General features: G+C 48.5%; 4 protein-coding genes across 10 annotated transcripts; all 4 read left to right on the forward strand.

Moving 5' to 3' along the window:
* Nucleotides 1-10,223: 10,223 nt before the first annotated feature.
* Nucleotides 10,224-10,872, forward strand: LOC123161088 (histone H3.2). Its single transcript, XM_044578938.1, has one exon. It carries the CDS (start codon nucleotides 10,322-10,324, stop codon nucleotides 10,730-10,732), a length of 411 nt encoding a protein of 136 aa, XP_044434873.1. The 5' UTR covers nucleotides 10,224-10,321; the 3' UTR covers nucleotides 10,733-10,872.
* A 15,062-nt stretch (nucleotides 10,873-25,934) lies between these two features.
* Nucleotides 25,935-30,649, forward strand: LOC123163209 (uncharacterized). 7 transcript variants are annotated; one of them, XR_006481785.1, is made up of 6 exons: nucleotides 25,958-26,557; nucleotides 26,851-26,947; nucleotides 27,089-28,366; nucleotides 29,448-29,736; nucleotides 29,818-29,875; nucleotides 30,302-30,649. XR_006481785.1 is itself a non-coding variant. In XM_044580953.1 (5 exons), the coding sequence occupies exons 2-5, from the start codon at nucleotides 26,931-26,933 to the stop codon at nucleotides 30,344-30,346; spliced, it is 306 nt and encodes a 101-aa protein (XP_044436888.1). In that variant the 5' UTR covers nucleotides 25,935-26,557; nucleotides 26,851-26,930; the 3' UTR covers nucleotides 30,347-30,649. The 7 variants fall into 7 exon arrangements, 1 of the variants encoding a protein (XP_044436888.1); XR_006481788.1 differs by having other exon boundaries at nucleotides 25,959-26,557; nucleotides 29,448-29,582; XR_006481786.1 differs by lacking the exon at nucleotides 29,448-29,736 and having other exon boundaries at nucleotides 25,975-26,557; nucleotides 30,302-30,434; nucleotides 30,519-30,649.
* A 9,127-nt stretch (nucleotides 30,650-39,776) lies between these two features.
* On the forward strand, nucleotides 39,777-41,564 carry LOC100682422 (DIMBOA UDP-glucosyltransferase BX8). Its single transcript, XM_044575451.1, has 2 exons — nucleotides 39,777-40,414; nucleotides 40,532-41,564. Exons 1-2 carry the CDS (start codon nucleotides 39,934-39,936, stop codon nucleotides 41,419-41,421), a joined length of 1,371 nt encoding a protein of 456 aa, XP_044431386.1. The 5' UTR covers nucleotides 39,777-39,933; the 3' UTR covers nucleotides 41,422-41,564.
* Nucleotides 41,565-41,808: 244 nt separating this feature from the next.
* On the forward strand, nucleotides 41,809-43,773 carry LOC123157193 (uncharacterized). Its single transcript, XM_044575452.1, has 4 exons — nucleotides 41,809-42,770; nucleotides 42,863-42,976; nucleotides 43,069-43,131; nucleotides 43,545-43,773. The coding sequence occupies exons 1-4, from the start codon at nucleotides 42,638-42,640 to the stop codon at nucleotides 43,592-43,594; spliced, it is 360 nt and encodes a 119-aa protein (XP_044431387.1). The 5' UTR covers nucleotides 41,809-42,637; the 3' UTR covers nucleotides 43,595-43,773.
* The last annotated feature ends 27,542 nt before the right edge of the window (nucleotides 43,774-71,315 follow it).

Below are 71,315 nucleotides of genomic sequence, written 5' to 3' on the forward strand. Positions count from 1 at the left end.
TCAAGTACCTCAGTAGAGAAATCCGAAAACTGACTATCATGGTAAGCGAGAGCGGGTCAGCGATCCGGCAACTTAGTGTTACACTACGAATAGCTCGCGATTTATGCCGTGTCATATGAGGGGCTGGGTTTTCGACCAGCCGCATTGCAAAGGCGTCGTACTCCGGCTCGGCAGTCATGTAACAAGGGGCTAGTACTTAGCGCCAATGGACTCTTATGGCTAAGTGAAAGTACTAAAGCCGCATAGTCTGATTGCCTAGTTCACTTTGCAAGATGCCTCCTACATTGGGCAAAGACATTGGATTAAGTTCGGTCATGCGATAACGAACACCCCTGTAATATTTACATGGGGGTTGAAGCCGACGACTCGTAAACTTTTAGACATGTAAATAGCAAAATAGGAGGATAAACTAAAATCATAGATATCATACACAACAATTTCGTTACATGACTCTTACAAACCGGACTCAACTACTCAAAGATGACATCCTTCGAACACTGCCCCTCCACAAGGCGGGCTCCCTCAAGGACCTCATCAAAGTAATTCTTTGGCTGCCGGTGCTCTTTCCCTTCAAGCGGCCCTGCAGTAGTAATGTTGGCAGCCTTCATCTTTGCCCACTTCACCTTGACACGGGTAAAGGCCATCCGAGCACCCTCAATACAGGACAACCGCTTGTGGGCATCGATCCGAGGAAGCGCCTCCACTAGCCGCTGCACGAGTCCGAAGTGACTATTCGGGATGAGATCGACTGGCCACAAGAAGACTATAACATCCTTCATGGCCAGTCCGGCCACCCTGTGCAGCTTGGACAGCTGCTTCAGCTGGTCGCTCAGGGCCACGGGGAGTTCTGGCGCAAGATACTGCGACCAGAATAACTTCTCCGTCGAACTCCCCTCTTCGTCTTGAAATAATGTGGCGACATCCAAAATGCTCCTCGGCTAGCAAAGGTGCCTGGAGAACTCCAAACTCTGGTCAGTAAAATATACCTCTTACTAGTATATCTACTCTGCATGATAAAGGCCTTACCAGCCGCAAATTGTTTCGCCTCTTGTATCTCCTGGCGAGCGCCCTGGGCATCAACTCGGGCCTCCTTTAGACTCTCGAGAGCTTTGGTGAGTTCGAAGGCCTGCTCTGAACTCTTCTGCTCCAAGGACTCACACCTTGCGATGGCATCCTTGAGATCTTGCTCTATTTCCTCCACCCGCGCCTCATGTTTTCGGCAGGCGGTTTGCTCTTCCTCCAGAGCCTTGGCCGCTTTGTCCACGGCCACCTTGTTTGCCTTTGCCTCCTTGGCTATGGCAAGGGCGCCCTTGGCTGTGCCAACTGCAAATATATTCCAGTGCAAACCGTTTCAAACCAACTACACAAAAAACATAATTTCTAGATATACTGATACACCGCGCACCTTGGATTTCTTCAAACCGTTTCTTGGTACAGTCGAATTCCTCATCAGACAGCCGGAGCTTCCGATTGAGCTCGGCAATTTCAGCGGCCTGGGCAGTAGCCGCCAGCTTCGAAGCATGCCAGACATAAAAAACAGTGCGTGACATACTTGTTAATGATCCTCTGTTCGGATTGTCTTAATCCGGGCAGAGTCTCAGGGGCTATTGTCTACACATGGGCTACGCCTCACACGTACATACATAGAATACAGATGAAAAGTATTAGGATGCCTACCTCGAAGCCTGTCAGCAGGCTGTGGAAGGCTTCAGTCAGCCCGCTCTTTGCGGATTGAACCTTTTCCGTAGCCGCACCCATAAGAGTGCAGTGTTCTTCTACAATGGAGGCACATTCCAGTGCCTCCCGCATACTGTCAGCGGCCTTCGGATTGGCAGAGGCCACCGATGGAGCTCTTGCTCCCCCGCCCTCCTTCGAAGGGGGATGTTGATCCGAACCCGGTGTCGTACGGGTCTCTGGGACGGTGTTCAGCGAGGGTCCGGACTGCTGAAATCCTTCACCCTTGATGGTTGTGGGGATCGCCATGCCCCGCTCTACAACGCCCGAGGTGTTGTCCTCGGGCGACTTCCGGACTGTCTCGTCCACCCCTCCCCGACCAGGAGATGGCCTTTGGGACGACACCTCGGTGTCCTCCATGGCGAGGGGAGAGAGGGCACGAGATGGGTCGTAACTCTCCGCCTCCCCGGTGGCTAAAGAGTTCCCCGTTGAAGAAGAGGGGATCGGGATCTTGCATGGAGGGCTGAAAAGTATAAAGGAGGATGAGCATGACGAAGTAAGATTAAAATAATTGAACGAGTGAGTTTCTAGAACTTACGTCTCGGCCAGGGGCTTCTCCCTTTGGGCCCGCTCCGGACTGTGTTTGCACTCTATGTCCAAACTGTTTGAGAGGACCACTCGCCCTTTCTTTGGTGTCACCCCCTCTGGGTCCTCGAGGGCTGTCCTTTTCCCCCTCCTCGTCCCGAGGGGGGAGTCGCTCTCCACCTCCTCATCATCCTCCTCCTCCTCTTCCTCATCTTTGTCTTCTTCGCGAGAGGAGACGGGATCGACCTCTCCAGACACTATAGCCGGAGGGCCCTTGTGGCGGTGCCCGTTCTTGGGCCCCTTGCACTTCTTCTTGGCCTTCTTCTCCGTTGGCTGATAAGGTGCCGGAACCAGCATCTTCTCCAGCTGAGGAGTAACTAGGTTTTCTGGTAACGGAACCAGACACTTGATCAGCTCCAACTTCTTGGTCCAACCCTGCAACAAAAGACGGGTTGATGAGTCTGGTATAGACCGAATATGTGTGTAAACACGTGACTAGATATGTCTTCGGAGAAACCGAACACCTATTGGAGAGGCCGGATACGCGATGTTGATGCCGATGTCTTCGGTCTCCATGGGCCAGTTGCTCTTCTGCGCCTTAAAATACAGCTTCCACATCCCTTCATGCGTAGTGCCGAAGAAGTGTTGTAGCATCCGCGGATCCTTCGGCTTGAATTCCCACATAGGGAAAGCCCGGGGCTGGCAGGGGAGAATGAAGCAGAAAAGCATGATCTCTATCATGTTGGTTAGACTAACATTCTTTCCCAACACGTTGGTGATGCGTGTTTGCAGCGCCAGCACCTCCGTCTGGGACCCCCAGCCGATGCCCTTCTCGTTCCAGGAAGTGAGCCTCATGGGGGGTCCAGATCTGAACTCCAGAATGGCCGCCCAGTTGGGGCGGCGTGGCTTGGTGATGTAGAAACACTCCTGTTGCCAGATCTTCACGGTCTCCATGAAGGCCCCCTTGGGCCAAGTGGTGTTCGGCAGCTTGCTAATCATATCCCTGCCGCAGTCCGCGTGCTACCCATCGACCACCTTCGGCTTCACATTGAAGACCTTGAGCCATAAGGCGAAGTGTGGTCGGACGTGGAGGAGGGCCTCGCACACGACTATGAATGCCGATATGTGGAGAAATGAGTTTGGGACTAGATCGTGGAAATATAGCCCATAGTAGTACATGAGTCTGCGGACGATCGGGTGGAGCGGGAAACCTAACCCTCTAAGGAAATGGGGAAGGAAGACAACCCGTTCGCTGGGCTCCGGACTAAGAAGGACTTGACCTTCAAAGGGAAGCCGGTGCTTGATGTCGGCAGAGAGGTACCCCGCACTCCGGAGATCTGCTATGTTCTCCTCCATCGCGGAGGAGGCCTCCCACTTTCCCTTGGAACCAGCTCCGGCCATGGTCGGAGTAGGTGGTGGTGGTGGTGGTGAGAAAGACAGAGACTTTGCGAGCGCGGAAGAGCTTGGGAGATTGGAAGGCTGAGGAGAGACTAGTAGAAAAAGGACCTAATGCTCAGCCCTTTAGTCCCGGTTTGTAAATTAACCGGCACTAATGTGACCATTAGTGCCGGTTCGAATGGCTATGCATTAGTCCCGGTTCGTGTTGAACCTTTAGTACCGGTTCGTGGCACGAACTGGTACTAAATGGGTGGTGACAGACTGGCGTCAGGCCGGGGCCCCACGAGCCCCTTTAGTCCCGGTTTGTGACACGAACCGGGACTAAAGGTCTAACCTATGGTGCCGGTTTGTGTCACAAACCCGGACAAAATGGGTCTAACCTTTAGTCCCGGTTGGAGACTCAAACCGAGACTAAAGGTCAATTTTCAAACTCTACCCCCCCCACGTGTATTGCCATTTTAGTTTTGTAAAAAACAAAAGAAAATGATAAAAACTTCAAAAATTAAAATCCTTTGAGATGTAGTTATGTTACTACATTTACTAGTTAGGAAAATTAAAAAACTTAAATTTGGACATGTTTTGCAAAAAAGTGTTATGAAAAAGTAAAACGGACATATCTTTTGCATACAATGTCGGGAAAAAAACGTATAATATATCAAAAAATCAGCACGAAAATCTGCATCTGATTTTAACCTCCTACGACCTGTTTGCAAATTTTTAGAATCCTCAAATTCTAAAAGGAAAAAAAGATGTGCTCAATTTCAGTTTTTTAATTTTCGTTAAATCTGGTCAAATTGTGGTCAAACTATGGTCAAACTAATTATTCAAGAAATATTAGTGTTAATAAATAATTATTTTAGTTTTTTTACTTTTGGTCAAACTGTGGTCAAACTATGGTCAAATCTGGTCAAACTGTGGTCAAACTACTTATTCAAGAAATATTTCGGTTACTAAATAATAATATTTTTTTAGAAAAATAGTTTCAAACTAAAACGGTGAAACATGTGACTTCATGCTCAAGCTAAATCCTTGAGGGTTAATAGGATTGACAGCTTACTATTGTCAGGTAAACAACACGTGCAGACTTGGAAACTAGGGGGAATAGAACTGGGAAGTTAAGCATGCTCAGGCTGGAGTAGTGAGAGGATGGGTGACTGGCCGGGAAGTTAGACGATTTGGAATGATGAGGGGTGATTAGAGCAATGATGAGCGGTGATTAGAGACAAAATCGTCAAATAATTCAGAAATTTGAAAATCGAAAAAAATATAATTTTTTTCTTCAAAAAAATAAAATAATTTTTTAAAAAATATCCTTTAGTACCGGTTGGTGTTACCAACCTGTACTAAAGGTCCCCCAGACCACCGCGCGGTCTCGTGCCATGTGGTGGGCCTTTGGCCCTGGTTCGTGCAGAACCGGTACTAAAGGGGGGGGGGGCTTTAGTCCCCACCCTTTAGTGTCGGTTACAGAACCGGGACTAAAGGCCCTTACGAACCGGTGCTATAGCCCGGTTCTGCACTAGTGAGATATGAAGGCGTGGGGAGGAAAGTGGGGGTCCCTTGGCCTCTTATGGGCAGTAAAAATACCAACCGCCCGCCACTCGCGCCTTGAATCTCGCCTATTCCCGATGGATGCGTGCGTCGCAAACGGTTGGATTACCCAAATGTCATTGATATACAATCCCGTATTAAGTGGGCACGATCTCTGTTTTGAAAGGTCGTGCCAACGAGGCGTGACCTTGAAGCACGAAATGCGGGGCATGAAAATGGTTCAAAGTGATGAGGGGTCGAGTCTGACGCTTCGTGGAAAGAGTTGTCCGTAAAAGACGATGTTCTCCTTTTTCTTATATATATCTTGCCTTCGCAGCTAAGGGTTGTGTTTATTGTGCAAAGCCGGATATAATTCTTTTTACAGAGGAAAGTCGGTGTGTATTCTTTAAGGAACCTGCCTTGCAATGCCGAAGACTATCTGGACGCCGAATATATCATCATTGAAGACTGGTTCAGGGGCTACCATGGGAGTCCTGGATTCGGGGGTCCTTGGGCGTCCGGTCTATGGATACGAGCCGGACTGGTGGGCCGTCAAGATACAAGACAGAAGATTATCTCTCGTGTCCGATGGGGACCCCCGTATGTGTGGATGGCAAGTATAGGTGTCCAGATATCTTATTCCTTTCTGTAAAACCAACTTTGTACAACCCTAAGCCCTTCCAATGTCTATATAAAGTTATAAACCGGAGGGTAGATCGGAGGCAGGATGATAACATTGCTAGGCTAGCTATCTAGGGTTAGTCGAATCGATCTCGTGGTAGATCAACTCTTGTAACCCCTATACCCTCGAATATAATCAAGCAGGAGTAGGGTTTTACCTCCATTAAGAGGGCCCGAACCTGGGTAAACATTGTGTCCCTTCTCCGCTGTTACCATTGATCCTCAGACGCACAGCTTGGGCCCCCCAACCCGAGATCTGCCGGTTTTGACACTGACAATGGGCTTCTAGCAAGAACCGTTCTTACCATGGCACAAAACCACAACGGTGATTTATCAAGTTTGTTGTTTTAACCTTCAACAAGGACCGCCCGTAGTCAAATTCGATTCAACTAAAGTTGGAGAAACAGACACCTGCCAACCACCTTTATGCAAAACTAGTTGCATGTCTGTCGGTGAAACTGGTCTCATGAACGTGGTCATGTAAGGTTGGTCCGGGCCACTTCATCCAGCAACACCGCCGAATCAAAATAATACATTGGTGGTAAGCAGTATGATGATCACCGCCCACAACTATTTGTGTTCTACTCGTGCATATCATCTACGCATAGACCTGGCTCGGATGCCACTGTTGGGAAACGTAGCATGCAATTTCAAAAAAAATCCCTACGCTCACGCAAGATCTATCTAGGAGATGCATAGCAATGAGAGGGGGATAGTGTGTCCACGTACCCTTGTAGAATGAAAGCGGAAGTGTTTGACAACGCGGTTGATGTAGTCGAACTTCTTTTCGTTCCGACCGGTCAAGTACCGAACGTACGACACCTCCGAGTTCTGCACACGTTCAGCTCGATGACGTCTCCTCCTTATTGATCCAGCAAGCAGGAGAGGAGAAATAGATGGGATGACAACCAACACGATGTCGTGGTGGTGATGGTGGTGGCGGAGCACCGACAGCGCTTCGCTAAGCATCGCTGGGACGAGGCGGTGGAACTACGGAGTAACATGAGAGAGAGAGGGGCGCCAAGGGCTTTGTGTGTACTCTTGGGGTGCCCCCTCCCTTCTATATATAGGTGGAGGGGCGTGGCAACAACCCCTCCAAAGTCCAAGGCGCAGCCAAGGGGGAGGACTTGGAATCCAAATCCAATCCTATTCCTATTAGGACTCCTTCCTTTTTATCCTTTCCCTAGCCACATGGGCTTTTGAGGACTTGGTGCACCTAGCCCAATAAGGCTAGGGCACCTCCCTGCAGCCCATGCTAGTCTTTGGGTCGTGGTGAACCCACTTGTGGACTTCCGGACCCCTCTGGAATCCTCCGAAACCTTCTAGAAGCTTCCCGGTACAATACCGAAAAAACTGCACCTTTTTCCGGAACCCAAAATATGACTTCCTATATATAAATCTTTACCTCTCGACCATTCCGAGACTCCTCATGACGTTCGGAATCTCATTTGGGACTCTGAACAACATTTGGTTACCACTCATCAAATATCCCGATACTACTCTAGCGTCAACAAACGTTAAGTGTGCGGACCCTACGGGTTCGAGAACTATGTAGACATGACCGAGACACCTCTCCGGTCAATAACCAATAGCGGAACCTGGATGCTCATATTGGCTCCCACATATTCTACAAAGATCTTTATCGGTCAAACCGTTATGACAACATACACAATTCCCTTTGACATCTGTATGTTACTTGCCCGAGATTCGATCGTTGGTATCTTCATACCTAGTTCAATCTCATTAACGGCAAGTCTCTTTACTCGTTCCGTAATACATCATTGCGCAACTAACTCATTAGTCACTATGTTTGCAAGGCTTCTTATGATGTGTATTACCGAGAGGGTCCAGAGATACCTCTCCGATACTCGGAGTGAAAAATCCTAATCTCGATCTATGCCAACCCAACAAACACCTTCAGAGATACCTGTAGAGCATCTTTATAATCACCCAGTTGCGTTGTGACATTTGATAGCACACAAGGCATTCCTCCGGTATCCGGGAGTTGCATAATCTCGTAGTCGAAGGAATATGCATTTGACATGAAGAAAGCAGTAGCAATAAAACTGAACGATCATAATGCTAAGCTAACGATCATAACTGAACGATCATTGTCCATCACATCATTCTCCTAATGATGTTGTCTCATTTATCAAATGACAACACATGTCCATGGTTAGGAAACTTAATCATCTTTGATCAACGAGCTAGTCTAGTAGAGGCTTACTAGGACACGGTATTTTGTCTATGTATCCACACATGTATCAAGTTTTCGGTTAATACAATTCTAGCATGAATAATAAACATTTATCATGAAATAAGGAAATATAAAATAACAACTTTATTATTGCCTCTAGGGCATATTTCCTTTCAGTGAGAGGATTGCTTCAAGCACCGCTTGGTCTCCACTGCCACCAGGTTCCCTTTTATTCATGTTTGATGCCGCGATCTTCTCCGAGCTAGGGAAGGTTGGTGCAGGGGTGATCGCTCTAAATTCTGATGGCCAATGTGTTGTTTCCTGCCGAGAAGCGACCAATGGAAGGCCTGCACCTGAGTTGGCTGAGGCCTTGGCTCTTCGGTGAGCTGTTTATCTTGCACGGGAGGAGGGATGCGACTCGGTGATCTTCGGCTCCGACTTTCTATCCCTGATGCAGAGGGTTAATTCTTCTGTCTGTGTTAGTTCGCTGGTGGGCTCAGTGGTGTCGGACATCAAATATGGCGCGTCGAGCATCTCTTCTGTGTTGTTCAAGCATACTCGTCGGCAATCTAATGTTTTAGCTCATTATCTAGCTAATTCTTGTATGGAATCTAATGGTCTTTGTGTTTTTCATTCTACTCCGGTTTGCATTCGGAATACTCCGGTGGTGCGTGCCCGGCGGCTCCGACACTTGGAGCCCGCCGGGCGACGCGGGTAGGGCAGCGGCCGGGCGTGGCTGCTGCTCCGGCCGTGGGCGGCGACATGGGTAGGTCTCGGTGCCCTACCGGTGTCATGGCGGCTTCACGGTGGCTCGAGGGATCTGTCTGCGGCAACGGCCGGCTCCTCCGGCATCGGTTTGTCTGCGTTCGGGCCGTCTCGTCCTTCACCCCATCTCCTCGTCGCCCGGGCGCTACTCCCATCAAAGGGCTGGTCCTTTCCCAGCTGCGATCCACCGCTCGTCTCGCGCCCATTGCCGCCGACAGAGCTCGTCTCGCGCACGATGCAGCAGGAACGAGCTCGTCTCGTGCACGATGCAGCAGGACTGGGCTCGTCTCGCGCACGATGCAGCAGGACCAAGCTTGTCTCATGCACGATGCAGCAGGACCGAGCTCGTCTCGCGCACGATGCTGCAGGACCGAGCTCATCTCACGCTTGGAGTAGCAGGATGGGGCGGTGGATGCCGGTTTTGGCCGACCTATTGGGTCTCGACGCTGGGGGTTGCCCAGGGGCGCGAAAGGTGGGACCTTTCCGCTCGTCTCTTTCATTGGGGTGCGCCGGGTCACGGCGAGGTGGTGTCGAGGTCTTGGATGCTGGGGCGGCGGCCCTGGTGGTGGTGGTGGCGCGGTGCTTTTGGACAAAGCCCGCGCCTTGGTGCTGCCCGCTCATCATGGCCGTGTGGGCGGCGTGGTTGCTGGGTTGTGGCGTACGGTGGCGGTGAATGTTGGCCGAGGTGAAAACCTGCTCTATCTTCGGACGGACCGGCGGCGGCGAAGATCGCTCCCTTCTTGAAGGCGTCGTCGCGGCTCCCATTGCCCGTCATGCGGCTCCGGGGGAAACTTTGATCCTTGGATCGGGCGGTGGCGGCGCTCCGGCGTCGTTTCCTTCCTGAAGGCGCCGCCTTGGAGCGCATGTTTCGTCATATGTAGCTTCATATCTTCGGGACGGTAGTGCTAGGAGTAGTGTTGCCGCGCTCAGCGCCTTTGTATCCCGTCCTGGGTGTGTGCGTGTGTTGCGATGGCGTAGCGTGTGGTTGTACTGGATGCTTGTGGGTTGTTGCTTTATATATAAAGCGGGGCGAAAGCCTTTTTCGGTATAAAGTGTTCACGTTTTCTAAAAAAACCACCAAAAAAATACGGGCAAATATGCATTTTGATCTACTAGCAGCAGTACACTCGAAATGCCAGAAAAGAAAAGGGAAACTCACGTTCACCGGTGTGCCAAAACGGAACTCATCCACCTGTCCACGGCATCGCTCATGGAGCACACGGATCGCGATCCGCGTGACGCCACAAACCCAAATCGCCACCCTCCATTTGGCCTCGATCCAACGGCGCAGATTCCACCCTCCTCCGCCCAGCCCGCCTGGCCGAAATCCGAACCCCCAAATAATCGCGCGCGACGGCGCGAAGCACCAAAACCCAATCCTCGACCCCCTTTAAAATCCGCCTCCATTCTCCCCCAACCCACCAGAGCCAAGTGAAATCCCAATCTCCAAACTCCTCAGCGCAGCAGCAGCCAGATCCTTCCCCATCCATCCCAATGGCCCGCACGAAGCAGACGGCGCGCAAGTCCACCGGCGGCAAGGCGCCGAGGAAGCAGCTCGCCACCAAGGCGGCTCGCAAGTCGGCCCCGGCCACAGGCGGCGTGAAGAAGCCCCACCGTTTCCGCCCCGGCACCGTGGCGCTCCGGGAGATCCGCAAGTACCAGAAGAGCACGGAGCTGCTCATCCGCAAGCTCCCCTTCCAGCGCCTCGTCCGGGAGATCGCCCAGGACTTCAAGACCGACCTCCGCTTCCAGTCCTCCGCCGTCTCCGCGCTCCAGGAGGCCGCCGAGGCGTACCTCGTCGGCCTCTTCGAGGACACCAACCTCTGCGCCATCCACGCCAAGCGCGTCACCATCATGCCCAAGGACATCCAGCTCGCCCGCCGCATCCGTGGGGAGAGGGCCTAGGTTTGGGGTCGCTGCTGGCTAGTAGCTGTTCTTGTCCTATGATCTGAATGTGTTCAGGGCGCTTCTGTTTGTTGGTGTTGATATGATGTATCGTGATGCTTGAATGAAATTGCAATTAAAAAGTTCAGTTATCATGCTTATTCTGTCCCCCCAGTGTCACTGTTTGATTATAAATTGCTCCGTGATTCTTGCAATGTTCTTGTGACATGAAGCAAGCTGATTATGCAAGTGATAGGTTTGGAAAGTATGCAAGTGATTATGCAATGTCCCCATGGGCTTCGCGATTTTGCCGGGGCCCTCTGTTATTTATCTTTGCTCCCTGTGTGATTCAGTTTCTTGCACTTTTCTTTGCACGTTTCTGCAGGCGTTAGGTGAATTTGTTTGGCCTTTCGGCTCTGCTTGATGTGTTTCTGAACTTGGCTGGGCAGGTTGATGTGGATTAGCTGAAGCTGAATCCTGCATCACATCAACAAGTCGCCACTTCACCTTCTCAGCTAGTTGGAAATTTGCATTGGATCTGATCTACTTTATCTTCATTTCTCAGATTTTGTTAAGTAATTTCTGTGATTGGATGTTAAGTTTGCTGAATGTTATCCTTCTGGGGTTGATTCTTGTGCTGAGTTTTTCCTGGTTGTGATTGTTCTTGTCTTCATGATGATTCTTCTGGATCAGAAACTTGCAGTTGACAATTACAGTTTTTTTTGTCGGATCCTTTCAGTACTATCCATTTAATCTAACAAGTTTACACCATGCAGTTGTACATTATAAGAGCAACAAGTAGTGTAATTAAACTTGTGCTGTGATCAGCCTATGAGAGTATATAACATGACACACTTTAAGGCTATTATTTTCTTATCATCCTACACCGCTGTTAACTGACAGAATGCGCAATTTGGTGCCAGCAGCACTCTCTCCGAATAAACTCGTGCTGCGATCAGCCTATGTGGCTATGTCTCACAAAGTTTTGTTGAAAGATTAAGGCAGATATGAGTACAAGCCACTAATCACTGCAGTTGCTATGATACTGTTTGCAGCTTCTGTGGCATGAATTCCATCCCAACTCACGTAGTACTTGGCTTCTCCGCAGGCCGTTGCACTTGCAATGTCGCCGTTTACAAACTTGCTGGTACACATTTGGGTTAAAATTGTGAGCTCTGTTACTGTATCCAGAGCGGCGGAAGCTACACGAGGAAGGAGGAAGGCCAACCAATTCAGTAGTACTTGACACTTGTATTTTCAGATATGGATATGAACCGAAACGGCTGATGTACTCATTGGATGGCAGAAATGATTCTAGAGAGAGATCATCATGAGCTTCTGGATGCCTTAACATCTCAAGCATAACGGAATCTCTGTCAACGTACATGATCGATGCATCCTGCAGCGTCCAACTAGTAGACAACAGCGCTACGAAGTTGCTAACCCCAAAGCAAGTAGTTGAGGAGGCGCCATACATCATGGAGTTCACCGAAATTCGTTAATTATTTTGATCATTTCAATTTATGATAACCATCATTTCTACAAGCCCGAGTTACCTGTAATGTCCCCTATATGTGTCTGGCACCTCAAGGAAGAGTTTCCCTGACAGTCTATCGTGTACAGAAACACTTTTCTTCTTGAAACATCAGGTCAGCTTCAGGTGAATTTTACAGTCTCGTGTACAGCAAACAAATCCATCCTGGTCTGAACTGTAAAATTCACGAAATTCAGACCATGTTCGTAGTGTCATTTTGCCAGGAGATTTTTTTCACCACAGGTGCCGAACTGATACTGCCATGCTGGTGACGACAGTGACATGTAGATCGTCAGCGCAGTTGAGGCCAGCGTGGCAAAGCTCATGGGTATTGCGTGAAACATTACGGAACCAAGTGTGGGTACAGTCACCACTCACAAAGGAACCAATGTTCTTCATTTGACACAATCATTTAACATTTTCAGTCATCATCCTTGTTACAAATTGCTCCGGGCTGGAGCTTCTGAAATTTCTACTAGCTGCACATCAGAGTGCCATCGAATTGATCTGATTATGACGGATAGATATCACTGATCTTCCGTGCTGTATCTGCCTCCTTGTCTTACATTTCTTGTCCCGTAATGGTCCGATTATGCTGGTTGCTCTTGGGCGACAAAAGTCGAGTCCTACTGGGCTGAACAAAGTTGGGCAGATGCTTCGACCGTTCAATAATACGAGTTTTTTTTTTTCGTACGTGCTCTAAATAAAATAAAAACTATCTTTGCAAAGTAGGAACCCGATCCAACTTTTCGTCGGGAATCTTTGGTGGCATTTTTCTTATCTGTGGGTCCCAGAAACTAGCACTGATTGTCCTGATGATGCCAATCCGAGGACGACGCCCTTTCTTTATCTGGTGGTTCGTGCTTCAGGAATCATTCTCTATGGTGGGGCAATAACCAAAAACGACTTGACAAGGAGAAACGCAAAGCTTTTGATAGCCGGTGATGCTAGTGTGCTGGCAATTATGGAAGCAAAGGAATAATCGGGTATTTCGCTTGATGGCCATACCTATGTCGGTTACAGAGCTTGTAAACAAGATTTTAGATGAGCTTCGCACTTGGGCGATAGCGGGAGGGAATGGAGTTGAAAACATTTTATGAGGAGTTAACGTAGTGTGTGGAGTTGGAGTTAAGTGTGGCCTCGGCCGGCTTGTGGCTGTTGGCTGCGCACAAAACCTTTTTTACATCGTCTGCTCTCTTCTATAAGGGCATGTACAGTGGTTGATAAGATAGTCTTATCTTAAGTCTTACATTTAATTTTTATAATGGATCATTTCTTAGTCTTATCTTTAATAACTAGCTATTCCTAAAAATGTGATGAGACATATTGTATTAAAAGATCATCTTTTGCCTTCTCTTAAATAAGAGAAAGCAAGTCTTTTCTTACGAGTTCTTTCCCTCGACCTCATCATTTATCCTACGTGTCACTCGTAAGATAGCACTATTGTACATGTCCTAAAACTAAGGTACGCAATTTTCGTACTTAAAAAAAATTCTCTAACAGGATTGTGCTGGTACATGGCCACTATTCTGTAGCTACAGAAGCTCACCGAAATCTGACACATTGGTCCAGCGCCGGTGTTCATGGCGTTTACATTTTTTTCCATGTCTGGCGGACCAACGCCATAGCCCATGGCGTTTATGCAGCTAGAACAACACTGTTTTAGTATGGGCGTCTCCAAAGAGAAAACGCAAAGGAATGCCCTCCCTTCCGCTAAGAGCATCTACCACTGGGCTTTGCAAATTAGGCCTATCAAACGCCTGGGGACATGACCGGACGTATCCGCGGACAGCGACCAGTCACGCCTTAAATTAGCCACTCTGCATCTGATTCTCTCATATTTTAACTCATAGATTCATGCAAATTATGCAAAAAAAATCCTACATACTACTTTAGCTATTATTCATCGTCAGAGATATCCATGACGATGGTGTCGGGCGCCTGCTGGACGGGCGGGTAGAAGGGCTCCGACTAATCCTCCTCCAGCTCGATCTCATCCATGTAGGCGAGCATATCCGCCTCCTCCACGGCTTGCTGCGCCTCCATCTCCTGCCGGCGACACCGTCTGGCCTCCGCAGCCGACTCCGATCAGAGGAAATTGAGGATGGCTTGCTGCTCCGCCCGCAGATCCTGTCGCCAGCGTCCCCCACATCCTCCTCCTCCTCGTCGTCCTCCTCCTCCTTCGGATCCACCACATCCGGAGGTAGCCCCGCGGTGATCCGGGCTTCGCGCCTAGCCTGGATCTGCTCAAGGGGCTCGAGCCGGCACTCTGGCGTCAGAAATGGCTGGCTCCTCACCCGACAGCGTGGGGGCATGGCTACTAGGCAGACAGGTGGAGTGGAAAGTGGCGGCGGCGGCGGACAGGTGAAGAAAAATGTGGATATACGCGGCCCGCCGGAGCGGCACCGCGCGGCGCCACCAGTCCGACGAAGGAGACGAGCTTCGGACCGCCGGGTTTCCGGACGTTTACGCGTGGGAACTGTCGTCAATCCGACGTGGCGGGCGGCCCGGGCGCCCCTTATCCGCTCCATATTTGGGCTGGATATAAAGGATGGCGGTCAGCCCTGATGTTTGAGGTGTTCGTCTGGATAAAAAATCGTTGTCGGGCGGTCCGCTCGGACGTTTGATGCCGGTTTGGCGCGTCAGGTTGTACATGCTCTAACAGGCGGTCGGCGTCCGGTCAGCCATAGGTCGGTTAAATGGACTTTCATCAATTTGGAACAATCAAAATCAAGCCGAATTTCAACCTGGTGTAATTTGTTTCCCTTTTGGAGTAAGCAATTTGTTTTCTTTCGGAGATCCAGTGTGCTGTTGCGTTGGGACACCTGCCCCTAGTTTCTTCTAGGTGGCTCCCCTAGTCCCTTCTAGGTGCCTCCTGCGTGAGTGTGTCCTTTGGCTGAATGCTGCAATTTTTTTATATCTATAAATATCTAGTCTTCACTAATCTATTTCTCCGAATGCATACATGTCACCTCACCATGCATGCAAATTTTTCATCTCAACATGGAAACAGCATGAAAACTGGCCCATCTCATCAGTAATCAAAGACAACAAATCATATACTTCCTCCGTTCGAAATAAGTGTCTCAACTTTACTAGCCTTGGTATAAAATTGTACTACTAAGATTGAGACACTTATTTTGGGACGGAGAAATTATGTTTTTGGGACGGAGAAATTATGTTTATTTATAAATCTCATCCGAATATTCATGACCAAAATATATAAATATCATAAAAATATATTGCAACCTATCCATGCTTCAGTATTATGGATAGGAATTTTTTTTAAAAAAGACATGCAGATGCGGGGCGATGTGTAGCAGCAACGAAAGAAAACAAATGAGGATATCAACAAGTTGTGCATGTGGCCCTCATCGACGGGGACCAAGGCCGGGATGCCGACCCACCACGGCCTGTTCGTTTGGCTGTTTCGGTGAAATACACTTTGGTTCCTGGTTGTATATACACTCTATATGAATTTTTTTAATATTTTAATAAAAAATCAAAATAGGCAAGAACTATTTTGAAAAAACACTTGACTTACTTTTGCACTAGTAAATAAATCTCAACGGAAAAACACGAAAGTTGACCTCACAGCAAAAAAGACAAAATTTATTTGCTATTATAGGTCACTATTCACACTATTTTAGCCAAAAATTTGTCTTTTTTGAAAAGAAGTCAAAGGGATATTTTTTTTGTGGATTTATTTTCCCACGAGTACAATAGAAGTTCAAATTTATTTCAAAAATATTTTCAGGAATTTTTAACTTTTTGTTGAATTACTATTTTTTTTCTCATATAGGGTGCATATGTCTCATAGACCAAAAGTTCCCCTCCTATTGTTTTTGGGCCATTTCAATCTGTGCTAATAGGAAATTCTTATATAAGAAGAAAAAATGTATGTATACTACAGGACACACTTTAAGGCTATTATTATGATTTTCTGCATCATTCTACACAGCTGTTAACTGAAAGAATGCGCGATTTGGTGCCACAATGTTCGACGCATGGTCGACGCATCCTGCAGCGCCCACCTATCCTCGGCCAAGCTGTTGTTCAGCAGTATATAGTAGCACTTGACGACGGCGTTACTATAACTAGTCACTTATCAAGATCACTCCTGCTATGTGGAAGCTCCAGCGGAAAATTCAGGTAGCACACGATCGGCGCCATGCTGAACAACATGAAGTTGTAAGGCCCAATGCTGTACAAGTCCTGCAAATTAGTTGAGCAGGTGCCATACATAATCATGGAGCTCACCAAATTCCCCGGTTACCTGTTGTTGAGTATAATGTTTATTAGGAAAGACGAGATAGACTAGGATTTGTTCTGGTTTGTCTTGTACTCCAAATAGATGATTGTACTCCTATATATATGCCCACGAGGCTCAAGCAATACAACAACTATTCCACCAATCCCTCTCTCCCTTCTAACATGGTATCTATCGCAAGTCGATCCTAAACCCTAGCCGCCGCCGCTTCCGCACCTGCGCGCCGCCCCCGGGGCGGTCGGCCTCCATGACCGCCGCCGGGGGCCGCGCTGCCCGTACCTAGGGTTTGTCCGCCGGCCGTGTTGGCCGGCTGTCCTAGAGAGTCTTTTTTTCCGATCCTTTGATCCGAGTTTTCTCTCTCTCGCCAGTCGCTTTGATCGGCGTTTACTTTTTGGTTTTCCGGTCCATGTGATCCGGTTTGCGTCGCCCACCGCCGCCGTCGACCCCGTGCGCCTCTACTTCAACACCGACGCGATTGGCCAGCTTCTTCACCGACCCGGCGGCCTCGCGCGTCGTCCGTGCGTCCGTCCATCGGTCGCCCCGAAGCGGCGGCCTCGCGCGTCGTCCGCGCATCGGCCCGCCGGTCGCCCCGACCCGGCGGCCTCGCGTCATGTGGCGGCCCTTCACCACCGCCGTTTGCGCGACGGCCCGCCCGTCGATCTACGCTGGCCGTCACCGCCTTGCTTCGACCGGGACTCCTGCATCAACCCGACCCGGCGGCCTCGCGCCATGCGGCGGCCAATCATAGCCGCCCTACCGCCCGCCGCCGTCGGCTTCATCTCGGACTCCGCCGCCACCACGCCTCCGCCGAGCGGCGTCCCCGACCTCACGCGCGATCGGCTTGATCACCCGCTCGCCGTCGCGATCCGCCTCATCTACGCCGCGCGATCGACCTGGCCCGTCAGTTATGCGAGCCTCCGCAAGGTCCCGTGAAGATCGTCCCCGAGTTCAGCGCGCCTCTCCACCGATCGAGCATCGGGCTGCCGCTGCGTCGCCAAGTCGGGCCGCAGCGCCGCCGCCCCGTGGTTCTCCTCGCGGCTGCATCGACTCGTGCGTCGCCGCTGCGTCGCCCCTTCGGGCCGTAGTGTTGCGATATGCGGTCCCCGTCACCGCCCCGAGGCCGTCCCCGAGGTTGCACCGACCCGCGAACCGCCGTTGCGTCGCCCCTTCGGGCCGCAGCGTCGCGGCACGCGGTCCCCGCCGCGCCCCGAGGTCTTCCCGCCGTCGCCCCGACGCGCCTGCCGCCGCTGCGTCGCCCCTTCGGGTCGTAGCGCCACGGCCCATGGTCCACTCTGTCGTCTCTGCGCGTCGACCTTCCATGGTATGCGCCGCACCGTCTCCCTTGGCGCGGGAACGCCATCGTCCGCGCCGGTCTTCGTCAAGCTGTCAGGGTTCTCGCCTACTTCGAGCACCGCCGCCGCGCTCCTAACCTAGCCGCCGCCGCCGCCGTCAGGCCGCCGCCGCCGCTCTTCTTTGGCTGCCGCCGCCGCTACCCACGTAACCGCCGCAGCCGCCCGTCCACCTCCTTCATCTTCGTCCAGCACCAGCCCGTCGCCAGCATCACCGTCATCTACCCTGACCACTTCGTCTACTCCGACCACCGTTGGTGACATTGGCCCCGCGCAGATCGACGCTGCAATCGTCGTCGATTCCTTCTCTGCTGGCCTCTCCGACTTCTTCGACATGGCGTACAGCTCATGCAGGTCCCAGTCTCTGCATGCCCAGTGCTGGCAACACCGGTGCGTGCCTTCGTCCACGACGTGTCCCCGGGCCTGGCAAGTCTGGAGCGACGCTTCGTCAACTTCGTCTTTGTCCGTCTATGCATGCCCGGTGCTGGCAACACCGCACGTGCCTTCGTCTATGATGTGTTCCCGGGGTTGGCAACCCCGGCGCGACGCGTCGTCAACATCATCTCCGTCCTGTGGCGCACCACTACTTCGACACCACTGCGCCCACGGCTAACTCGGCGCCTCCTTGCGCCCGCGGTTCCACGGCGACTTCCTCGACACTGGCTACCCCGACTGGACATCGACCACGGCATTCTTCGCACGCTACCTCGACCACGGCTCTACCACCCACGCTCTCGGCTACCTCAACAAACGGCACAAAGGGCTATCGCCTTGCTTGAGCAACTCGTCGGTTGCCACTCCAGTCACGACTCCGTGATGCGTCGACCGTTACGACTGTGGGGAGGTGTCCGTCGGCTTGCCTTCGGATTCTTCTCCAGTCTCACCGTCTTCATCGCTACCGTTGTGACTGCGGGGGGATGTTGAGTATAATGTTTATTAGGAAAGACGAGATAGACTAGGATTTGTTCTGGCTTGTCTTGTACTCCAAGTAGATGATTGTACTCCTATATATATGCCCACGAGGCTCAAGCAATACAACAACCATTCCACCAATCCCTCTCTCCCTTCTAACACCCTTATTGTCACCGAGATCTGACTGATAACTAAAGAAAGTGTCTGGTTGACTGTCTAAGTGTCTATCGTGTCCAGAGAGGCGCTGAAAACATCAGGCGAGGGAAGTTGGCCTGAAACTCAAGCAAACGATCCATATTTTTTCTGAACAGTAAAATTCACAAATTTCAGACCATGTTTCTGGTATCATTATGTCAGGAGATTTTTTTTATCACAGGCCTGTAAGAGCAACTCCAACTGGGCGACCCAAACAGACATTGTTTTTGTCCGCTTTTTGTCCGTTTGGATCGGCCGCCCGCTCGGCGTTCACCCCGTTTGAGATTTGGTCGGCAGTCTGCCCAACGCGTGTCTGCACGCACTTTTTTTAAAAAGGCTCGATGCCATGTCATCGCCCGAAGCTCATGCCGGCACCATGCCAGCGCCGACATACAAAACACCACACAGTTCATGCCGGCGCACTTGCCAACGGCCGACACACATGCTAGCACACAAAAAGGGGTGAGACTTGAGTCCGACCACGCTATTGCGGCCCGTGGTCATGCCAGCACACCTCCCGACATAAAAAAAGGATGGCGCTCTCCGCCGTAGATCACTCGTCGTCGAATTTGAGCATGTCGGCCTGCATCTTCTCGAACCACGACCTCTTCCTTGGCGACACGGTGTTGAGATCCACCTTCATGATCTCCATCCCGGTCATCATGCTCGAGAGAGCCACCTCTTTCGCCTTGTTCTTGGCGTTGGCGGCCTCGATCTCTAGCATCTTGGCTTGCTTCTCCGCCTCCATCTCAAGCATCTTGGCTTACTTCTCCGCATCCATCTCAAGCCTCCTCCTTTGGATGTCCATGAAGGCGTTCATTTGTTTTTCTTTGTATCACCGGCGCTCCTCCTCCCTTGAGTCCTTACTCATCATGCCCTCCACGCTTGCGATCAAGGCATTCAACGCCGCATCCCGCTTGTCCCCCTTCTTGGAGTTGGTCTTCCCCAGCGGTCGTGCCTTCTCGCGGTCCCCAACCTCCTCCACGGCTTGCTTCCCCCCATGCGACTTGAGAGCGGCATATTGCGCCTTGAACTTCTCCTTGTCTTTGACGACCCTCCAACAATGGGAGAGGTTGAAGCACTTGCCATTGTGTTGAACCTTGAATGCCTCCAAAGCTTAAAATGCCTAAAAATGTATTTCATGCAAGAATATTGGCAAATGGATAGGGAAATGGACACGCAAGCATAAACGGAATGACACAAAAAACAGGGCCGCTTGCTAGCATACCATGTCTTGCATGCTGATGCCGCTCACGGGGCGGGCCTTGACGCTCTCAAGAGTGGCATAAAACTTGTTGCACCCTTGTTGGATCACCCTCCATCGCTTTGAAATGGACACCCACCCGCGTGTGCTTTGGATTTGGTACGGCAGAAACTTCTTGCGCTCATGAAACTCATGGTGGACACGAATCCAAAAGGTTGATGCCTTTTGTTCGGCGCCGGTCTTGGGGTCTTGCCCATGCCCCTTCAACATTCACAAAGGAGCTTATCCTCCACCACTGTGTAAGCCTTGGTTCGCTTGCTCTTGCGCTTCGGCTTTGCCCCGCCGGCTTGGTTGGCGAGCTCGTCTTCGAACAAAGGCTCCCCTTCGATGTCGCACTCATCATCTTCCTCTTGCATGTAGTCCTCCGAAAACTCATGGTCGAGGGGGAAGCCGCCCAGGTCCAGGCCGACCTAATCATGCATGAAGGCCACCTGATCTTGACCAAAGATGGACGGCGTGAACGACCCTCGACCGTCTTGGCATTGTGTCTCGTCGGGATCGTAGCCAACCCCGAAGGCACCGCCAGCGGTCGGTGCACCACCCTCGAAGATGATGTTCTGCATGTAGTCATTGTCGCAGGAGGCCGGCATTCTGTCGAACAGGTTGTGTGCGTCCGGCAGCATGTCGGTTGGCATGTGTTGCACGCGTTTCCTCGTGCCTCCGGATGACGAGGCACCGGCCATCGGTGTGGCATTGAGGTCGATGGACGCGGGCGCGGGCATGGAAGGCGCGACCACGCTCACCTCGGCCGAGCACTCCCCGGAGAGGCGGGAGGCCTGTGGGTAGACGTGGTGTAGTGACCCGACCTCAAACGGTCAAGCCTCTGTATATCTGTGCCATCCCTGGATCAGTATGCTAGCACACACAGTACATCAATGTATATATCAAAGTGCAATCACATATATAAATAACGTAAGACTGATATATACCTCATAAGTCACAGCGGAAAGAATCAATCGGGTGTGGAGTCCCATCAACGCCATCGGCAAGTTGTTGTAGACCGTAACCCTGTAACGGAACTCTTATTCGTCGAAGAAATCCTGCAACATGATACGTTGCAGCCGTGTAGGTCAGTACATTGAGTGTACCGGCAAGATCACAATATGAGAAAACAGATGATAAAACTATACTATATGCAATATGGCTTTGTGGCACTGTGTCTGGGTTTTGTTTTGCATAAAAAGCTAGTTTTATTTTTCCTACATCAAAGGAATAACTGGAGTGTGTACTATGGAGTTTTCTATCATGACATGGTTCCGCCAACCGATGTCTCATACCCAAAACATCATAAGTTGCCCACAATTAAGTTACTAGTCCAGTGTTGAGAGTTCCGAGATAGATCCAAGTCCAGAGGCTCAAGTTGTCTGTAACCGGGGACACGGCTAATCGATTAGGTTTAAACCCTCTGCAGAGGTTTGTACACTTTACCCCAAGATTTGATCCCTCTTTTTACATTCTCGCACTTCAGGGCGTTTGAGAATAAGACGACCGAAACATGGTCTTCCGAAGAGTTCCCCTGACCACTGTCTGGTGCTCATCCAATCCTACCGTAGTTCTACATCTGCTAGCACCGTCCCAGCCAGAGTCACAACTAAGGCCAACCAAGCCAGAGCCCATACTGACTTGCGGTAGCACATGTAAGCTTCTGGGCATGAAGTATTCTTCCGTCTCTTTGAGTCTGGGTGAAGCTTTCCACAAGATGTCATGGCGCTTCTCCATGCATCCCGACCATCCACTGGTTGCTCCAGGGTGCCCGTCAACCGTCCTCCACCAAGTAGTGTGTATTGAATTCTTGTCTTGAGGTCTTGAAGATGCAGTCCTTGCAGATGCCATCATGAAGTTGCTGTCATTGATGTAGAGTCCTCCATTCTCACACCACTCCCGAGCACTCATACCAAGCCCTGTCTACATTAGCATAGCACTAAAACTATATAACGTCCCGGGCTTGGTAACAGGGAGATGGGTTCCTACCTCATACATTCTACTCAACTACAAGAAGTCAATATCACTACTAGAGGGATTATTGAAAGGGTGCTACTACATGCAAATAAAACATAGGTATGAAAAACATGGTCAAAGTGAACTTGCCTGGTATTACTTGATGAAGATATAACGCTCTCAGAATAATGACTTGATAGAACTATTCGTCACTCCGTTGAAAATCTATATAGTCAAACATTGAACTCTAACTATGACCTATACAAGTATTCATATAAAACTAAACAATTTATTTTTATAATAATAAAATTATCTACTGTTGTACACCAGAAACAAAAATAAATTCGTCAAGAGTGACAAAAATAAATAATTTAAAAACAACTAAAACTATAAAGAAAAGACTAAAACAAAACTAGAACTAAAACAATACTATTTTTCCTAAAACCCTAATTTAAAATAAACTAAAAATAAATCACTATATGCTACCGGATAGACAAAACAATAAAAAACCGTAGCAAAAAGAATCAATCAAAAATACTTTGTAAAACTCAAAATATGAGCAAATTAGTGATTTGAATTTTTATCAAATTCAAATTTAAACTACTCAAATTTGAAAACTAAGTACACAAACAGAAACTCCAACAAATTTGTGACACAATGCAAAAAGAATCACTCAATTTGGATCTAAAACATAAAAGTTATTAACAATCTAAAACAGAAACTATTTCTGAAAATAAAACAGATCTAAAAAAACCCCAAAAGCCTACGGATCGGGCATAGGTCACGTGGCTGTTCCTGCTTCGCTGGAGGTGTGCACCATGGATACTGAACGGTGAACATTCACAATCTAAGGGAACCAGAGCCGACGCAGACAATAAAGAAAAACCGGAGATGCCAGTTCGATCTAAACCGGACTTAACCGTAAGTAAACCGATCTATAAAAAAAACCTACCTATTCGATCTAATCTAATCAGGGCCGTATAAAATAGATCACACGGACGAGGAGGGAGAGAGAGCTCACCGCGGCGGCGGGGTGACTCCAGCGAGGTCCCGGCGGCTCGGGTCAATGCCTCCAGCTGCTCCGGTGGTCCTTTGCCAATGGCGGCGGCTCTAGGAGATGCGGACGACAACATCGGCCACGTGGGTGGAGTCGACGAGGGTCGGGGACGACGGACTCGAGCGGGGCGAGCTCGAAGGGGGCGACGGTGTTTGATGGTGAGGGGGGCAGTTGATTCCGGCGGTTGTAGGCGGTGCGGGAAAAAGAGGGGAATGGGTCGAGGGGGAGAGTATATATAGGGGGGGTCAACTTGGAGGAGGGGGCAAAGCGGGGGAAGAGGATCCCACGATCTACGGGATACGGCGGCGCGATCCAGCTGCGGCGGTTGCGTGTGGAGGAGGAAGATGGGTGCGGGTCCCACCCGTTAGTGACAGAGAGAGAGAGGAAGGTGCGCGCGACCGGCGCGTAGGGAAATTGGGCGGGGCAGGCCGGCTGGCGGTGGTTGGCTGTGGGGAGAAGTGGGCCGCGGGGAGCTACTGGGCTGCGGCCGAAAACAAACATTTTTTAATATATATAAAAATAAAACAGCAGATAGAAGAAACAAAACTACAGAGGAATAAATAAAAAACTATATATATATATATATATAATATCAATTTCTTTGAAAAATAAATCCTAAAACATGAACATATTTTCAACTCCAAATAAAATCAACAAAAATTTAGATAAAGCAAACAGTGCTACTATTGCAATAAAACCCAATATTTTTTTAAATACCAGAATGATTTCAAATATTTTTTCTCTATTTTCTACTGTAGGGAATCATTTTACCCTATTTTCCATGTATTTTATTTTTGGAGAAAAATAATTTGAATAAAATCCAAATAACTCCAAATTGAAAGGGGGTTTCAAAATACTTCCAAATGACTCTTTGATTCTTTTTAACTTCCAACTCACATTTTATATAATTGAAGAAGTCATTTTATCCCCTCTCCTGAAAATCATTGAGTTGCATAAAGTTTGTGAATTTGAAATACTTTTTGGTGGAATTCAAATCTTTTTTTTAAATCCCTTTTCATTTCAAATGGAAGAAGTCATGTCATCTTCACTCTAGGGTTTTGTGATGAAATGAATTTGAATTCATGGACATCAAAAGGTAAAGTGAAAGTCTGGGAAAGTCATTTCATTCCCTCTCATTCAACTTTCAAAAGATTTCAAATTGCATTCAGTTTCACTCAATCATTCACACACCAATCAAACAAGCAATCAAAATTATTTATTTAATATATCATTCGAAAATTTATAATTTTGAGATGTTACACGTGGAAGCCGGGTATCGGCTGCGTCGCCGACGCGTGGGGCGAGTCGGACAGCACCATCCGAGGGAACGCGGATGAGTCGGTGCTGGCCGCGGCCATGGCAGCGCTGGCGAGGCCGTGCTGGCTAGGGTTTAACCCTAGCATATATTGCGCCTCCCACGTTGCCGCCGCGACGAGGGCGTTGGTGACCTTCTGCTGCGCGGCGGCGGCGACGGCGGCCGCTGCGATGGCTTCGTCCCTCGCGCCCGCCGTGTGCCTCCGGTCCTTCCTCTTCGCCGACTCCTTTGCCGGCTGCTCGGGCGTCAGCCTCTTCTTCGGCTTGGGCGCGCCGGCGGTCTTGCGGGGGGCGCGAGGCTTGCCTCTGCCGGATGGGGCGGTCGTCATGCCGGACGAGGCGAGGCCGACGACGGCGGCGAGGTCATCGTTCATGGCGGGTGGCAGGAGCGCGCGCAGGCGGGATGTTTTTTTGGGGAAAATGGAGGAAAATGGTGGAGGCTGCCATCGACCAGGGAACCGGGGGAGAGGAGAAGGCAAGCGCGCGCGTCCGTCTCATGTCCGCTCCAACGCAAATCCGATTTAAAAATGGACCGGAAATGGATCGGCAGACAGACGAAAAGCGAACGCGCATCCGTTTGAATCGATGCGTTGGACCGACTTTTCTGTCCGCGCCAACCCAAACAAACGCCCACGGGTAAAATATGTCGCGCAGTTGGAGTTGCTCTAAAAAGGTTCATTGTGATGTCGCTTCCATGGACCATGGATCGTGGTTTCGTTTTCAGGCTGCTGCTTTGCAGCACGGCGAGTTCCGGCGTGCAGGGTCCCGAGGGCCCGAGTGCAATTTGCTTTTGTTTTTTGGGTCCTGTATGTTGTTGTACTGGACACGTACCCCTGCCCTGGTTCTTCTGGGTGGTTCCTAAGACGCAGGAATTCCTGATATTTTCTTCTTCTAAAAACCATGGGCTCTGTCGCTGGCTCTGGACCACGTCACTGATCGAGATCTTATCTGTCCACTCCTGTATGGCGTCGTCAGTCGGGATGATCCACGCTTCAGTATTACCACTAGATTTTCTTTCGGGGTCACTAGAATATACTTCCTTCGTCTGAAAATATTTATTATCAAAATAAATAAAAATGATGTATCTAGGCGTATATTAGTTCACAATTCTTTTTATCCAGTATTTTTGGACGGAAGGAGTATATATATATTTTTAAAAAAGGATGGCATGCAGGCGTGTGTGGTACTCCTTGCAACGATATGGAGTATAGAAAAAACAAGTTGTACGTGGCCACATCGAGACGGACCGACCGAGGAGATGCCGATTGCTTTCCCCACAACCACGCCCTTTTTCCCGGACATTTTGTGATGAGCTAGTAGTCTCTATTTCTAATGCAGCAGTTGGTAGTCTCGCTTTCAGGTTTTTTTTCGTCCCACCTCACATGGTTTTTTTTGGTACCTCCTCCCACCTCTGACTTATCCACCAGAAACCGAAAAAACCTCCTCCTGAGGCCCCAACCCGCACCCATCCACATACAAAAAAATAGACCTACGAAGGTTAACCAACGAAAAAAGACCTACGAAGGTTAACCAGCGACGAAAAAACCTAAACCTATCGCCCGCTCCCTCGCGCCCCTGTTGCTCCCTCCTCAATCCCGATCTGGATCGAGGGGACGAGGAGCTCCTGCCTCCCCGACGGCCGGCCTCCTCCTCGCCCCGCCGCTGCATCCGGCGCCGCCACGGGCTCTGGAGCCAGGGAAGCCATGGCCTGAGCTCGGCCTCGAGGTCCCCCCGCCGTCTCCTGCAGCTTCTGCCCCGCCGCCTCAACGCCCGAGCTCGCCATCACACCAACCTCGGCGCCGCGCCGCCGCCGGCTCTGGTCGCCTCCACCTCCGCTCCAGGCAACCCTCGGTCGCCGGCTCGCTGGAGCACGACGGCAGACGATGGATGCCCTGGTTGTGTGCGACGGTTGCAGTTCTTACGCGCAAGCTAGGGTTGGAGCCGCCAGCTCTTCATCCTGCCCGCCGGCGGCGAGTCTTCCCGTCCCGCACTGCCGCCTCCCCGTTATCACAGGTATCTCCACCCCTTCCTCTTTCCCCCTCTTCTCTCCTCTCCCTTCTCCCTCCTCCTTCTCTGTTCCCTTCCTCCTCCCACCCCATTATCTGTTCATGTTGTTGGCACCTGAAGAAGTTGGTGGCATGGTGAAGCCCCTGAGCAAAAGTTGCAGGAGTCTTTGAAGGAGTTGGAGAAGTCTTCCTTGACAAGATTAGATTAATTTTCCCACTCTGTGATTTGGATTGATTTCTTGAATTTAGCCAAACACCTTTGCTTGTGCTCCTAATTTCCCATCACTCTTTTTGTCACAGCATGGTCAAAACAATGGTGCCTTCACCCTTGCTCGTGCCTCAACCCACATGGTCATCTTTGAGACGTGGTATTCAGTCACATGACAGATTTCTCTTTGTAAGTGATTAGATGATTTGGAACTCGCTCACTTGATGCACGTTCTGGAAGTTGCATCCACCACTGATTCTTGATATCACTCGTGTGGGACTCTCTGTCATTTACTGATTTGAGCATATGTTGTGGGTTGATGTGTTGCAGATCCTTGAGGTCAGGTGCGGCAACTAGCGACATGTGCTGGAACTTCTGGCTTCGCTGGCGGCGGCATCACCTGCATCGACCTCTCCCTGGTCGCCTTCGAGAGTGTGTGCGGCCGACCATCAAGCTTGTTATGACGCACTTTGAATTTCCGAGCAAGTCGCAGCCTTTTCAGATTCATCAACACAGGTTACATCAGTAGTCAATATGGTTCAGATGCATAATAGTACGTACTTCATTTCCTTTTTGTTGTGTACGGTGTCCTACAACATGGATCATATATATCGGTTATCTTTCAGGTTCAGTTTGCTGTGGCGAATTCTTCTTGAATTTGTTGCAGCAAACTTGTGGTCATGTATGGTTTTTAGTTTTGCAAGCATGCATAGTTTAGAAGTTAGAAAGCTCGTTCATGTATTGTTCTAAACTGAAAGTTTAAGTGGCTTTTCCACCCATGGTATTGTGGTGGTCATAATAGCACACCTCACAATTATTATGGCCAGATCTACAAGCACTGAGCGTTGTGTTTTTTAGCCCCCTCTGTTTCTCCTGGGCATCAATCTATGCGCAACAAGCTCTTCAGTGCTTGATGACAAATAAAGGTTGCATCTTAGATATTTGCTTGATTTGAATGAGCCATTTTGCTGTCAGCTAAACTGTTAAAAGTCAGATGTAAGATTATGTTTCTTGGCACATGAGTTATTTTTCAGTCAACGCGTGGCGAGTCCACTTCGAACTGATATATGCACTTTTTATTTGAAACTGAACCACCATGGTTTAATTTTATTTTCATTTGGACAAGTTACCCCAAGTATCATCAGTTCATGATGACTGGTTTGGTGTGATGAATTGATCCTGGTGCTGATTTAAGAGTTTTTTATGACGCTGTCTTGTAAGGGAGTAAGGTCTGGTATCTATATGGCTGTTATTTTAGCTCTTACAGATTGCCATATATGACATGCTAATTGTTTTTAGCTCTTGATATAGTTAAACTTTTTTTTTCGAAACGGAGGCAAAAGATTTGCCTCATCCATTAAATGGGAGGAGAATAGAGTTAAACTTTGGATGCACCAGTGCCTGATGCATATGTTTGTTTACTTGGTTTGAACTCTGAATGATATGTTGTTATCCTGCACGCATGCCTGATGAGTTGGTGCTGCTGGTATTTTGAGGAGGCAAGTTGTGGTTTTACTCCTGGCCCTGAGAAGGGTGAACTAGGCCATAGCGAGGGCGCCTTCAGGAACATCGAGTCAGGGTGCCTCACTTTCTATTTCAGTCTGCGAGGTAATGAAGGCAAAAAAAAGTTTCTACTCGCCCTGTTCTTGCAACTAAACAGAGAAAAACTGTGTGGTTACTGAAGCATTATGGTCTATAGTTACCGAAGCATTGCATTTGTTGAGAAAGTGTTCCTTATACCATGTAAGTAGGGACAATTACTATTTAACTAGGTACAATTAATATTTAACAAGCCACAGTTGATCAAGCAGTCAATGCTTAAATATGCCCGTACTCTGTCGTATCCAGGATGGAGCTTTGCTAGCTTTTGAGTTGGATTCTTTTGACTGCACCTAAATATGACAAGCCGACAGTAAATGAGCTCATTTTAAAAAACTGCAGTTTAAAGGAAATTATTACAATATGTATATCAATTCCAACATTGCTATCTGAAGGATGATTTAAGGACTATTTGTCTCTAATGGCTTTCCCTGTTTGGCTCCCTTTTATGTGAGTTGACTCTACAGTTCTAGGATCTTCTCTGTAACCATAAATTCACAGCTTAGCAAAAGTATATATATACTTGCTAGACCTTCTCATTACACTCTTTCACTTTTTTGGACTAATACTATCCTGTATAGACCTAATAACAGAAGACATGGGAAATGCTTTCGTAGCATGATGTTTTTTTTGTTAGATGCTTTGTTTATTTATTGTCGTTGATCCAAAAACTTGAAAGTGTAGAAATGTTCATGCATGGGACTATAGAACCAAGTATTTCTTGATTTGGTGATGCTTAATTCAGAGTTCTTATGCATCAGATTGGAGTGTTAACACAAACCTGTTATTTATTTCACTTCATATGAGTTAATGCCAAGGCCTTTTTTGTGTCCCCTCTAATCATTGCATTTGTATCTTGATCATTGTATTACGAGAAGCAAAATATTTCTCATGTTTTGCTCAGTGTGTCTACTTATCTTATTTATTATATTAACTATTTTTTGATGATATTTCACAAGAATGACATTGTTAGATTTAGATTCGTTAGGTTTCAACACATTTGATGGTAGGCCATTTCAATAATTCTATTTGTTTCAGGCATTGGTAGATTGTGTTACAACTGAAGAGTTTCTTGTGCTAATACTTGCAGATCTCGACACACCCTGAACAATGAGCACATGTTACCAGCCACATTCCACACAGGATGTGTTCTTTTCAAAACAAAGATACCCTGATACATGATTATTCCTCTTTCAAGTTCTTGATCCTTGAAGATACTTGCTAGGTTTCTAGCTGATTTTTTGGTAGTATAAGGCTATAAGCTCGATGTATATGGCCTGAATATGATCTGATTCAGAGTACATTGTGTTCTGAAGCTTTTTACTGTATGGTTCTCTCTTGAAAGAATTCAAGCCATTGTTCAATGGGAGAGAATAGTTGTAATCCTCAAATAACTGTCGTACCTATTCATCAGCTGACACAATTGCCACCGAGATCATTATTTTCCTTTTTTTTTTCAGGTTTTCAACATCACGAATTTCATACTTATGGAGTGGAGCTACCAAAATATCTATTGAGGTAAAATCACTATATACATACTGTTTTCCCCACATTGCATCAGGCGACACACATCTGTTGCAAAGAAATAGGCATCACCTGTGTGCTTGCTTTTGTTCGCTTCTAGACGGAGGGAGTACTACTAGATAGACACATACTTCTTTATGTAATTCTTAATTTATAGAAGCAGACGAACTGATTATGTGGATTGAATATATAATCCCATGTGTAGGTGCTATCCAAGTGTCGTGATTATTTAGCACACACAACTTGCAGGGAGATAACTCTATACTATGAAGACTTTAAAATACGAGTGCGTGTCGTTGGTGTTTTTGAAACCATCTTCCATCACGTCTAATATTGTTCTATTTCATAATAGTAATTGTTCAGCCTTTGACTAACATATGGATGATTTTTGTAATATATTTCTTTCTTCCATATTACCAGGAAATATGTCGAAGCACAGAATATATTCCATATGCAGTGGACTAACAGAACGACACAACACATAAAAAGAGGAGTATAAGTGGAAACCTTTCTTTCTCTTTAAATTCTTGAGGACTGTAACATTATGATGAAGGTGGAACCATAGAGAGATGTGTATTTTTAATTGAGATATTTTTAGGAGTACCTTTGCAAAGCTGATATATCTTTCTTTTACAAGATATGGTTGCACTTGCTTCATCTACATAGGCCGTCTGGAATGCCATGAGGCCGGGATTTGTGTAGGAAATCTTCAAAGCTATTATATTGGTCTCAAGAAACTTGCAATACATCAATGCATTTTTATTTTTATTTTTTTGCTGACACCACAGCTACCACCTCTTCACTAAATGACAGAGGTTGCCAGCAGCTGCACATGGAAAGATTGAATGTTATATTCTGTCTACTAATCAATAAGGAGGGAGATCAAAATTAATGCTCTCAAATATTCGCCTGATCATTTGTATGTTTCTGCAATTTTCCTGCTTGTTGGAACATGTTTGATGTACTTACACATTAACAAAAATGATCTGTAACATTCATGAAAATATTTGGGTTTGGTCCTCTGCTTTTTTACTGTTTATTTACTCATGAAGATAGCAGATGTCCCTGTTTTTAAATATAGTTATCTGTGCTTCCAGTTGGTAGAGATCAAAGTATTAACTCGCCGATGTAGGGGAAAAGAGCTCTTTTATGGACACTACTAGCAGTGGATACAGGGTGAGCCGTTTTGAAATTGTTTCATAGAATAACTCCCGTATAAGGTCTGGTCTTTTGGGTATACAATCCTTTCTTGAGATGAGCATTGGCAGCTCACATAAGTATACAGTAGTATATTTGACAGATGATGATGATCATTGGCAGCTCACATAAGTATACAGCAGCATATTTGACAGATGTGCATTGGCAACTCTTCTAAATCTGTGTTTTACCATTTAACAATGAACTATGTAATTTAATCAATAGACTCACTTCACTTGCCATGCTAACTGAAAATCTATATGTCAAATGATGCGACTGTCAAGTGGAAGTTACTTATATTTTCTTACGTCACCCGAGAAGTTTCTTTTTAGCAAGCTTGTTTAAGTGCAGCCAAAGTGTACTCTGTTTTTTAGACGATCTCCATGTTTTCTATTGAGATCAGAGAGCAGCTGAAGTAGTGATGGGACTATACCATTTTTAGGTTCTGAAGGCAAAGCTTCTTACAGAGTTAGTCACATTTGTCAGTTCTGTGAGTAGAAAAAATCTTGATAGTTTGTTGCTTCTGCTCAGTGTGCTTGGTGCATAAATTGATTGCTTGCTGCAAATGTTGTTTAGTGTCCTATTTCATGGTAGCTTCGGATGCTATATATTTGGAGATTTTGTTGCCGGTATTTGGAGTGCTAGGAGAGTTTCTAAACTACTGTCACGACATCATAGATAGGATAGTGAACCAATGTGACATATGTATAACATTTCATGTGAGATTCTTTGCAGCAAACTGCATGAGCGAGCGGTCCATAAGTATCGTGTGAAAGAGAGAGGGCACCATGGCGAAGATGAGGTGAGCGTTATCCGGTTTTAAAGGAGAAGACCCCAGCGAGAAATCACCTGCTAAGATGGGAAACTGAGTGGTAAGGCAGGAAAGGGAAGTGTGCGTCGTGGGGTGGGGTTTTCGTGTTGGGACCGCATGTTGGGATAACATATGGGTTGGGATTTGGGGGCGTCCGGAGTATCCATACGGTTAAATTTTGGGGAGCTCGCTTAATGTCCTAACATGTTAGGACATATGAGGAAGAAATAAGATTTGACCTTGAATATGACCATTTGTGTGATTTATTTGTATGGATCGTAGCCCGTAGCAACGCACAGGCGTTCTACTAGCACTATCAATGTACAGCAACGAGGGAAGCAAAATCATTGGTGAATGGTGATCCGCCCCATTCAACAGGTCGTGCCGCACGTACGTCCACATCCGTTGCATGACGTTGACTTCGTTGGAGGGCGTGTGTGTTCAGGTCATCATCAATGATAGCCCGTAAATTTCCTTCTGTGTCCGTCAGCGGACATGCACAGATGCGGGAAAACGACGTCTAAATCTAGCCTTTATATATCCGTCAGTAAGTTTTAAATTCAAATGCACGCCAATCTGTTCCATACTGCGCGCCGGATCGCATATATGCTTAGTTTTTACATACCTAACTCCAAAAGAACATCAGCCCGACATTACGTGCATTTCTGCCTCGCCGGATAGTCAATCCCAGCCAGTTGCTTTCCGATCAAGGAGGTGTCGTTGCTGCCACGTGGGCAACCTCCGCCTCTGCCTCTGTCGCGTCCTTATAGTCAGCAGCCGCCAACATCTTTTGCCGTTGCAACATCTGAAAGCGGACGGATTGCACATCATTCTTACGTCGGCATCCAAAGAGTCAACATTCAAGGTCAACATCTTGCATCCTTTGTATTGGCGGCAATCTTCACCCTCTTTTTCTCGAGTGCGGCCTTTCTCTCTTCGAGCTTGAGCTTCTTGTCCATTGCGTCCATCAACAGTTTGAACTTGGAACCTTTCCGCCTTCTTCTCCTCCTTGATCTCCGAGCGCCTCACGCATGCCACCTCCTTCTTTGTCAAGATGTCCTCGAACCTCTCTGTCAGCTTGGCCGCCGCACCTTCTCGCTTCGCCCTCTCCTCCTCCCAGTTCTTCCCCCGCAGATTTCTTCTAACCTTCTTCGGCGGTTCTTGGGTAGGGTCGATAGGGTCATTGGTTTCTTCCTCGTTGGTTTGGGCGGCGGTCTTGGTAATGAAAAGGTTTCACTTCGGTTGCCCATTCAATTTCAACCAACAATGCATGATGGTGAATGACTTCTTCTCCGACTTCTTGTACACCACACAACCATGAGTAGGCTACAAAATGAAACAATGTCGACAATGCATATCCGTCTAGTGAGCAACAAACCGATACATGTCCAGCTAGTGATCAACAAAATTTAAGCATATCCGGCTAGTGCAACTTACTTGCTCGATGATTTGTGCATCGCTCGGCCACCGTGAGATGAGATACTTCAAGTGCCCACAATACTTGGACACCGCCTCTTGGACGGTGTACCAACGATGGTTGAGGGACTTCCATTCATGGTTGTGGATGACCGCGGTCGGAGTAGGGTGTGAAATGCTTGTGCTCATGGAACCATATGTGAATGTTCCACTAAAATGGTGTGTCCTTTTGCTCCATGCTATGGATAGATTGAGGCTAGTGGCCAACCATGCATCACACAACAACTCGTCATCCCGCATGTTGAAGCTTTCTCCTCTGCCATTCTTCTTCGGATCGTCGGCTTTATCATCTGGATCATCGTCATCGCCGTCGCCCTCCCCGGGTGTTCCGGACGAGTGTCGTAGAGATGATCTTCCGGGCGAGCGTGATGCTTAGATCCTCCAGCACCACCGCCGGCTCCATCTCCAACAGTTCCATGCGTCGGTGTCGGAAGGAAGGAGAGGGTGGGAGAAAAGAGCGGGAAGTGGGCGGAGAGCAGCGGGGATTGGAATAAGAGAAGTGCAGGATTTTGGTGCAGAAAGAGTGTTTGATGCTACAAAAGCGCGGGCCCGCCTTCCTTTTGGGTGGACAGGGGGTAGATAGCGACGTTTCTCGTGTTCAGACTCCCACAAAGCCCCCCAACGTTTGTCTTGGTTTTGTGGGGGAAATGACGTCCGGACAACGTCGCAGACCGATACAGGCCCGCGTTGGATGATTCCCACGGTCCCGACGGTCGCGGGAGGTTTGTGGGTCAGTGTTGGAGATGCCCTTACATGTTAGATTCTTCTGATCTACGCTTCTTTTCATCGGCAATGGTTGCCCTTAGAGCAACTCCAACGGGGCGACCCATTTCGTCCGCCGCCGTTCGTTTGGGTCCGCGCGGACAAAAGCGGAGGCCTAACGCGCCGACCTAAACCCAAAACGCGTCCGCTTCGCGGTCGCGCCAACGCATTTGCGGCCCAAATTTGTGCCCCAAATGCGTTCGCGCGGACGTGGAACGGACGCCACGCACGCCTTCTCGATGTCCGCCGCGACCCCACCCGCGGTCTCCCAACTATCCGCCTCCTCGCCGGCCAGCTTAATTTATGACCCCGGGCCCATGCGTCAGCGACGACGATCGTCCTCTAAGCCGACCGTATGGCGGGGCCGTCCTCATCTAGTTCCCATCCCCATCTAGGCCACACTCGCTCCCCCGCCGCCGGCAAGCAAACCCTAGCCACCCCAGCCACCCCAGCTGCCCAAATGGGGCTCTTCTCCAGTGCCACCAGCAGCAGCAAGTCGAAGGGCAAGGCCCCCGCCGTCCCCTTCCCCGCGGAGTTCACCCCGCCTCCGCCTGTGCCGACTCGCCGGCAGAGGCAGCGGGTGAACGTGCCCGTGCACCAGGCGGAGTGGCCCTGGCGCCACCGCGTGCCTCTGCCCTACCCCGACGTGACCCTGTCGCACAACTGGCATCTGGATCCGGAAAGGATCCTAGTGCCGGCAGTGCCGCGGTCGACTAGGGCGCACGCGGAGGAGGTGCTTCGCCGGCGGGCGCTCCTAACGCTGGAGCAGCGCCGCGACGAGGCCTACGCCTTCGACTTGCCCAACTGGGTGCGCTGGTTCGCCTTCGAGCACGAGGAGGTGAGGCAGCACGGGTGCGCGAGGTCGACCACAGCTTGCCGCTGCCGCCGCTCATCGTCAAGGAGGAAGACCAGGCGGCCCTTGCGGCCGTCTATCGGGAGAGAGAGGAGGATGAGCGGCGCAGGGCGGAGGCGGCAGAAGAAGAAGAAGCTCGGTACGAGGTGGCCATGGCGCATGCCATGGCCTTCTCCGTGGTCAGCGACTGCGTGGTGCCGCCGGTGGCCCCGCCGTCCCCTCCTCGTCGCCTCGCCAAAGCCGAGCCGCAGCCGCAGCCGGAGCCGGAGGCCATCGAGCGCTACTCCTGGATGGGAGTAGTGCGCGAGTTGGTGAGGGCGCCGCCGGTCTGGATGCAGGCCACGCCGGAGCAAGAGGCAGCGTACCTCGAGCACTGGCGGCAGATCAGGGTGGCCAAGGAGCGCCGCGACGGCGAGTACCTCGAGATGCTCGAGCGCGACGCCGAGGCCGAGGAGGAGGCGCGCCAGGCTGCGACACTGCCAGCGCCGGCACAACCCACTCCCGACATGGCCGTGCTCTGGAACACGGCGTTCGGCTGGGCCGGTCCGGCGCCGACGCTCATCGACCCCACGGACCCCAAGGACGATGACGACGACGCCTCGTGAAGCGCGTCAGCGCCTAGTTTTTTAGTTTGTTTTAATTTTTCTTAAATGCTAATGTGGACGCATGGACTCCCGCCGGCCTTCGTGACCGGCTTTAATGTTTAATTAATTTAGTTTTTATGTTAAATATGCATGCATTCAGTTTTTTTACGTCGTCGAAATGGGTCGCGCCAGCGTTGGGCACACGCGCCGACCCAAACGCGGAAGCGGACGCGCTTGTGTCCGCCCGGCGGACCTAAACGGACAAAAGACGGACGAAATCGCCGTCCGTTTGGGTCGGCCCGTTGGAGTTGCTCTTAACACGATGAATTCCTGACTGTCTACTACAACAAGGTTTGTCCAGCTTCGATCAGGCAGGGGCGAAGACGGCGGCGTGCCTTCGACTCGCTCGAGTGCTTGCAGTCATCGCCAGGTAGTCTACGAACCTGGATGTATATTTTTTAATTGAGATGTTCTTTGTAATTCCTTGACAGATTCATCACATAATCATCTTAATTCATCTCGTGGCAAGCGTGAGATTCTGTGACCCAATGATCATGATGCCTAGGGGTGGGCATAAAAAACCGAGGACCGAAAACCGTACCGAATAAACCGGTACCAAACCCGAATTCACCGAAACCGAATATTTCAGTCAGAACTTCGGTCGGCGATCCTGGGAAACTGAAGCTAGATCGGTGATTTCAGTTGTACGTGTCCAGTAACCGAAGCACCGAAAACTCATGTACTCCGGTGCTTTGTAAATACTAGTAGTATACTAGGAGAAAGCCCAGCTGCCGTTAAGACTAGCCACAATGGGAGTAACTTCAGCAGTAACATCGAGTCCAACTCAGCAAATTTGTTTATGTGGCGATGAGTTAATGAAGAAAGAGGTGATTATAGTAACTTAGCTAGTTACTGTAACATCACATGTCCCAATGCAATATGAGTCTATAACCTAATAAATGAAGCTTGGCATCAGGGGCGGAGCCAGGATTTAGGTATAGGGGGGGCCAAGGTAACTTACAAAATAAAACTGTGTGGTGAAAAAAAAAAATAGTACCAAGTACAATACTAAATAATGTGGGACGTCAAGAAAATTAAAACATAGCTGCATTTAGTTTTAAAATTTCCCCTAAAAGTGCCAGTAAGATGATTTTATTTAATAATTTCATGAGAAGATAACCTAGTTGCTAAGTTTCAGTATCAATGTAGGTTATCATATAATTTCGAAGCAAGTCATCTTCCATCGGATTGGGGACCGGTAATTTGCACGTTTGCCTCTCAATATGTCCAGAATTCTAAACAACATACTCTAAAAAAGGAACTTGAAACAACATGCTTAAAAATTGAATTAATCTTTATGGTGTTTGGCGACGATTTTCCCTTCTCACACGCGTCATAAATCGAACAGTTGAAAGAAATTACAAATAAATTAGCATCGTAGAGACGTTGACCACTCAATTTTAACTAAGAGTACAAGTAGAATTAACCCTAGATCGGCTGTACAATTCGACACATATAAGATGAGAGCTGAGAGGGATTAACTGGGAGTACTTAATAGTGCTAACCTTGAGAATTAACAGCTAGAGTAGTTTCCAGGATTCGCCGTGCAGTGTTGTCGCCTGATTCGATCAAACTTTGCGAGCAGTGAGGGCATAAGCTGGCGGCCGCCGGCTGCGCTAATCGCTCAGATCGCACGTTAATCACGCCAGGAGCCTTTTTAGGTTTTTTTTTTTTTGAGAATAGGAGCCTTTTTAGGTAACCGCAAGGACTAGTACTAGGAGCGGGCGAGGCTATGACCCCGACTGGGCTTTCTTATGGGCCTTTTCTTTCGAGATTTTGTACTCTCCGTTTCAGTTAGGGGGGGCCTAATACGTGTATTCACCAAATCTAATTGCTAATTACTCCTACCTGTCAAAGAGTTCGTCGATCCTTGGGGGGGGGGGGGGGGGGCTAATACGTGTATTCACCAAATCTAATTGAGCCCCTGCTCGTCCCCCCTTGGCTCCGCCCCTGCTTGGCATGTTACTACACTTATGTTACTACCCACTATGAAGGTAGTAACATAGTCTAGGGATATGTGTATCCTACTAGTGTATGTTACTCACCATTATAGCTAGTCTAAAACTTCACAGCCCACGACCCAATTTTCTATGTTGTTTCAGAGTAGTCCACGCGGCGGTCCATCTCTTATCTCTTTTCGTTTCAATAAAAAAACTTATCTTCCCGTAACCCTCGCCGCCCCCATCTCGCTGGCTCGTAGTCGCAACCTTTGTCTCACCTCGCAGGTCGCTAGCCGTCTCGCAGGATTGACGGCGGTCTCGAATGGCGGCCATGGGAAGAGGGACCGAGGGACGGAGGGAGTCGTAGGCTCGTAGCAGAGGACGTCCGAGCGGATCTCATCAAGGTGCGCGCTGAAGTGGGGTGCGGCGAGGTGGGCGTGATGGAGGACAGGTATACTATCTCTCCATTCTTGTGCCATCTCCTATCTCTTTCCATACGAGGGTTCGACCGCGAGGGCGTGAGCAACCAGCGATTCATGGGGAAGCATCGAATTCCATCGTTGATTTCTAACAGATCGGTGCTGGTCGGTCTTAACCGAGGACCGAACCGATGTTCTGGTCAACCGAAATCTCGGTTGTTGCTTTTAGAGGAAACCAAACGGTCATCAATTCCAGTAAACCGAATTTCACAAGGGAAACGTTTAGAACCGGTCGACCGGCTGAAACTCGGCCGGTCACGTCCACGCTAGTGACGGCCCCACGCACCACCGCTTTACTCTTCTTTATCCTGCCGCACGAAGCGCTCCTAGAGTTCTAGCCATTCGTTCCACCACCAACTATTCCCTCTTATCCCCTCACGCCCCTCTTTCCCTGTGGCTCCCAAATAACTTCTCACCGGTCGTCGGCGATGACCGTCATCGATCCGGCACCTACCTGCCCTCTGTCTATCCCGCGTCAAACTCCACCGCGAACGGGCGCTACCTTGAGAGGAACCCACCACCGCGTGTGGCAAGGGGCAAGGTCATGGCCTGCGACACCGATGAGGTATGGCGTTGGAGACCGGCCGGCAACTGCAAGCTATGTGGCCGCCGGCGTGGATTGGCTCGGCGCGGTGCTGCAACCGTAGTTCCGCGGAGTTGCAACCATGGTCGGAGAAAGCTGGAACTACGGTCTAGCGGAGCTGCAAGGCTCCTACATGCTGGCGAGGGAGTTCTACAACCATGACCGAGAAAAACTGGAAGCATTGTCCGGTGGAGCTGCGAGGTGAACCAGTCGTTTTTTGCTTCCACCATCTTTTTTTTTGCTACAACCGTAAGTTCTTTTGCTGGATCGCTGAGATGTTTTTGTTTCGTGACCACCGGCGGCGAGGCATGATTTTTGGCGACATTGTCAGCCCTCGGTTGGTTGCGAGGTGTTCTTTTTGCTGGAACCGACATATTATTTTGCTGGAACTATCTTATTTTTTGCTACAATCGACCGTGGAGCTCTTCTCCTCTGAATTTGTTTTTTGCTGGAACCGATCTATTCTTTTGCTCGAAGTTGGTATTGTTTTTGCTACAACTGACGATTGGAGCTATTTTTTGCTACTGAATTTGTTATGTTGGAACTGAAGCCTTTTCTTGCTGGAACCTAGTAACTTTTTGCTTCAAGGTTTTTGTTTTGTTTTCAGTTTTTTTGTAGGACACCAGATGCAAGCTGATGGCCGCGGCGAGCCAGAGGCGGTGACGTCGATCTGGGGGATGCTGCAACCATGGTGAATCGCAAGCTGGAAGCAGCCGAGGAAGGGGATTAGAGCTGCAATCTGTCGGTGACCACGCGCTGAGGACCCATTGGTGGCCGTTACGCAATCCCGAAGAACGGCTCTGGTGAGCGTGCCGACGAGCAGCTCCGGCGAGCGGCTTGGCGAGCTGCTAGGGCGAGGCGCGGGCGGTTCATGGAGTTGTGCTCAGAGTTGTACGCGAGCGAGGAGGGGATTTTTCTTTTTTTTTTCTCTTTAGATCTGACGGTCACGTGTGTCGGTATCCAATGCTACGGCGCTGACCGGCCGAAAATTTCGGTCGGCGCGCCGGCGCCTAGCAGTGCCCATTTCACAATTACTCGAAGCACCGAACCGATCGGTTCGGTTGAACCCAATGCCCAGCCTGATGCCCCATGATGATAGACCACATGGTGATAGATAGGGTAGCCCCCCACGGCCCACGCAGCCTGACCAGCCGACAACGCCAGCTCGCGTGGTCTCGTCGCGCGTCCGCACTCCCCGCGAGCGATAATAAAGTCCTCTCCTCCATTTCTGGCTGTTTCATCAGTCTCAGAACAAGCCTTCCGCCCGCTGCACGTCGAGAGAGCTAGAGACGGCGTCGACGGCAGCCATGGCCGGAGCCGGCCGCCGCCGCGTGGTGTTCTTCCCGTTCCCGTTCCTCGGCCACTTCAACCCGGTGCTCCGCCTCGCGGGCGCGCTGCACGCCCGCGGCCTCGCGGTCACCGTGTTCCACACCGAGCAGCGGGTGCCGGACCCGGCCGACTACCCCGCGGACTACCGCTTCGTGTCCCTGCCCGTGGAGGTGCCCCCGGAGCTGGTGGCGTCCGAGGACATCGCCAGGATGGGCATGGCCATGAACGACGCCTCCGAGGCCCCGTTCAGGGACCGGCTGGCCGCGCTGCTAGCCGAGGAGGCGGCGGAGGACGGCGGCGTCCTCTGCGTCATCACCGACGTCGTGTGGTACTCGGCGCAGGCCGTGGCCAGGGAGCTCGGCGTGCCGGCGCTCGGCATCATGACCGCCAGCGCCGCCATCTTCCGGGTCTACATGGCGTACCAGACCTTGATTGACAAGGCCTATTTGCCCGTGCAAGGTGATGCATTCGCTTAATTTCCCTTCATTTATTCGCCGTGTTTTTAGACCAGCAAACAAATTCTTGGATTCATTACCGGTCAAGCTGAGACCATTTGCTCGATCTGGATCTGTGCAGACGCGCGCAAGGACGACCCAGTGGAGGAGCTGCCGCCGTACCTTGTGAAGGATCTGCTGCGGCACGACACGAGCCGCCTCGAGGACTTCGCCGAGCTGCTCCGGCACACCGTCGCCGGGGCGCGGCAGTCCTCGGGCCTCATAATCAACACCCTGGGCGCCATCGAGGCCGCCAACCTGGAGCAGATCCGCGAGGACCTGTCGGTCCCGGTGTTCGCCGTCGCCCCTCTCCACAAACTGGCGCCGTCGGCCAAGTCCACCAGCCTGGGCGAGACGCAGGCAGACCGCGGATGCCTCGGCTGGCTCGACACGCAGGAGCCCGGCAGCGTGCTCTACGTGAGCTTCGGGAGCCTGGCCGCCATGGACCCGCACGAGTTCGTGGAGCTGGCGTGGGGGCTGGCCCTGAGCAAGCGGCCGTTCGTGTGGGTCGTCCGGCCCAAGCTCATCCGCGGGTTCGAGTCCGGCGAGCTGCCCGACGGGCTCGGGGAGGAGCTGCGCGGGCGCGGCATGATCGTGAGCTGGGCGCCGCAGGAGGAGGTGCTGGCGCACCCGGCGGTGGGCGCCTTCTTCACGCACAGCGGCTGGAACTCCACGGTGGAGGCGATCGCGGAGGGCGTGCCGATGATCTGCCACCCGCTGCACGGCGACCAGTACGGCAACGCCAGGTACGTGGCCGACGTGTGGAAGGTGGGCGTGGAGGTCGACGGCACGCATCGGCTGGAGAGAGCGAGTATCAAGGCCGCCATTGAGAGGATGATGGACAGCGGGGAGGGGCGGGAGATCGGGGAGAGGATGAAGGGGCTGAAGATGGCCGCGGAGGATGGCATCAACGAGCGCGGGTCGTCCCACACGCACCTCAGTGATTTGGTCGCTCTCATAAAATCGTTCTGAATTTGAATTCCATATCTGTTTGATGATGATGTGGTTGTCATCTTGCTGATTTGGTTTCTTTTCTCTCATGTCGAATAAAGGAATCCTGTTTTCCGGTGGTTGAGACCGTCACATGAACAAGGCCAGCGCAAACTTTGGGCTCATTCGCACCCCACGCATTCCACGCGTTCCGTCGCATCGGGGCCCCTTTTGTCCCCACCGCACCGTTTATGTTTTCTTTTTCTTTTTAATAGAACATCAGCTTTATTAAAGGACGCCGATAACTGCCACACGTGTGGCATCTAGTGGGATTGTGCCGCACGCTCTGTGTGGCACGGAGACGATCCCGCCCGCACGATGGCGTCCGGGCGCACCCAGCCACATGCCGCACGTCCGGTGTGTGGCACAATCGCACACACGTCCGGGCGATCGAGCGCGCTGCCCGCACGACCTAACGCGCCCGTCGTTCCGGCCTGCCTTCCAACCCCATTCCGTCCTGCCACCATCGTCTCCTACCTCTCGATCCCCTACCTTCATCGTCTTCTTTCTCTAGTTGCCATGGCAACCAGACTAGATCTCTAGCGCCTCACCATCCCCCACCCCCACCCCCGCGACAACGAGCTAACAGGTCGATCTCCGATCTCCTCCTGTTTCTCGTCCTTTCTTTGTCTAGAAAAGTGAAATTGCAGATTGACCACGAACATGGCGACTAGATCCACCCTGTCATGACAAACACATCATGGATTTGTGTGTATTCAAATATGCCCACCAAATTACACCAGATCTGCCATATTCTATCCTAGAGTTGAGCTAAGTTTCTGGGTTGTGTTGGTGCGAGTAGTTGATGCATAAGAATGCGTATGAATCACTAAAATCAGGGGAAAAGAAAAGGAGGGATTTGGGTGGTGCATAGAGAGGGAGGAAAATAATTGCCACATGTTTCTGATGTTAGTTGCCACCTATTTTTGCCGTCAGCTGCCACAATATAGTGTTGTTAGTTACCATCATATTATGTTCGCTGTTGTCGTCGGTTTGAAATGATAGTTGGCATCCGGATTTTAGAAAAGAGAATGAAAGTACATGTCCTAATTGCCGTGATGTGTTGGTTGTCATTGCAAGAAATGTGATAAGATTGCCGTGTTTTCTTGTATGTGCAAACAGAAAGAATGCATTTTGCGGATATTGATGCGTTCTTGTTCATGTAGTGACTGAAAACAAACTGGAAAAAAAAGGAAAAATGAATCATGAAGACGACACTGATCCTTGGTTTTCTCAAAGGCCAGAAACGCCCCTTTGGGATGCAGCAGAGTACAATCAACTCATTTCCGCAGGGCCGTTGCTGCCAGTACTAGAGCAGTACGCAAACGTCGGTACGATGCATCATCAAAAAAGGGGCAGTTGCCATATTTATGACGAGGAAGATGGCATTCTACTTATGTCCTACAATGTCCATTTGTCGCAGGCTCTTATGACCCAACCACACCCGCGGGGATACCATGGCAAGTGCAAGCACATGGCGCAAACGCTGACAGATGTATGGGCGACCAACTTCAAGTAGCCAATGTGGCAAATCAAGGTAACGCGTACGGAAAAGAAACATACTGGTGTCGACATGAAATTAAACTTGCAAGGATGGCAAAGGCTTACGAGTTATATGGAAAAACGCAGGGCCTTCATGTAGCGCATGGCAACAGGTGGCAACCATGTACCTGCCATCAACATCGAACACAGGTGAGACGACCGAAGTGAATTTGTGGACAGTGATTCAGGAGAATGAACATAGGACAAATGCAGTTGCCATGCCTGGACAACTGCATTTGCCATGATTGGACAGGTGCAGTTGCCATGCATGCACAACTGCATTTTCCATGCCTCGGACAAATGCAGTGCTAATCCTGGGTTGCCATGTATGCACAACTGCATTTTGCCATGGCAGGACAAATGCAGTGCCATGCCTGTACAGGTGTAGTTGCTATGTCAAATCAACTGTGGTTGTCATACCTAATCAAATATGATTCATGTGTCTAAACAACTGTGGATGACAAGTGTGAACAAAAATTTGTGTGGCATTGTTGAACTACTACATGTGCCATGTTGTACAAACTGCAGTTGCCATGCATTGACCAACTGCTAAATGATCACAGGTTGTTATGGTGGAACCACACCGACAAACATCTCATGGCAAGCTTCATAGTTGCAGTCCCATGCTATTGCAGATAGAGCACATCAAGTTGGAATGACAAATTAGATGCGGTTAGCACATGCGGCACAACAAGGTAAAAAATATGTGAACTAGCAAAACAATAGTGCACTTGCTTTTGTGGAAAAGCATGGGGGAAAATGAATTTTGTCACGGTGGTGACGGAAAACAACAAAAATGCTGCCAAGTGGACACGTGCACCTAGAATGCATGTTTTGATGATAAAGAATGTTGGTTGCCATGCATTGGCAACAGTAGTTGTCATGGTTGTTGAACTGTAACTGCCATGGCTCAAAAACTGCAGTTGCCATGCATGGCCAGATGCAAATGTCATGGCTTGCTGTATGAATGATATTTTGCCAATCAGATGCAGTTGCTATATTCCGTTACAATAAACCTGCCATTCAAGCAATGCTTACACACGTACCCTTTTTTTGTAGGGCCTTTGACTACAATCAACAGCGGCGTGGGGACATCTACTGCGGGAACCTCTGAGCACACAGAAGAAGTGTTCCACCAGCCAGTCAACAGTCGTGGCACAAACAATGCAGAAGCAGTGTCGGAAATGGCAATCGTTCCAGCAATGCCGACAAGCACACCTTTGCACACCAGCGCAAGCAACACTCAAGCAGATGAAACAGCCGCCAATACTGAAGTGAATGATGAAACTGATGACGAAGCCCAAGGGGATGAAGAAGATGGGCAATCAGAAATCATCGTACCTCAGCCACCATATGTTGGGAAGAGATTTGATTCGTTTGCAGATGCCAAGGAATTCTACCAGACATATGCAATGTTCCATGGTTTTGCGGTGAACACCAATACCATAGGAAAATTAAAAAAAACTAAAGAGTACAGCAGAGGTGAGAGAAGGTGCTACAAGGCACGAAGGAATAAGAAGGGGAAAGGTGTTGCCTCTGTCGTGCCGGAACGAAAGAGAGGTATCATTGTCAAGACGAATGCCCTGTCCGGTGCAAGCTAAACGCAGATGGAGCACAGTGGGTGGTCACCGACTATTTCGATGAACACAACCACAAACTCATAAAGAAGTTTGATCTGGTGAAATTTCTGAGCGCCCACAAAGGATTCATCCCCCTCGAGAAGAAATTCGTAAAGTTGCTACATGATTGTAATGTCGGTCCGTCAAGAATGGTCCAAATACTGTCCCTGATCCACAGCGGAGATGGTAGACTAAGTAGCATGCCCTACATACCAGCAGACATCACAAACCTAAAGGCAAAGTACCATAGAGAGAGCAGGTTGGCTGACATAGAAGCCACGATAGCCTACTTTGAAGAGAAAGTAAAAGCAGATGTTGATTTCTTCTACAAGATAAGATTGAATGATGAGGACCGTGTCAGAAACTGTAGGGTTTCGTAGTAATTTCAAAAATTTTCCTACGCACACGCAAGATCATGTGATGCATAGCAACGAGGGGAGAGTATTGTCTACGTACCCAACGCAGACCGACTGCGGAAGCGATGACACGACGTAGAGGAAGTAGTCGTACGTCTTCTCGATCCAACCGATCAAGCACCGAAACTACGGCACCTCCGAGTTCGAGCACACGTTCAGCTCGATGACGATCCCCGGACTCCGATCCAGCAAAGTGTCGGGGAAGATTTCCGTCAGCACGACGGCGTGGTGACGATCTTGATGAACTACAGCAGCAGGGCTTCGCCTAAACTCCGCTATAGTATTATCGAGGAATATGGTGGCAGGGGGCACCGCACACGGCTAAGGAATAGATCACGTGGATCAACTTGTGTGTTTGGGGTGCCTCTACCTCAGTATATAAAGGAGCCAAGGGGGGGAGAGGGGCACCGGCCAAGGAGGAGGGCGCAGGAAGAGTCCTACTCCTACCGGGAGTAGGACTCCCCCCCCCAATCCTATTCCAACTAGGATTCCCCAAGGGGGAAAGAGGGAGAGGGGTGGCCGGCCACCTCTCCTAGTCCTAATAGGACTAGGGGAAGGGGGGAGGCGCGCAGCCCCCTTGGGCTGCCCCTTTCTCCTTTCCACTAAGGCCCATGAAGGCCCATATGGCTCCCGGGGGGTTCCGGTAACCTCCCGGTAACCCGGTAAAATCCCGATTTCACCCGGAACACTTCCGATGTCCAAACATAGGCTTCCAATATATCAATCTTTACGTCTCGACCATTTCGAGACTCCTCGTCATGTCCGTGATCACATCCGGGACTCCGAACAACCTTCGGTACATCAAAATGCATAAACTCATAATATAACTGTCATCGTAACCTTAAGCGTGCGGACCCTACGGGTTCGAGAACAATGTAGACATGACCGAGACACGTCTCCGGTCAATAACCAATAGCGGGATCTGGATGCCCATATTGGCTCCTACATATTCTACGAAGATCTTTATCGGTCAGACCGCATAACAACATACGTTGTTCCCTTTGTCATCGGTATGTTACTTGCCCGAGATTCGATCGTCGGTATCCAATACCTAGTTCAATCTCGTTTATCGGCAAGTCTCTTTACTCGTTCCGTAATACATCATCTCACAACTAACATATTAGTTGTAATGCTTGCAAGGCTTATGTGATGTGTATTACCGAGAGGGCCCAGAGATACCTCTCCGACAATCGGAGTGACAAATCCTAATCTCGAAATACGCCAACCCAACATCGACCATTGGAGACACCTGTAGTACTCCTTTATAATCACCCAGTTACGTTGTGACGTTTGGTAGTACCCAAAGTGTTCCTCCGGTAAACGGGAGTTGCATAATCTCATAGTCATAGGAACATGTATAAGTCATGAAGAAAGCAATAGCAACATACTAAACGATCGGGTGCTAAGCTAATGGAATGGGTCATGTCAATCAGATCATTCTACTAATGATGTGACCTCGTTAATCAAATAACAACTCATTGTTCATGATTAGGAAACATAACCATCTTTGATTAACGAGCTAGTCAAGTAGGGGCATACTAGTGACACTTTGTTTGTCTATGTATTCACACGTGTATTATGTTTCCGGTAAATACAATTCTAGCATGAATAATAAACATTTATCATGATTATAAGGAAATAAATAATAACTTTATTATTGCCTCTAGGGCATATTTCCTTCAGTCTCCCACTTGCACTAGAGTCAATAATCTAGATTACACTGTAATGATTCTAACACCCATGGAGCCTTGGTGTTGATCATGTTTTGCTCGTGGAAGAGGCTTAGTCAACGGGTCTGCAACATTCAGATCCGTATGTATCTTTCAAATCTCTATGTCTCCCACCTGGACTAGATCCCGGATGGAGTTGAAGCGTCTCTTGATGTGTTTGGTCCTTTTGTGAAATCTGGATTCCTTTGCCAAGGCAATTGCACCAGTATTGTCACAAAAGATTTTCATTGGACCCGATGCACTAGGTATGACACCTAGATCGGATATGAACTCCTTCATCCAGACTCCTTCATTTGCTGCTTCCGAAGCAGCTATGTATTCCGCTTCACATGTAGATCCCGCTACGACGCTTTGTTTAGAACTGCACCAACTGACAGCTCCACCGTTTAATGTAAACACGTATCCGGTTTGCGATTTAGAATCATCCGGATCAGTGTCAAAGCTTGAATCAACGTAACCTTTTACGATGAGCTCTTTGTCACCTCCATATACGAGAAACATATCCTTAGTCCTTTTCAGGTATTTCAGGATGTTCTTGACCGCTGTCCAGTGATCCACTCCTGGATTACTTTGGTACCTCCCTGCTAAACTTATAGCAAGGCATACATCAGGTCTGGTACACAGCATTGCATACATGATAGATCCTATGGCTGATGCATAGGGAACATCTTTCATATTCTCTCTATCTTCTGCAGTGGTCGGGCATTGAGTCTTACTCAATTTCACACCTTGTAACACAGGCAAGAACCCTTTCTTCGCTTGATCCATTTTGAACTTCTTCAAAATTTTGTCAAGGTATGTGCTTTGTGAAAGTCCAATTAAGCGTTTTGATCTATCTCTATGGATCTTAATGCCTAATATGTAAGAAGCTTCACCGAGGTCTTTCATTGAAAAACTTTTATTCAAGTATCCCTTTATGCTATCCAGAAATTCTATATCATTTCCAATCAGTAATATGTCATCCACATATAATATCAGAAATGCTACAGAGCTCCCACTCACTTTCTTGTAAATACAGGCTTCTCCGAAAGTCTGTATAAAACCAAATGCTTTGATCACACTATCAAAACGTTTATTCCAACTCCGAGAGGCTTGCACCAGTCCATAAATGGATCGCTGGAGCTTGCACACTTTGTTAGCTCCCTTTGGATCGACAAAACCTTCCGGTTGCATCATATACAACTCTTCTTCCAGAAATCCATTCAGGAATGCAGTTTTGACATCCATCTGCCAAATTTCATAATCATAAAATGCGGCAATCGCTAACATGATTCGGATGGACTTAAGCATCGCTACGGGTGAGAAGGTCTCATCGTAGTCAATCCCTTGAACTTGCCGACAACCTTTTGCGATAAGTCGAGCTTTGTAGACAGTAACATTACCATCAGCGTCAGTCTTCTTCTTAAAGATCCATTTATTCTCAATTGCTTGCCGATCATCGGGCAAGTCAACCAAAGTCCATACTTTGTTCTCATACATGGATCCCATCTCAGATTTCATGGCTTCAAGCCACTTTGCGGAATCTGGGCTCACCATCGCTTCTTCATAGTTCGTAGGTTCATCATGATCTAGTAGCATGACTTCCAGAACAGGATTACCGTACCAGTCTGGCGCGGATCTTACTCTGGTTGATCTACGAGGTTCAGTAGTATCTTGATCTGAAGTTTCATGATCATTATCATTGGCTTCCTCACTAACTGGTGTAGGTGTCACTGAAACAGTTTTCTGTGATGAACTACTTTCCAGTAAGGGAGCAGGTATAGTTACCTCGTCAAGTTCTACTTTCCTCCCACTCACTTCTTTCGAGAGAAACTCCTTCTCTAGAAATGATCCATTCTTAGCAACGAATGTCTTGCCTTCGGATCTGTGATAGAAGGTGTACCCAACAGTTTCCTTTGGGTATCCTATGAAGACACATTTCTCCGATTTGGGTTCGAGCTTATCAGGTTGAAGCTTTTTCACATAAGCATCGCAGCCCCAAACTTTAAGAAACGACAACTTTGGTTTCTTGCCAAACCACAGTTCATAAGGCGTCGTCTCAACGGATTTTGATGGTGCCCTATTTAACGTGAATGCGGCCGTCTCTAAAGCACAACCCCAAAATGACAGCGGTAAATCTGTAAGAGACATCATAGATCGTACCATATCTAGTAAAGTACGATTACGACGTTCGGACACACCATTGCGCTGTGGTGTTCCGGGTGGCGTGAGTTGTGAAACTATTCCACAGTTTTTCAAATGTACACCAAACTCGTAACTCAAATATTCTCCTCCACGATCAGATCGTAGAAACTTTATTTTCTTGTTACGATGATTTTCAACTTCACTCTGAAATTCTTTGAACTTTTCAAATGTTTCAGACTTTTACTTCATTAAGTAGATATATCCATATCTGCTCAAATCATCTGTGAAGGTGAGAAAATAACGATACCCGCCTCGAGCCTCAATATTCATTGGACCACATACATCGGTATGTATGATTTCCAACAAATCTGTTGCTCTCTCCATAGTACCGGAGAACGGTGTTTTAGTCATCTTGCCCATGAGGCACGGTTCGCAAGTACCAAGTGATTCATAATCAAGTGGTTCCAAAAGTCCATCAGCATGGAGTTTCTTCATGCGCTTTATACCGATATGACCTAAACGACAGTGCCACAAATAAGTTGCACTTTCATTATCAACTCTGCATCTTTTGGCTTCAACATTATGAATATGTGTATTACTACTATCGAGATTCAATAAGAATAGACCACTCTTCAAGGGTGCATGACCATAAAAGATATTACTCATATAAATAGAACAACCATTATTCTATGATTTAAATGAATAACCGTCTCGCATTAAACAAGATCCAGATATAATGTTCATGCTCAACGTTGGCACCAAATAACAATTACTTAGGTCTAATATTAATCCCGAAGGTAGATGTAGAGGTAGCGTGCCGACTGCGATCACATCGACTTTGGAACCGTTTCCCACGCGCATCGTCACCTCGTCCTTAGCCAATCTTCGCTTAATCCGTAGCCCCTGTTTCGAGTTGCAAATATTAGCAATAGAACCAGTATCAAATACCCAGGTGCTACTGCGAGCATTGGTAAGGTACACATCAATAACATGTATATCACATATACCTTTGTTCACCTTGCCATCCTTCTTATCCGCCAAATACTTGGGGCAGTTCCGCTTCCAGTGACCAGTCTGCTTGCAGTAGAAGCACTCAGTTTTAGGCTTAGGTCCAGACTTGGGTTTCTTCTCTTGAGCAGCAACTGGCTTGCTGTTCTTCTTGAAGTTCCCTTTCTTCTTTCCTTTGCCCTTTTTCTTGAAACTAGTGGTTTTGTTAACCATCAACACTTGATGCTCCTTTTTGATTTCTACCTCCGCAGCTTTCAGCATTGCGAAGAGCTCGGGAATAGTCTTGTTCATCCCTTGCATATTATAGTTCATCACGAAGCTCTTGTAGCTTGGTGGCAGTGATTGGAGAATTCTGTCAATGACGCAATCATCCGGAAGATTAACTCCCAATTGAATCAAGTGATTATTATACCCAGACATTTTGAGTATATGCTCACTGACAGAACTGTTCTCCTCCATCTTGCAGCTATTGAACTTATTGGAGACTTCATATCTCTCAATTCGGGCATTTGCTTGAAATATTAACTTCAACTCCTGGAACATCTCATATGCTCCATGACGTTCAAAACGTCGTTGAAGTCCCGATTCTAAGCCGTAAAGCATGGCACACTGAACTATCGAGTAGTCATCAGCTTTGCTCTGCCAGACGTTCACAACATCTGGTGTTGCTCCAGCAGCAGGCCTGGCACCCAGCGGTGCTTCCAGGACGTAATTCTTCTGTGCAGCAATGAGGATAATCCTCAAGTTACGGACCCAGTCCGTGTAATTGCTACCATCATCTTTCAACTTTGCTTTCTCAAGGAACGCATTAAAATTCAACGGAACAACAGCACGAGCCATCTATCTACAATCAACATAAACAAGCAAGATACTATCAGGGACTAAGTTCATGATAAATTTTAAGTTCAATTAATCATATTACTAAAGAACTCCCACTTAGATAGACATCCCTCTAATCCTCTAAGTGATCACGTGATCCAAATCAACTAAACCATGTCCGATCATCACGTGAAATGGAGTAGTTTCATCGGTGAACATCATTATGTTGATCATATCTACTATATGATTCACGCTCGACCTTTCGGTCTCCGTGTTCTGAGGCCATATCTGTATATGCTAGGCTCGTCAAGTTTAACCTGAGTATTCTGCGTGCGCAACTGTTTTGCACCCATTGTATTTGAACGTAGAGCCTATCACACCCGATCATCACGTGGTGTCTCAGCACGAAGAACTTTCGCAACGGTGCATACTCAGGGAGAACACTTCTTGATAATTTAGTGAGAGATCATCTTATAATGCTACCGTCAATCAAAGCAAGATAAGATGCATAAAAAGATAAACATCACATGCAATCAATATAAGTGATATGATATGGCCATCATCATCTTGTGCCTGTGATCTCCATCTCCGAAGCACCGTCATGATCACCATCGTCACCGGCGCGACACCTTGATCTCCATCGTAGCATCGTTGTCGTCTCACCAATCTTATGCTTCTACGACTATCACTACCGTTTAGTAATAAAGTAAAGCATTACATCGCGATTGCATTGCATACAATAAAGCGACAACCATATGGCTCCTGCCAGTTGCCGATAACTCGGTTACAAAACATTATCATCTCATACAATAAAATTCAGCATCATGCCTTGACCATATCACATCACAACATGCCCTGCAAAAACAAGTTAGACGTCCTCTACTTTGTTGTTGCATGTTTTACGTGGCTGCTATGTTCTTAAGTAAGAACCAATCTCACCTACGCATCAAAACCACAACGATAGTTTGTCAAATAGACTCCGTTTTAACCTTCGCAAGGACCGGACGTAGCCATACTTGGTTCAACTAAAGTTGGAGAGACAGTCGCCCGCAAGCCATCTATGTGCAAAGCACGTCGAGGGAACCGGTCTCGCGTAAGCGTACGCGTAAGGTTGGTCCGGGTCGTCTCGTCCAACAATACCGCCGAACCAAAGTATGACATGCTGGTAGGCAGTATGACTTGTATCGTCCACAACTCACTTGTGTTCTACTCGTGCATATAACATCAACATAAATAACCTGGCTCGGATGCCACTGTAGGGTTTCGTAGTAATTTCAAAAAATTTCCTACGCACACGCAAGATCATGTGATGCATAGCAACGAGGGGAGAGTATTGTCTACGTACCCAACGCAGACCGACTGCGGAAGCGATGACACGACGTAGAGGAAGTAGTCGTACGTCTTCTCGATCCAACCGATCAAGCACCGAAACTACGGCACACGTTCAGCTCGATGACGATCCCCGGACTCCGATCCAGCAAAGTGTCGGGGAAGAGTTCCGTCAGCACGACGGCGTGGTGACGATCTTGATGAACTACAGCAGCAGGGCTTCGCCTAAACTCCGCTATAGTATTATCGAGGAATATGGTGGCAGGGGGCACCGCACACGGCTAAGGAATAGATCACGTGGATCAACTTGTGTCAACTTGTGTGTTTGGGGTGCCTCTACCTCAGTATATAAAGGAGCCAAGGGGGGGAGAGGGGCACCGGCCAAGGAGGAGGGCGCAGGAGGAGTCCTACTCCTACCGGGAGTAGGACTCCCCCCCCCCAATCCTATTCCAACTAGGATTCCCCAAGGGGGAAAGAGGGAGAGGGGTGGCCGGCCACCTCTCCTAGTCCTAATAGGACTAGGGGAAGGGGGGAGGCGCGCAGCCCCCTTGGGCTGCCCCTTTCTCCTTTCCACTAAGGCCCATGAAGGCCCATATGGCTCCCGGGGGGTTCCGGTAACCTCCCGGTAACCCGGTAAAATCCCGATTTCACCCGGAACACTTCCGATGTCCAAACATAGGCTTCCAATATATCAATCTTTACGTCTCGACCATTTCGAGACTCCTCGTCATGTCCGTGATCACATCCGGGACTCCGAACAACCTTCGGTACATCAAAATGCATAAACTCATAATATAACTGTCATCGTAACCTTAAGCGTGCGGACCCTACGGGTTCGAGAACAATGTAGACATGACCGAGACACGTCTCCGGTCAATAACCAATAGCGGGACCTGGATGCCCATATTGGCTCCTACATATTCTACGAAGATCTTTATCGGTCAGACCGCATAACAACATACGTTGTTCCCTTTGTCATCGGTATGTTACTTGCCCGAGATTCGATCGTCAGTATCCAATACCTAGTTCAATCTCGTTTACCGGCAAGTCTCTTTACTCGTTCCGTAATACATCATCTCACAACTAACATATTAGTTGTAATGCTTGCAAGGCTTATGTGATGTGTATTACCGAGAGGGCCCAGAGATACCTCTCCGACAATCGGAGTGACAAATCCTAATCTCGAAATACGCCAACCCAACATCGACCATTGGAGACACCTGTAGTACTCCTTTATAATCACCCAGTTACATTGTGACGTTTGGTAGTACCCAAAGTGTTCCTCCGGTAAACGGGAGTTGCATAATCTCATAGTCATAGGAACATGTATAAGTCATGAAGAAAGCAATAGCAACATACTAAACGATCGGGTGCTAAGCTAATGGAATGGGTCATGTCAATCAGATCATTCTACTAATGATGTGACCTCGTTAATCAAATAACAACTCATTGTTCATGGTTAGGAAACATAACCATCTTTGATTAACGAGCTAGTCAAGTAGAGGCATACTAGTGACACTTTGTTTGTCTATGTATTCACACATGTATTATGTTTCCGGTAAATACAATTCTAGCATGAATAATAAACATTTATCATGATTATAAGGAAATAAATAATAACTTTATTATTGCCTCTAGGGCATATTTCCTTCAGAAACATATATTGGGTGGATGGTGCTGCAAGAAGGGCCTACAAACATTTCTGTGATTGCATATCATTCAACGCAACATATCTCACTAATATGTACAAGATGCCCTGCGCTCCATTCATAGGAATAAATAACCACAATCAGTCATTGCAGTTCAGTTGCGGACTCGTTCGGAACAAAGATACGGATGGTTACACTTGGTTGTTCAAAACCTTCTTGGAGTGCATGGATGGACTTGCTCCGATGAACATAATAACAGACCAGGATTTTAGCATGCTTGTAGGCATAGGGGAGGTCTTTCCGTTGGCAGTGCACATGCACTGCAGGTGGCATATTATTAAAAAGGCTGAGGAGATGCTAGGACCATTTTTTGCTGACCGTCCAGGGCCGCACAAGGCATTCGAGTTATGCGTGGACCACAGCCTGACGGCGGAGGAGTTTGAACGGAGTTGGACGGCTATGATTGAAACGTACCAAGTGCAAGACAACGAGACACTTACTGGCCTGTGGTAGAAGCAAATGTACTGGGTGCCGGCCTACTTCATGCAGTGCTTCTTCTCATTTTTGCAGACTACACATTGCAGCGAGGGGTTCAACGCTGTTTTGAAGCGGTACGTGAGCCCTGGCAACTCATTGCTACAGTTTGCCAAGCAATACATAGCTTTGCAACAGAAAATACTGGGATCTGAGCTACAGCAAGAAGCGAACACCGCACTCAAGCAGCCTAAACTGCTAACATATTTTCCAATGGAGAGGCAGATGAGCAAGATATATACCAACAAGATTTTTAACAAGTAAGTCGATTATGCTACCCTCTTATTTGCACAAAGCATGAAGATTGTAGGTGCCATAAAGAATTCAATGCAATTGCCATCTTTTTTGACTTGCTGATCTATTGAAAATAGCCATTAAATACAGTGTAAGCATGATCTGTAGTTGCCATGTGGGTTGAACTGTAGTTGCCATGTGGGCTGAACTGTAGTTGCCATGTGAAAATGATATGTAGTTGACATGTGGCTCAAAACTTCGTTTGCCATGTTTTATAAACTACACTTGCCATGTTAAATGAAATTCATTTGCCAATTCAAAATGTGATGCATTTTGCCATGTGAAAAATATCATGCAGTTGCCATATGGAAACAAAAAACACAAGAACAGATGTAGGAAAAACAACATGATTTCCATGCCATCAATGATTTTAGATATACGTGTTGCTATGTTACGACCTACCTCAACATAAGAGCATCTCCACTAGGCTCCCAAGAACACCCCCATCACCACTTTTTTAGCCCCGGCGTTAAAAAAACGCTCCACTCACGCCCCCAACACCTCGTTTTTCGCCGGATTTAAGTAAAGTTAGCCTCGGCGAGCTCACCCCGAACCCAGCCCCCCGGGGGTAGCTGGGGACGCCGGCGCCACTTTTTCCCCTCGTGTGGCCCACCTGCAGCCACAACTCCCCCCATGCTCTCTCTCTCCTCGTCGCTTTCTCCTCGAGCCCCCACCTTCTCTCTCCTCATCCGCTTCTCTCTCCCCGTTCGCGTCCCGGCCACCCGAACCCGCCCTGGTGCCTCCCCGCCGCAGCTCTGGCCCGCAGCGCCCAACATCCCGCGTCGCCCCGCCAGCCCTCTGCGCCCGGTCGGCCTCCCACACCGCGCCACCCTGCCAAACGGAGAGCTCGCGGGCTTGGCGAGGCTGCGCTCGAGCTTGTGCGCGTTCCTCGTGGCGCTCCAGCACACGGTCCGCTCCGCTCCAGCCCCATTCCCGGCGCACTTCGAGGCCCCACTTCTCCTCCCCTTCGCCCTCCCGGTCAGCCGGTGTTGCGGCCAGATCAGCGGTGTTGTCCAGGCGGAGGCCGCTGTCGATGACGAGGAGGAGGCGCTCTGCCCCATCTGCCTCGACGCCATGGAGTTGGGCCGTGACGTGCGCGTCCTCCCCAGCTGCAACCGCGCCTTCCACGAGGACTGCGACGATCGGTGGCTGGCCATCTCGCCTGGGTGGCCGCCCTGCTCAGCCGCACGGTCGAGCTCGTCCGGTCGGACAACGCCATGTACGCCTCCTGCAGGACCATGGTGCACGCGCTCTCGCGCTTGCCTGTGCGTGGCAAGGAGGACGGCGGCGAGTTCGCGTGCAAGTCCATCCCTGCTGGCGCGAGTTGGTGCTACCGCGCGCGCTGCTTTGCTGCTGCCCAAGGCGGGCGAGCGACGGGGCACAGTGAGTCACGCGAGATGGCAAGGACTGTGGCGGGATCATCGTGGTGTCTTCCTCGCCTCATTGTCGAGCTAGTGGGGGGCACATCGAGTGGGAAATTTTTGCCCCCCAGGCCAAAAATTTCGCCGGCAGCCCCCCAGGCGGCGAAAAATATGCCTCCTGGGGAGGCCAACGGCTGGAGATGCTCTAAGGTGCTACAAAAACATCGTATAAGAGTTTAACAAAAGCACAAAAAACATGCAGATTCCAGGAAGAAACAAAGCGTGCCAGCATGTACACGGCTTACCAGGTGGACGAACATACGTTCAATGTGTGTTCATTATTGAGCATGTCGGATTCAGAACCTGAAGACCCGGACAAGGGAAGGAACTACTCTATGAAGGCAATGATAAGCAAAGACGGATACTACTGCCAATGCTGCAAATTCGAACGTGACGGGATTGTGTGTTGTCACATACTGAAAGTAATGGACATGCACGCGGTCACACGATTGCCCCGCCATTTCATAAGGCGGCGATGGACTTGGGACGCTGACGATGCGTTGGGGCCACAAACATCAAATGCAGTGTTGGTTGTGCATGACGAGAGACCGGAGGCAACCATGGAAGCCGTGAGGCACGTTGTGTTGACCAAGAACTATGCTGAACTAATAGATGAAGCATGCAAGAGCGATGAGACAGCGAGGGTGGCAGAAAAACATAGGAAAGTCCTGAAATGAGAGCTTGATGAGATCAAAAAGAGGAAGGCTGAAGAAGCCTTACACAGGTTCCCCCGCACCTCAAGTGTGCCTTCGTCCATGGGTCCGTCATCTGAAAACTCGGAGGTAGGGTCTGGAAGAGCAAGCACGCAAATCCAGGTCAGGAACCCGCCCCGTTCCATCACAAAAGGGCGTCAAAAAGAGATAAGATACAAATCGGGGTTGGAAATTCAAGCAAAACACAAGAAAATAAAGAAAGGGGCGGGCAATCCATAAAAGCAATTGTGGAGGATTGTAACTTATGTGGTGGTGACATTTTTGTAAGGTATATGGTCAGGATTTTAAAAATTCGACAAATGACTGTTGGTGGACAACATGATTTGAAAGAAATGCCATGTATGCCACGCATGTGCTGCTAAATTTGCCATGCTGCTTCCATCGAATCCGCCATGTGATTTCTACTGAATCTGCCATCACGCATATTTTTCGTTTTCAGACCATGCATTTTTGTTTCCGTTTTTTTTGACATGCTGATCTATTGAAAAATGTCAACTGGGTACATTATAAGCATGAAAAATCGTAGTTGCCATGTGAAATCACCTACAGTTGCCATGTGTAATAAAAATGCATTTGCCATGTGGAAATGGTGTCTAGTTGACATGTGACACAAAACTACAGTTGCCATGTTTTATGAACTGCATTTGCCATGTTAAATAAACTTTGTTTGCCATGTTATATGTTATCCAGTTGCCATGTCAAATATCGTGCAGTTGCCATGTCATATATCATGCAGTTGCCCAAAATAACAAAAAACAGAATGGTTACTTTCACTAACCATGCCTGATGAACTATAATTGCCATGTTTTCGGGCATCATAGACACATTCAAACACCCAACTGGTACTACCAACCACAAACACATAAATAGTACTAAAACATAAACGTCGCTACTCTCAAACCTAAGTAGGTTCACATCCACACATGTATTACAAATATGTTCAATGCCACTCACACGCTGCCACTAAAATACTAGACAATGGAAGGGTTGCAGTCATAACATAGTACACGAACATAGTTTTAAAAGAACAAGTTGATACCTTACATTCATCAACCACAGAATGTAAGGTAGGCGTGCGGTATGGAGCACCATGTGATCACTTGTACTTCTTGATGGCTTTTTTGACAACTTTGTTGGGGAACGTAGTAATTTCAAAAAAATCCTACGCAGACGCAAGATCATGGTGATGCATAGCAACGAGAGGGGAGAGTGTTGTCCATGTACCCTCGTAGACCGTAAGCGGAAGCGTTATGACAACGCGGTTGATGTAGTCGTACGTCTTCACGATCCGACCGATCCAAGTACCAAACATACAACACCTCCAAGTTCAGCACACGTTCAGCTCGATGACGATCCCCGGACTCTGATCCAGCAGGGTATTGGGGATGAGTTCCGTCAGCACGACGGCGTGGTGACGATGATGATGTTCTACCGACGCAGGGCTTCGCCTAAGTACCGCTACGATATGACCGAGGTGGAATATGGTGGAGGGGGGCACCGCACACGGCTAAGGAACAATCACGATGCTCAACTTGTGTATCTAGAGGTGCCCCCTGCCCCCGTATATAAAGGAGGGAGGGGAAGGTGCGGCCGGCCCCCTAGGGGTGCGCCTGGAGGAGTCCTACTCCCACCGGGAGTAGGACTCCCTCCTCTTGCCTTGGTGGAGAAGGAAAGGAGGAGGGGAAAGAGGAAAGGGGGGCGCCGCCCCCCCTCCTTGTCCTATTCGGACTAGGGGGAGGGGGCGCGCGGCCTGCCCTGGCTGGCCCTCCTCTTCTCCCTCATGGCCCATGTTGGCCCATTAACCCCCCCCCCCCCAGGGGGGGGGGGGGGTTCCGGTAACCCCCCGATACTCTGGTAAAATCCTGATTTCACCCAGAATGTTTCCGATATCCAAATATAGGCTTCCAATATATCAATCTTTATGTCTCAACCATTTCGAGACTCCTCGTCATGTCTGTGATCACATCCGGGACTCCGAACAACCTTTGGTACATCAATAGAAACTCATAATAAAACTGTCATTGTAACATTAAGCGTGCGGACCCTACGGGTTCGAGCACTATGTAGACATGACCTAGAACTGTTCCCGGTCAATAACCAATAACGGAACCTGGATGCTCATATTGGCTCCTACATATTCTAAGAAGATCTTTATCGGTCAAACCGCATAACAACATACGTTGTTCCCTTTTGTCATCGGTATGTTACTTTCCCGAGATTCGATCGTTGGTATCCAATACCTAGTTCAATCTCGTTACCGGCAAGTCTCTTTACTCGTTACGTAATGCATCATTCCATAACTAACTCATTAGCTACATTGCTTGCAAGGCTTATAGTGATGTGCATTACCGAGAGGGCCCAGAGATACCTCTCCGACAATCGGAGTGACAAAACCTAATCTCGAAATATGCCAACTCAACATGTACCTTTGGAGACACCTGTAGAGCTCCCTTATAATCACCCAGTTACGTTGTGATGTTTGGTAGCACACAAAGTGTTCCTCTGGTAAACGGGAGTTGCATAATCTCATAGTTGTAGGAACTTTGTATAAGTCATGAAGAAAGCAATAGCAACATACTAAACGATCAAGTGCTAGGCTAACGGAATGGGTCAAGTCAATCACATCATTCTCCTAATGATGTGATCCCATTAATCAAATGACAACACATGTCTATGGTTAGGAAACATAACCATCTTTGATTAATGAGCTAGTCAAGTAGAGGCATACTAGTGACATTATGTTTGTCTATGTATTCACACATGTATCATGTTTCCAGGTAATACAATTCTAGCATGAATAATAAACATTTATCATGAAATGAGGAAATAAATAATGACTTTATTATTGCCTCTAGGGCATATTTCGTTCAGTCTCCCACTTGCACTAGAGTCAATAATCTAGATTACACAGTAATGATTCTAACACCCATGGAGTCTTGGTGCTGATCATGTTTTGCTCGTGGAAGAGGCTTAGTCAACGGGTCTGCAACATTCAGATCCGTATGTATCTTGCAAATCTCTATGTCTCCCACCTGGACTTGGTCCCGGATGGAATTGAAGCATCTCTTGATGTGCTTGGTCCTCTTGTGAAATCTGGATTCCTTTGGCAAGGCAATTGCACCAGTATTGTCACAGAAGATCTTTATTGGTCCTGGTGCACTAGGTATGACACCTAGATCGGAAATGAACTCCTTCATCCAGACTCCTTCATTTGCTGCTTCCGAAGCAGCTATGTACTCCGCTTCGCATGTAGATCCCGCCACGGCGCTTTGTTTAGAACTGCACCAACTTACAGCTCCACCGTTTAATAAAAACACGTATCCGGTTTGCGATTTAGAATCATCCGGATCAGCGTCAAAGCTTGCATCGACGTAACCATTTACGACTAGCTCTTTGTCACCTCCATAAACGAGAAACATATCCTTAGTCCTTTTCAGGTATTTCAGGATGTTCTTGACTGCTGTCCAGTGATCCACTCCTGGATTACTTTGGTACCTTCCTGCCAAGCTTATTGCTAAGCATACGTCAGGTCTGGTACACAGCATTGCATACATGATAGAGCCTATGGCTGAAGCATAGGGAACATCTTTCATTTTCTCTCTATCTTCTGCTGTGGTCGGGCATTGAGTCTGACTCAACTTCACACCTTGTAATACAGGCACGAAACCTTTCTTTGACTGATCCATTTTGAACTTTTTCAAAACTTTATCAAGGTATGTGCTTTGTGAAAGTCCAATTAAGCATCTTGATCTATCTCTATAGATCTTGATGCCCAATATGTAAGCAGCTTCACCGAGGTCTTTCATTGAAAAACTTTTATTCAAGTATCCCTTTATGCTATCCAGAAATTCTATATCATTTCCAATTAACAATATGTCATCTACATATAATATCAAAAATGCTACAGAGCTCCCACTCACTTTCTTGTAAATACAGGCTTCTCCAAAAGTCTGTATAAAACCATATGCTTTGATCACACTATCAAAGCATTTATTCCAACTCCGAGATGCTTGCACCAGTCCATAAATGGATCGCAGGGGCTTGCACACTTTGTTAGCACCTTTTGGATCGACAAAACCTTCCGGTTGTATCATATACAACTCTTCTTCCAGAAATCCATCCAGGAATGCAGTTTTGACATCCATTTGCCAAATTTCATAATCATAAAATGCAGGAATTGCTAACATGATTCGGACAGACTTAAGCATCGCTACGGGTGAGAAAGTCTCATCGTAGTCAACGCCTTGAACTTGTCGAAAACCTTTTGCAACAAGTCGAGCTTTGTAGACAGTTACATTACCATCAGTGTCAGTATTCTTCTTGAAGATCCATTTATTCTCAATGGCTTCCCGATCATCGGGCAAGTCAACCAAAGTCCATACTTTGTTCTCATACATGGATCATATCTCAGATTTCATGGCTTCAAGCCATTTTGCGGAATCTGGGCTCATCATCGATTCCTCATAGTTCGTAGGTTCGCCATTGTCAAGTAACATGACTTCCAGAATAGGATTACTGTACCACTCTGGTGTGGATCTTACTCTGGTAGACCTACGAGGTTCTGTAGAAACTTGATCTGAAATTGCATGATCAGTATCTTTAGCTTCCTCACTAATTGGTATAGTTGTCACAGGAACCGGTTCTTGTGATGAACTACTTTCCAATAAGGGAGCAGGTACAGTTACCTCATCAAGTTCTAGTTTCCTCCCACTCACTTCTTTCGAGAGAAACTCCTTCTCTAGAAAGGATCCGAATTTAGCAACAAAAATCCTGCCCTCCGATCTGTGATAGAAGGTGTACCCAATAGTCTCTTTTGGGTATCCTATGAAGACACATTTCTCCAATTTGGGTTCGAGCTTATCTGGTTGAAGTTTCTTCACATAAGCATCGCAGCCCCAAACTTTAAGAAATGACAACTTTGGTTTCTTGCCAAACCACAGTTCATAAGGCGTCGTCTCAACGGATTTTGATGGTGCCCTATTTAATGTGAATGCGGTCGTCTCTAAAGCATAACCCCAAAATGATAGCGGTAAATCAGTAAGAGACATCATAGATTGCACCATATCCAGTAAAGTACGATTACGACGTTCGGACACACCATTTTGTTGTGTTGTTCCGGGTGGCGTGAGTTGCGAAACTATTCCGCATTGTTTCAAATGTAAACCTAACTCGTAACTCAAATATTCTCCTCCACGATCAGATCGTAGAAATTTTATTTTCTTGTTATGATGATTTTCCACTTCACTCTGAAATTCTTTGAACTTCAAATGTTTCAGACTTGTGTTTCATCAAGTAGATATACCCATATCTGCTCAAATCATCTGTGAAGGTGAGAAAATAACAATACCCGCCGCGACCCTCAATATTCATTGGACCACATACATCAGTATGTATGATTTCCAACAAATCAGTTGCTCGCTCCATAGTTCCGGAGAACGACGTTTTAGTCATCTTGCCCATGAGGCACGGTTCGCAAATACCAAGTGATTCATAATCAAGTGATTCCAAAAGTCCACCAGTATGGAGTTTCTTCATGCGCTTTACACCGATATGACCTAAACGGCAGTGCCACAAATAAGTTACACTATCATTATCAACTTTGCATCTTTTGGCTTCAACATTATGAATATGTGTATCACTACTATCGAGATTTAATAAAAATAGACCACTCTTCAAGGGTGCATGACCATAAAAGATATTACTCATATAAATAGAACAACCATTATTCTCTGATTTAAATGAATAACCGTCTCACATCAAACAAGATCCAGATATAATGTTCATGCTCAACGCTGGCACCAAATAACAATTATTTAGGTCTAATACTAATCCCGATGGTAGATGTAGAGGTAGCGTGCCGACCGCGGTCACATCGACTTTGGAACCATTTCCCACGCGCATCGTCACCTCGTCCTTAGCCAATCTTCGCTTAATCCGTAGTCCCTGTTTCGAGTTGCAAATATTAGCAACATAACCAGTATCAAATACTCAGGTGCTACTGCGAGCATTAGTAAGGTACACATCAATAACATGTATATCACATATACCTTTGTTCACTTTGCCATCCTTCTTATCCGCCAAATACTTTGGGCAGTTCCGCTTCCAGTGTCTAGTCTGTTTGCAGTAGAAGCACTCAGTCTCAGGCTTAGGTCCAGACTTGGGTTTCTTCTCCTGAGCAGCAACTTGTTTGTTGTTCTTCTTGAAGTTCCCCTTCTTCTTCCCTTTGCCCCTTTTCTTGAAACTGGTGGTCTTGTTAACCATCAACACTTGATGATCCTTCTTGATTTCTACCTCCGCGGCTTTTAGCATTGCGAAGAGCTCGGGAATAGTCTTGTCCATCCCTTGCATATTATAGTTCATCACGAAGCTCTTGTAGCTTGGTGGCAGTGATTGAAGAATTTTGTCAATGACACTGTTATCAGGAAGATTAACTCCCAGTTGAATCAAGTGATTATTATACCCAGACATTTTGAGTATGTGTTCACTGACAGAACTATTCTCCTCCATCTTACAGCTATAGAACTTATTGGAGACTTCATATCTCTCAATCCGGGCATTTGCTTGAAATATTAACTTCAACTCCTGAAACATCTCATATGCTCCATGACGTTCAAAACGTTGTTGAAGACCCGGTTCCAAGCCGTAAAGCATGGCACACTGAACTATCGAGTAGTCATCAGCTTTGCTCTGCCAGACTTTCTTAACGTCGTCAGTTGCATCAGCAGCAGGCCTGGCACCCAGCGGTGCTTCCAGGACGTAATTCTTCTGTGCAGCAATGAGGATAATCCTCAGGTTACGGACCCAGTCCGTGTAATTGCTTCCATCATCTTTCAACTTAGCTTTCTCAAGGAACGCAATAAAATTCAACGGAACAACAACACGAGCCATCTATCTACAACAAACATAGATAAGCAAAATACTATCAAGTACTAAGTTCATGATAAATTTAAGTTCAATTAATCATATTACTTAAGAACTCCCAGTTAGATAGACATCTCTCTAGTCATCTAAGTGATCACGTGATCCAAATCAACTAAACCATGTCCGATCATCACGTGAGATTGAGTAGTTTCAATGGTGAACATCTCTATGTTGATCATATCTACTATATGATTCACGTTTGACCTTTCGGTCTTCGTGTTCCGAGGCCATATCTGTATATGCTAGGCTCGTCAAGTTTAACCTGAGTATTCCGTGTGTGCAACTGTTTTGCACCCGTTGTATTTGAATGTAGAGCCTATCTCACCCGATCATCACATGGTGTCTCAGCACGAAGAACTTTCGCAACGGTGCATACTCAGGGAGAACACTTCTTGATAATTTAGTGAGAGATCATCTTAAAATGCTACCGTCAATCAAGGCAAGATAAGATGCATAAAGGATAAACATCACATGCAATCAATATAAGTGATATGATATGGCCATCATCATCTTGTGCTTGTGATCTCCATCTCCGAAGCACCGTCGTGATCACCATCGTCACCGGTGCGACACCTTGATCTCCATCGTAGCATCATTGTCGTTGCCATCTATTGCTTCTACGACTATCGCTACCGCTTAGTGATAAAGTAAAGCAATTACAGGGCATTTGCATTTCATACAATAAAGCGACAACCATATGGCTCCTGCCAGTTGCCGATAACTTCGGTTACAAAAGATGATCATCTCATACAATAAAATATAGCATCACGTCTTGACCATATCACATCACAACATGCCCTACAAAAACAAGTTAGACGTCCTCTACTTTGTTGTTGCAAATTTTATGTGGCTGCTACGGGCTGAGCAAGAACCGTTCTTACCTACGCATCAAAACCAAAACGATAGTTTGTCAAGTTAGTGATGTTTTAACCTTCGCAAGGACCGGGCATAGCCACACTCGGTTCAACTAAAGTTGGAGAAACAGACACCCGCTAGTCACCTGTGTGCAAAGCACGGCGGTAAAACCAGTCTCGCGTAAGCGTACGTGGAATGTCGGTCCGGGCCGCTTCATCCAACAATACCGCTGAACCAAAGTATGACATGCTGGTAAGCAGTATGACTTGTATCACCCACAACTCACTTATGTTCTACTCATGCATATAACATCAACGCATAAAACCTAGGCTCTGATACCACTGTTGGGGAACGTAGTAATTTCAAAAAAAATCCTACACACACGCAAGATCATGGTGATGCATAGCAACGAGAGGGGCGAGTGTTGTCCCTGTACCCTCGTAGACCGTAAGCGCAAGCGTTATGACAACGCGGTTGATGTAGTCGTACGTCTTCACGATCCGACTGATCCAAGTACCGAACGTACGGCACCTCCGAGTTCAGCACATGTTCAGCTCGATGACGATCCCCGGACTCCGATCCAGCAGGGTGTCGGGGATGAGTTCCGTCAGCACGATGGCCTGGTGACGATGATGATGTTCTACCGACGCAGGGCTTCGCCTAAGCACCGCTACGATATGACCGAGGTGGAATATGGTGGAGGGGGGCACCGCACACGGCTAAGGAACAATCACGATGATCAACTTGTGTATCTAGAGGTGCCCCCCTGCCCCCGTATGTAAAGGAGGGAGGGGGGGTGCGGCCGGGCCCCTAGGGGTGCGCCTGGAGGAGTCCTACTCCCACCGGGAGTAGGACTCCCTCCTCTTGCCTTGGTGGAGAAGGAAAGGGGGGAGGGGAAAGAGGAAAGGGGGGTGCCGCCCCCCGCCCCCTTCTTGTCCTATTCGGACTAGGGGGGAGGGGCATGCGGCCTGCCCTGGACGGCCCTCCTCTTCTCCCTCATGGCCCATGTTGGCCCATTAACCCCCCGGGGGGGGGGGGTTCCGGTAACCCCCCGGTACTCCGGTAAAATCCCGATTTCACCCGGAACATTTCCGATAGCCATATATAGGCTTCCAATATATCAATCTTTATGTCTCGACCATTTCGAGACTCCTCGTCATGTCCGTGATCACATCCGGGACTCCGAACAACCTTCGGTACATCAAAACTTATAAACTCATAATAAAACTGTCATCATAACGTTAAGCGTGCGGACCCTACGGGTTCTAGAACTATGTAGACATGACCTAGAACTGTTCCCGGTCAATAACCAATAGCGGAACCTGGATGCTTATATTGGCTCCTACATATTCTACGAAGATCTTTATTGGTCAAACCGCATAACAACATACGTTGTTCCCTTTTGTCGTCGGTATGTTACTTGCCCGAGATGCGATCATTGGTATCCAATACCTAGTTCAATCTAGTTACCGGCAAGTCTCTTTACTCGTTACGTAATGCATCATTTCGTAACTAACTCATTAGCTACATTGCTTGCAAGGCTTATAGTGATGTGCATTACCGAGAGGGCCCAGAGATACCTCTCCGACAATCGGAGTGACAAAACCTAATCTCGAAATATGCCAACTCAACATGTACCTTTGGAGACACCTGTAGAGCTCCCTTATAATCACCCAGTTATGTTGTGACGTTTGGTAGCACACAAAGTGTTCCTCCGGTAAACGGGAGTTGCATAATCTCATAGTTGTAGGAACTTTGTATAAGTCATGAAGAAAGCAATAGCAACATACTAAACGATCAAGTGCTAGGCTAATGGAATGGGTCAAGTCAATCACATCATTCTCCTAATGATGTGATCCCGTTAATCAAATGACAACACATGTTTTTATGGTTAGGAAACATAACCATCTTTGTTTAATGAGCTAGTCAAGTAGAGGCATACTAGTGACATTATGTTTGTCTATGTATTCACACATGTATCATGTTTCCAGGTAATACAATTCGAGCATGAATAATAAACATTTATCATGAAATGAGGAAATAAATAATAACTTTATTATTGCCTCTAGGGCATATTTCCTTCAAGCTTCCTATATGAACTCTCGTGCGTTGGCCCGCGTGTTGAAATCTTCAGTCATCAACCAGTTCCATGTGTATATTTTGTGAAGCTCAACGACCATTGCAGCTGTGACGACATGGACCCGTCGGCCTTCCCACTTAGCAAGATATTCCAAAGTGTGAAACCCGCTGTCGGTGTCAAAACCGGCGGATCTCGGGTAGGGGGTCCCGAACTGTGCGTCTAGGCGGATGGTAACAGGAGACAAGGGACACAATGTTTTACCCAGGTTCGGGCCCTCTTGATGGAGGTAAAACCCTACGTCCTGCTTGATTGATATTGATGATGTGGGTATTACAAGAGTAGATCTACCACGAGATCAAGGAGGCTAAACCCTAGAAGCTAGCCTATGGTATGATTGTTGTAATTGTTGTTGTCCTACGGACTAAAGCCATCCGGTTTATATAGACACCGGAGAGGGCTAGGGTTACATAGAGTCAGTTACAATGGTAGGAGATCTACATATCCGTATCGCCAAGCTTGCCCTCCACGCCAAGGAAAGTCCCATCCGGACACGGGACGAAGTCTTCAATCTTGTATCTTCATAGTCTTGGAGTCCGGCCGATGATGATAGTTCGGCTATCCGGACACCCCCTAGTCCAGGACTCCCTCAGTAGCCCCTGAACCAGGCTTCAATGACGACGAGTCCGGCGCGCATATTTCTTCGGCATTGCAAGGCGGGTTCCTTCTCCGAATAGTTTGTAGAAGATCGTGAACACTAGGATAGTGTCCGGCTCTGTAAAATAAGTTCCACATACCACCGTAGAGAGAATAATATTTACACAAGTTCAATCTGCTGACGCATTTGGTGGCGTGACATCACACCACTACCAAGCTTTTACCTGAATCGTTTTTATTACCACCTCAGTGCGTTTAGCAAAGCGGTTTCCTTGGCACGTCTTGTCGAAGCAGAGATCGTGTCCCCCTTATTCCGGGATTCTCATCAATACGGACGTGGGTAACCCCACCGCGCCCGTTGCCACGCCTCCTCCATCGAAGGCGAGTTCCAAACAGTTACGGGGACGGCTCTTGGTATTCTCCCTCTTTATAATGAGACCAAGGCTCGTTTTCTCTCTTCAATCCTCAATCGAATCCGCCCCTTGCCCCGAGCTCCAACACTCAGGGCTCTAGATTCGAGTGCTTCGGAACTTCGACAATGTCTGGCTCGACTTGCAGGGCCGATGGATGCCCTCCTCCGTCACGGAGGAGGACATGCTGAAGCTGAGAGAAGCCAGGTACTTAACCTACGAGATTTCGCATAGGCTGCCTGCCCAAGGGCAACTCATCCCTACTCCCGAGCCTGGCGAGAGCATCATGTTTGTATCTCACCTCCGTCGGGGTTTAGGCTTCCCGATGGATCCCTTCGTGAGGGGGCTCATGTTTTACTACGGGTTGGAATTCCACGATTTGGCCCCGGAGTCCATCATCCACATCTCATCATTCATTGTCGTCTGTGAAGCCTTCCTCCGCACTACCCCTCACTTTGGTTTGTGGCTCAAAACCTTCAACGTGGAGCCGAAGATGATCGGGGGGCGTCAGGCAGAGTGCGGCGGGGCGGTTATAAGCAAGAGGGCCGATGCTCCATGGCCCGAAGGCTCTTTCCAGGAGGAACTCAGTTTGTGGCAACAGGAGTGGTTCTATATTACCGCTCCCAGGGGCAGCAGGCAGAGGCCGCCGCCCATCTTTCGCTCGGGACCTCCACATCGGCTGATGTCATGGGTCAACAAAGGGCTTAACTGGGGGTCGTCAAAGGACGTACCCCTATTGCAGGGCCGGATTCGAGACCTCCAAGAGAGGGAGATCAATCTGGTCGTAGTGATGCAGGTTATGCTGGTTCGGCGTCTTCTGCCCTGCAAACGCCGCCCCCTCCGCCTGTGGGAATTCAATCCAGAGGGGCCACGAGCTCTCCAACACTTCATGGGTACAACACCCGTGGAGATGTACAAATTGTTCTTTGGATCACAAGAAGTGTGTCCGGAATTGACCGAGGATGCCAGCCTAAGCTGCAATCGCCTGGACGCTTGGGTAAGTAGCCCTGTGTCCGGACATACCATTTGTCTGCATATTCTTGGACTTGCCTTCTAACCAGTCGTCCTTTGAACAGGAGTGGATAGCGCAAGCAAAACTGATACGGTGTCCGGGCCTCCTCCCGGAGACCGCGCCAGATTCGGTGCTGGTCAAGATGCTGGAGGTTGCACGTCCAGAGGAGGGCGAAGGGGAAAACAGAGAAACTACCGCCTCTATTAAGGAGGCTTTCAAGAAAGGGGGGATCGAGAATCCCTCCTTCCAGGGGGGAGAAGAGGACCGCTTCCGAAGATCCGGAGGCTAAGGCCTCAAAGCGGGGGAAGAAATTTACACCCGAGGGTCCTACACCAGGGGGAACCCTGGCTGCACTATCTCCCCTAAGGAATCAGCCCTCCAGCGAGCCATAAGTAGAAAATGGGAGTTTTGTAATAAGAGACATCCCTATTTTTGCTTCTGAGGATAACCGAAGTTTTCATCTTGTAGTTCGGATCTCCGTCCTTCTCAGCAGAGCTCGTCTTCGGGGGACCTTCGTCCGGAGATGATGGAGAGCAAGATGCTGGGCGGGCGACCCTGAAGTATCATCGCGGAGGGTCTCCCCAAGTCCGGCGGGACCGGAGAGTTCGGCACCAACTGGTGTACGGCCGGGGGAGCTGAAGGATTTGCTCGAGAGGGCGCCTATCTCAGAAGGTCACCGTACATTGATGAGTACGGTGATTGAAAGAATTTCATCCGCCGAGGGCGGGTTGCATGATGCCGTCAGAAGTTTGCTGGCGGGGTTTGAGGTACGTAAAAATGATGTACCCTTTGACAGTTTTTACACATAAAGTGTGCCCTGTGTAGATAGTAGCCCCTGAGACTCGGTATGTTGTCGAAAGCGACAGCGTGCCGAGGATCATAATCTCAGGTATTAATTCTCGCCTTTCCTATGCAGGTGGCTGATAGTCCGGTGGCCAGCCGGACTGATGGAGTTGCCGAACTAAGCGGCAACTCGACGTTGCGGATGCGGACATTGCGCTGGTCAATAAACGACTTGACGAGTCACAAGGTAGGTTGCTTCTCCATGGTCACCTGGTAAGGGAGCTGATGCCCACTCCTTACAACATGTATGCTTGATGCAGATGGCGCCGCTGCTGTGGAAGACCTTCGGGAGGAGCTTGCTCAGGCCAAGGAACAGGCCAGAAAGAGTGACGCGGCTGCCTTGAAGGCAGCGGAGGAGCTAAAAGCCGAGAAGGCTGCTCACTGCCGAAGCAGGGAGGAAATGGCCGTAATGGCCGTGAAATTAAAAGATGCTACCGACCGCAATGAGGTTCTTGAGAGAGAACGCCAAGCGGAGCAAGAGGGCCTGAACAAGGCCACCGCCGAAGCCAAGGATGCCCGTTCTGCAATGCGAGCTATAAAGGAGGAACTGCGTCAGGCCGGAGATGTTGTGGCTGGAAAGCCCTTTCTGTTGCGTAGGAAGTTCACGGATCCGAAGTATGCTCAGTTGGGCCAGCTGTGGAGTGCGGAGAATCCTTATCTGGATTTGGCGGCGAGTGCGGCGGACGCGGTTCGGCACTTCCGAAATCAGAAGGATCATGAAATGGAAGAGCTGTTTTGGTCTCAATTCCAAAGTCCGGAGCGTCCACTGCCGTTGACCGATCAGTTAGCTGAGTGGGATGAGCTGAATAGATTGACCGGACTAGCCACGACGGATGTGGTCGCTCATCTGTGGCCGGAAAGGCCCAAGCCGAAGAGCTATTTTGGTTTATTGCAGCAATTCCTTGGGGCGGTACCGCATATCAAGGCGATGAAACGGTCGGCCTGCATAGAGGGTGCACGGATGGCTCTTGCCCGTGTTAAGACATACTGGGCGGAGATGAATGCCACCGACGTTGCATCCCGGGATTCGGACGAGAGCCGATTACCCACCGAGCACTATTTTGAGGAAGTCCTGCAGGGCGCTCGTGTAATAGAGTCGCAGTGCTCGAAAAATGTCATGTTCAAATGACGTGCATGATTTGTGAGATCATATGTATAATGCATCGACTTTTTATACTTGTGCGTTCAAGTATTGAAATATCCCCTGTGCGGTCGTTTATGTACATATATTTGTAACCTGAAAGATGGCAGTCTTTGGCTTCAGCCCCCACGCGCATAGTGCGGGGGTGTTTGCAAAAAGGTGCATTTTCACACTTGATCCAACGTCTTGGTCCTTTGAAGGAGGTGATAGCATAGCAAACTAGGCAACCGGACTATAATGCTTTATCACTTTCACTTAGCCATAGGAGCTCGATGGTGGGGCTACGATATAGCCCCTGGGGGCACCGCGATCTCTGAACTCGGGGCGCGTGTGTGCCTGACCGGTAAGCGGCCCTTTGTCAAAGCGGAGGAATTCTAAACATTCTGATAGTCAATCGAGTGGTTGACCAGTCTCTCGCTGTATCATGACAGTCAGTTTTCGGCTTTCTCTACTGAGGTGCTCGCCCGGCCGAACCGGGGCACAATCGCAGTAGTTCTCTTGGTGTCGTGTTAGCCGACGATGCGGAACGTAAGGCAGCAAAACACAGGAGCCAGGCAAACCCAACATTTGACCAAAGACATGATTCAGAGCTGATGCATATAAGGCCTAACTCGAGACGCCGAACACTCCCTGAGGTATTCGGACTTTATGATAATGGGCAGAACAATGCCCTAAGCCCCTATTGTCCAGGTGCAAGCGGGAACTTTTGACGCGGCCGATGCCAAAAAGCCAACCTCCTCCTCAGTTATTGTGGGGAACCGG

This window comes from Triticum aestivum, chromosome 7B (genome assembly GCF_018294505.1).
Source record: "Triticum aestivum cultivar Chinese Spring chromosome 7B, IWGSC CS RefSeq v2.1, whole genome shotgun sequence".
Classification (NCBI taxonomy): Eukaryota; Viridiplantae; Streptophyta; class Magnoliopsida; order Poales; family Poaceae; genus Triticum; species Triticum aestivum.

Excerpts from the sequence above, each read along its gene's own strand:
- LOC123161088 (XM_044578938.1), top strand. The coding sequence starts at position 10,322 with ATGGCCCGCACGAAGCAGACGGCGCGCAAGTCCACCGGCGGCAAGGCG.
- LOC123163209 (XM_044580953.1), top strand. Across the intron at positions 27,275-29,817 it reads TTTCAGATTCATCAACACAG|GTTTTCAACATCACGAATTT; the intron begins GTTACATCAGTA and ends TTTTTTTTTCAG. Across the intron at positions 29,876-30,301 it reads CTACCAAAATATCTATTGAG|GAAATATGTCGAAGCACAGA; the intron begins GTAAAATCACTA and ends CCATATTACCAG.
- LOC100682422 (XM_044575451.1), top strand. The coding sequence starts at position 39,934 with ATGGCCGGAGCCGGCCGCCGCCGCGTGGTGTTCTTCCCGTTCCCGTTC. Across the intron at positions 40,415-40,531 it reads GGCCTATTTGCCCGTGCAAG|ACGCGCGCAAGGACGACCCA; the intron begins GTGATGCATTCG and ends GGATCTGTGCAG.
- LOC123157193 (XM_044575452.1), top strand. The coding sequence starts at position 42,638 with ATGAATCATGAAGACGACACTGATCCTTGGTTTTCTCAAAGGCCAGAA. Across the intron at positions 42,771-42,862 it reads AGAGCAGTACGCAAACGTCG|GCTCTTATGACCCAACCACA; the intron begins GTACGATGCATC and ends CATTTGTCGCAG. Across the intron at positions 42,977-43,068 it reads AGCCAATGTGGCAAATCAAG|GGCCTTCATGTAGCGCATGG; the intron begins GTAACGCGTACG and ends GGAAAAACGCAG.